General features: G+C 47.2%; 1 protein-coding gene across 1 annotated transcript; it reads right to left on the bottom strand.

The window, feature by feature from the left end:
* Positions 1-12,390: 12,390 nt before the first annotated feature.
* Positions 12,391-57,092, bottom strand: UBE2QL1 (ubiquitin conjugating enzyme E2 Q family like 1). Its single transcript, XM_063086358.1, has 2 exons — positions 55,770-57,092; positions 12,391-17,806 (listed from the first exon to the last, which is right to left on the bottom strand). Exons 1-2 carry the CDS (start codon positions 56,562-56,564, stop codon positions 17,675-17,677), a joined length of 927 nt encoding a protein of 308 aa, XP_062942428.1. The 5' UTR covers positions 56,565-57,092; the 3' UTR covers positions 12,391-17,674.
* Positions 57,093-72,089: the final 14,997 nt, after the last annotated feature.

Here is a 72,089-nt window from a genome sequence, read left to right as displayed (position 1 = left end):
TCCTTGGCTTAATCCATGATTCTGCCAAGTGCGCCACGGGCTCGGCCCTTAATCCATGATTCTGGAGCTGCCCCTGCTGGTCTGCATGGCTGCCTTACTGGGTGTCCTCTGAGCCTGGCTCAGCCTCCCTGTTCCTGACCTGCAGACTCTGCTTTCTCTCCTCCTTGCAGACCTCCATGCCATTCCCCAGATGCCTTGTACCCGTGTCCCTCTGATTAGACTGTATCCTCTTTCACCTGTAACTGAAGGTGTGTTCTTTGGGTATCCTAGCTTGTCTCCACAGATCCCTACAAATGGACAGCACCAAGGGACAGGAATCACCAAAGTCCTGGTCAGCCTCTGGCCTCAGTGCCCTCTTCTTCTCTGGATTTGGGATCTAGCCTTATTATTTTCTTTTGAGGTTTTTCCTTACTTTCTTGTGAACTCAACTATGCATTTTAAGCATTCAAGAAATAAGTATATTTTCCAGCATTTTTAGTGCTTTGGGGTGGGAGGGTTTTCAGAAAACCTCTCTGGATTGTTGAGCAGGGAAGCTTGGAGTCTGGAATTAAAACAATTCACTTCCTGAGGTCCCAGCAGCAGATGCCAGCAATGCAACTGCACAGATCTCACAGTGGACCTGACCTACACAACAGACCACCTGCACCCGCGGTGGTAGCAGCGGGTCACGGTTGTGTCCCGGATCTTTGTCTTCTGTGGATTATAGAAGCTATTCTGCTCAGCCTCTCTTTGTGTAATCCAAATCCAGCAGTTTGTGTTTGCGTCGGGTAAGTTTCACCTTGCTTGTTCAGGCTCTACATTCCAGCTTTGTGAATCTGGTCTCTGAGCCTTCATTTTGCAGCGTGTGGAGTTACCCCTCTTTCCAAACATGGATCGTCTGCAAACCTCATAAGCATTCCATCCATAGCTTCACCCAAGCCACAGGCCAAGACGTGGTCTGGCTGAGATATTTACGGAGCTTATTCATTACTGAGGGCATGATCCGTTAATCCAGGCATCCCTTTCTTTTCCGGGCTCTCATGAGACCACCCCTCTCTGAGCCCCATTAGAATCCCTGGGAATTCATTTGCTCATCTTTCATTCATCCTTGCAGCAGACACTAAAGGAACACCTGCTGTGTGTCGACCTAGGGGCTCCACGCTGGGGAGGAGGGGACACCTAGTCACTGCCAGAGTGGACGCTGTAGACCAGGAAATGGGACTTTGCAAAAGGGGTGATGAGGGTGATGGCAGGGCCAGGGTGCCAGGAAGAGGGGTGTGGAGGATGGGCAGGATCAACTGAACCTGGAAGAGTCGTGGAGGCCTGTGCCAGAACGAGGGTGATATAGCCCCTGGCCCCTACTAGGAACAGCATGAAGTCCACCCTCGTGGATAAAGCACAGGTGAAGCTGGGAGAGGCGGTGAGAAGTGGAGGGAGGGCCACAGGGCACTGCTCCATGCCAGGCTCTGTCTGGGCACTTGGGGTGTACTATGTCAGACCCCCCCCCCCACGTCTAGAACCAGGAACTCCAGTGTAATAGACAGGGAGGGCACATGGCAGGCAGAGGGTGGGGGGCTGTAAGGCAGAGCAGAGCAAGGGGCTGGGTGCTGGCATGGGGTGGAGGGAGGCTGGGAACAGGCCTCACTGAGAAGGTGAGGATCGACCCAAGGCTGCAGATGGTCGTTGGGCCAGCAGTCACTGGGGCAGGAGTGCTCTGGGCAGGAGAAGGGGCTGCAGCAAAGGCCCTGAGGCCAGAAAGCAGTGGCTGGCCCATTCCAAGGACCAGAGAGAGATGGGGAGAGGGGCTGGAGCAGAGGAGAAGGACAGAGACTACTTGTTTGGTGCCATACTCAGGCTGTAGCTTTGTGGCTGGTGGAGGGGGCTGCTCAGGGGTGTCATGGACAGGCCCCGAGTGGCCTGCTCTGGGTTCTAACTCCCCACTCTGTCTGCCCAGCTGAGAACATTCTATGGGGTATAAGAAGTGGTCAGCAATTTCCAGGGACCCCATCTGAGCTGCTCTTTGCAGGCCTCTCTGGTTTTAACACAAGAACAAGTGCTGTCACGGTAGAACAGGGCCACACATGCCAGGCAGGGAGGTGGTGTGCGATCGCGGTGACCTCCACAGACAGAAGCAACCCAGAGACAGGCATGTGCAGGTAGAGGCGATTCCCTTGGGGGCCACTGAACTGAGATGCCACAGGCGGATGCGAGGCCTGAGCTGTGACGGGACATGATCTGATAGCGTCACCGTGCCAACATCTCAGCCTGGCCTCCCCATGTCCCTCACCCCTGCAATAGGCCAGGCCTGCCACGTGTCTCAGTATTCTCACTCCCCACACCCACAGCCATCGTCATCTGAGTGCACGGGCAGCCTCTTCCTCCTGGCATCTGCCTGAAGGACAATCAGAGCCGGTCAGTCCCATGCTATGACCCCTGGCTGCTCTAAGAACGCAGCTCAGCCCCTACCCATGCTGCCCAGCCCCGCAGAGCCTTGAGGCTCCTCACGTCCTCCTTGATGGATGCTGGCCAGGTGCCCCTTGTTGGCTGCACACTCCTCTGTCCCTCCAACTGTTGCAGTGTTTCCTGCTGAGGGGCCTCTGCTCCAGTCACTCCCCTGCCTGGGACACTCTCCGCCCACTGGCTGACCCAGCTCAGAAGTCGAGGGGGCATTCCCGGCCACCACGTGCTTCTACAGGAGCTGAGCCCCCATCCCAACCCACCCCAATTGCTCTCCCACTCATGGCGTTTATGTGAATCTGCCCTGTCTCTTGTTTCCTTACCCCACTGTGACTCCTCTTTCTCAGAAGAGCTCCCTTCTGCCAGAGTGCACAGGGTCTGTGGAGTTTGTCCCCAGAGCCTCACACGCGCTTGGGCCACTGCTTTCCACGGTGGCCCTCTCTACCCACCCTGCTCCTCCCAGGCTTGTGGGGCACACCCCCCTTGTCCTTTGGGCCGAATGCTTACAGGTCAGGTGCTCCTTGACCCAGGTGACTGCCTTTGTCAAGGTCTCTTCTTAAACTCTCCTTGAATTGTCCTCACCTGAGCATGCCCCATTTCCTGTGGCCCAGACTGGGTGGCAGTGAGATTTGAGAACCATGGGAACAGTCTCCCCTGGCCCCTCTTGCTGTTCTGTGACTGCCCAGCCCCTTTCCCAGGATGCCAGCAGGGACCTGCGGCTTACTCAGCTCACTCTGGAGGGCCAGGTGTGTTGGTTTCCTGTAGCTGCCACAACAGAATTCCACAGTGCTGGAGGTCAGAGACCCTCAAGTCCGGGTGTGGGCAGGGCCGGTGCCTTCCGGAGGCTCTAGGGGAGAATCCATTCCTTGCCTTTTCCAGCTTCTAGAAGCTGCTCCTGATTCCTTCCTCATGTCACTCTGACTTTTGCCTTCCATCCTGCCGCCCTCCCTGTGATGACATGGGGCCCCCCCGGGTAATCCAGGAAAATCTCCCATGTCAAGGTCTTTAACTTCATCACATCTGCAAAGTCCCCTCTGCCATGTGAGGTGACATTTCTCAGGTCCTGGGGATGAGGAAGCCCATTAGGGTGTCTTTGGGGGGCTATGATTCTGCCACCCTAGGCCAGGGCTGTTTTCATTACCCCCTGCTGGTGTCCACTGGAGGGCGGGTTGCGGTACCTGAGCTGCGGGCTGCACCACTCGCTGCTTCTGATCTCAACACAGTCTCTTTTCTGTTTTAAAATTTATTTAAGTAGTGCTGCAATAAACATTGGAGTACAGGACCAGCCCAAATGTCCATCATCAGACGATTGGATGAAGAAACTGTGCTACATCTACACAATGGGATACTACTCCGCCATAAAGAAAAGTGACATACTACCATTTGCAACAACACAGACGGACGTGGAGAAAATTATATTAAGTGAGACGAGTCAGGCACAGAAAGAGAAATACCACATGTTCTCACTTATTTATGGGAGCTAAAAAAAAGAAAATAAATAAACACACAAACAAGCAAACGGTGGGGAGGGAGGGAAGAAGACAAAACAATCCCAACAATTCCTTGAACTTTTTAAGACAAGTGAACAGATATGATGGGGGGAGGGGAGTGAGGGAGGGGAAAGAGGAAAGGGTAAGGGGTCATGAAAATCGACTGTAATGTACATTGAGAAGTTAAAATAAAAATAAAGTATTTATTTTATTTTGTATGTTTATGGGGTACATGCTTGTTTCAGTACATGCACGCGTTGTATAATGGTCCAATCAGAATAGTTAGCATGTCTATCACCTAAACATCTCTTTGTGGTTGTCACATTCAAGATCCTATTTTCTGACTATCTTGAAATATACAGTACAATATTATTAGCTATTGTCACCCTAGAGCGCCAGAACTTATTCTTCCCATCTGCCTATAACTTTGTACCCGCCTACCAGCCTCTCCCTGCGTCTGTCACCTGCGGTTGTGGGACTTCTTTTCAGATTCCTCCCAACCATGGAGAATTCTACTCCTTGGTCACATGAAGAAGGGCCTCTCCCCTAAAACACTGCATCAGTGAATGAACGGGGCATGTGACTGCGGTCCCTAAGCTGGCCCCGAGCCATCAGCATGAACTTTCAGGAGGCCCAACCAGGTAAACCCGCGGGAGCCGCCCAGTGCACAGGGCAGACGCGCAGGCCCCGACGGGCGGGAAGAGCAGCCTGGGCGCTGGCTCTCTGCCCTTCCACGCCTTCCCCACCCCCTGCCACCCGGGGAAAATCAGGTGATCCCACCACCTGATGAGGCAACAGCTCCTCAGATATGTCCTAAATGTCTTTGTCACCCCTCCCCCATGCACCTAGAGCCTCCGGGCCACATATTTTCACTTTGGCTTTCTCCACTTTTTTCCTTTATAAGTAAAAAATTGCATGAAATATGTTTTTTCCACTCTACTGAAATAGAAAACAAACAAATACACAAATAGAAGGTTAGGAAGCTCAAATGGGCACTTTGGGCCCACTTAGTGCAAAATCCACCGCCTTCAGGCCACGTGGCTCGGCTCCCTGTGGGGTCTCTCTGTTCCGAGATGCCCTGCTGGGCCCCACGTGAGGTGCAGATCCAGACCTGCAGACCCCAAGCAGGATCGGAATCCTTTATCGGTGCACCCTTATTTCCATCCAGTGTTCAGAATGATGGGGAAGGAAAGCGAGCTTTTGAAAGGGAAAAATGAGGGAGAAAGTAAATTATAGGGCAAGCTCTAGACCGCTATTTTTGCACAGGTCCTGCTTATGTGGCTGGCTGTGTTCTATCTGTGGTTGAGAAATGCCAGCCTTCTGCTTGGGGCTTGGGATCAGAAGGCACATGCCTTCCTGCAGGCGGGTCTCCCCAGCAGACCAGGCCATCCATGAGTTGTCTGCACCCAATGGCAGCACCAAAAAATGTCACCCCACCTGGATTCCTAAACAGGTGGTCTCCAGGACCATCGATTCCAAAAGAAACCATCGGAATCAGGCTTTTCCGGGGAAATAATGTGATCTGATGCGCAGTTTGATGGTTTCACATATTGCTTGGTGTCTCATTTAGCCCTGGCCTGGATGAGCTTTGGGAAGAAAAGTACTTAACATCGCTCCAAACACCCACACACTTGCACGCGCAGTCCGCAGCCTCAGCCACGGAAAAGGGGCAGCGGCCAGCTTGTCCGCTCTTTTGTTCCCTGTTCTCCATCTCTGTCTAATGATGACGTTCTCTTCTTCTATTTAACCCTTCAGCATGTCTTACAGAATCTGCCCTGCCCAAGACAGACACAGCAGGGCTATGCACGGGGCTGAATTCTGGCCGGCGGTGGGAATGACAGCAGCTATGAGAATAAAGGGCCTGGGGGCTGCCGAGTGTGGGGGCAAATCCCACACGTGCGGGAGAAATTTGGGCCTTCAACGGGGGGAGAGAGGCCTGAGGAAAAGGGAGTCTTTTCTTTCTGGGCCTCGGGCATCCTGGCCCTCTGAGCGTGTGCATGTTTGTGCCCAGAGCCATGGCTCAGAAGGGTCGAAGGGGGCAATTAGGGAGTTTGGTTTCTCAGAGGGCAGTGACATCTCCTTGTGGTTCTTGGTGATGAATTTACAGGGCTGGCCATTTCCATTCCTGGAAAAGACTGATCTATTTAGGTTCCAATTTTTTTTTCTGTTCTCTTTCTCTTGATGCTCTGATTGGCCCCTGAAGATGGCTGCTCCCAGCCAGGAGGGAGCCAGGGCTGGGGGGCCCCTGAGGCAGGACGCAGGGCGCGTCTGCAGGACCAGAAGGCAGGGCGGGTCCATCGGCTGGTGACTTGACAAACGTGTAACCACAGGTTTTCACGATTGAGAGCAAACTCAATGGAGGAGAATCTGACTAAGGGAAAAAGGTGCACTTAGGCAGCTGGTGATTCACTTCCTGGAGGAGTCAGTGTGGGGTTTCCTGATGAAACGAGCTGTCCTGGAGATGCTCCGGATCCTGAGACCAAATGAGAGCACATCGGTCTTGCCTGCTCCTTTCTCCCCTGACAAAGGTTCCGTTGGGGAAGCTGTGGGACCAGGCATTCCTCCTGTTGCTGGGCCTTGGCCTTGGGTGAATGACCTGCTGAATGGGGCCAGGTCCTGCCGGGTCTGGGGTCTGGCAGTGAACGCTGGCCTGGGGTTTTCCTTCTGTGCCCCATGCCCCGTCCCAGCACAGTGAGCTCTTGGCTTGAGGTGTGGTGCTTGAGGAGCAATGGGCATGGTCAGTGCTCTCTGGGGGTAGGGTGGTCTGTAGATCACAGAGAAGGAAGGGTTTTGCCCTGCAGCCAATGGCAGGCAGAACTGGGATGAGGGTGCACGTAAGTTTCCACATTGACAGTGACACCTGGAGTGGGTTGAATGGTGTCCCCCCAAAGATATGCCCATGTCCTAAACCCTGGAGCCTGTGAACGTGACCTTATTAGAGAAAAGGGTTGTTGCAAGTGTAATTAAATTAAGCATCTAGAGATGAGAAGATCATCCCGTGTTACGTAGGTGGGCCCTAAATCCAATAACAAGTGCTCATGCAGGAGGAAGGCAGAGGGAGGTTTGATGCAGACAGAAGGGGATGGAAAAGGGGAAGGAAGTGAAGATGAGGCAGAGGTGGGAGGAACACCTGGAGGCACCAGAAACTGGAAGACGCAGGAAGGATCCTCCCTAGAGCCTCCGGAGGGAGTGTGGTCCAGAAAACAACATGATCTTGAACTTCTGGCCTCTAGAACTGTAAGAGAATAGATTTTCTTTTGTCTTAATCCATGAAGTTTGTGGCAATCTGTCAGACAACTCCAGGTAACTAATACAATGCTCACAGTATAACTGCATCTAAACACCTGGGCAAGGACAGGCATACCATTCTCTACTGGAACCTCCTCTTCATCACTGAATTCAATGACTCAGGTTAGGGGCAGACTAGGGCAAAACTGAGAAGTTTGCCTGGTATCTCAGTTGCTGTGTAACAAATTACCATAAATTTAGCAGTTGAAAATAACATGTTTATTATCTCACAGGTTGCATGGGTCAGGAATCCAGACACATGACTTAGCTGGGTCCTTTGCTCAGAGTCTCACAAATTTACAGCTACAGCGTTGGGTGGGCTGCATTCCTTTCTGGGGCTTGGGGACTTCTTCCAAGCTCAGGAGGTTTGCAGAGTTTAGATGCTTGCAGCTGTAGGACTGAGGTCCCTGTTTCTTGTGGGCTATCAGCTGGGGACAGCTCTCAGCCCCAAGAGGCCCCCACACTGCCCTGCTGTATGGTCCCTCACAATTTGGCAGCTTACTTCTTCAAGACCAGCAGAAGAACCTCTCTTTTCGGAGAAAGTCTAGCCTTGTTTATGTCTTCAAGAATCACTTTGTCTTTGCCGTATAATGTAACATAATCATGGGGTGCCATCCCATTACCTTTGCCATATTCTGTTGGGCTGCCCCCACTTAAGAGAGGGGGATTATACGGATATGACTCCTGGGGAGGTGCTGATGTCACTAAGGCCTTGACACTTAGATTTTCAAAGATATATAGAGAGAAGATCAAAGGGATGGCTTTCAGATGATCAAATAATCTGCCACTGGGAAGGAGGAATTCTGTGGAATTTATTCTGGACTCAACTCTGCTCACTGAAGTGTGACCGTGGTGGGTCATTTCAGCTCTTTGATGTTCCTTGTCCCTCAACAATAGGCATCAGTGTTCATTCAAAAGCTGACACTCACAGCGACATTGAACGAGATGTAAATGGGACAGTGGGTGTCCAGTGCCATGTCCAGTGCCTAGTGCAGCACCTGGTCAGAGAAACCCTGAGCACTGATGAGCTGGGAGCTGCATCTCCTGTGATGTAGGAGAACTCTGTGTGCCTATGGCCTTTGGCACTTTGCAAGCAGGAAGAACTACCTCTTTACACCCCTTTCCTGGATCCCACAGCCTAACCTAAACCTATATGGAAAGACCAATCCTGCCTGGGGAAAATGTCAATGGAAAAAAAGAAGATGTTTCCATGTAAGGTCCATAGGGTGCACCTAACCCACCCAGCCATCCACCCACCATCCACATCCCCATCCATCTAAACATCCACCCACCATCCAACCATCCAGCCACCCATTCATTCTTCCATCTATCCATCCACCATCCACCATCCATCCATCCCATCCATCTATTTATCCCTGTAATTGTTCACCCATCTATCCATCCATCCATCCTTCCATCCACCCTCCTAATTATACAACCATATTTTCACTCATCCGTACATCCTCTGCATCCCTCCTGGTTTCTGTCTTTTTCCACCCAAGTAAGCTGGTCCTTTGTATGGCACCAGCCCTATGTGAGAAGACCCTAAAGTAAGGTAAATCCAAAGAGGGGAATCCAAAGTGACCAACATAATGAGCCAGAAGCTCCCAGGAAACTGAATTCAAAGAAACCTCTCATTTGGAAGCTGATCTTTTTAACCTGTTTGTTCCTCACCTGCAGAGCCCCGCCCTGGTTCCAAAAGAATCCATGGTTTCCCTTGACCATTATCAATATCCTTCACTGTGAGGGGTGGGAACTTGGCACCTCCTGGAGGCCAGTGCTTAGAGCTAATACAGGAATTAGCACTATTTGAGACAATGCTGGTTTGAGGGGTGTTTTTTGAAGTGGTGTTTTGTACGGAATCTCTCAGCCCACTGAAAATGACCTATGTTTATTGTTGTGACCCTAGATAGTTACCAATGGTTTAATTTGGGGTCTGGTTAACAAAATCAGATTTAAACAAATTTGTTTCCTCTATTGTTAGACTGTAAATTATGTGCACTGACACTCATACAACTTGAATTGAGTACATTCTTTCCAAAGAAGAAATTCTTTTTTCCTTTGGTGGGGTGAACTACTCAGCAGGCAAGAGATTAAATTTAGGAGAGACATATATGAGAGTATTCCAAAAAGTTCATGGAAAAATTTGTATTATCTTTTAATTCTATTTTTCCATGAACTTTTTGAAGTACCCTCAAATATAGCTGTATTATTTTCTTAGAGCTGCCATAACAAATTAACACAAGCTTGGTGGCTTAAAACAGTGGAAATTTATTCTCACAGTTCTTGAGCCCACAAACCCAAAATCAAGGCTTTGTCACGATTGACTCTTTCTATTTTTTTTCCTTTATGTTTCAAGACAGTGCCGAGTTCTTGGATACATCACCTGTAGGGGTGCATGTAGATATATTTCATATTTCTAAGGCAGCATGAGCAGAAGTAGTGAGGCCCTCATTTTTGGTCCCAGCTTTATATTTTATCAGATAAAGACCCTGGCCCCAGAATTTGACTTCCTGTGCCTTAAAATACCCTTCTGAAAATATGAAGCCTCTAGGCTATACTTCTCTCATCATAAAGTGTCCTTTCACTATTAAAAGTCATTGAAAGAGGCTAGTTTTAAAACCCTCTGTGTGATAGGAATGGCTGTGTGTTTGAACAGGCTCTGAGCCGAGGACTCAGCCTGCGGCAGACCAAACCAGATTAAATGACCCAGCCATGCCCAGTGATCTCTGACGCTCTTTCCAGTTCACTTATTAAATAAATAATTGGCACAAAGATTAGAAGTCTGAGGCTTTACTTTTATGTCCGACGTTAACTTTCTAGAGTAAATTTTAACAAGCTCCAAGCTATCATTTACCAAAAACAGTTCCTATTTGCATCTTCTCAATGTGGAAGATCTGATCCTTGGATGCCATGAAACTTTGGGCTCTGAGGACAATTGACAGAAGATACAAGACCCCCAGCAGGTGAAGACAGAGGCCCTCACTCTGGGTCACAGGAGAAGGGAGGAGACAGTGTTGCATAAAACCTGGTCTGTGTTGGAAATGAATATGTTTATAAAAAATCAACATCATCAAATATAGAAACTAAAGTGAGAAGAAACCCTTGAAGCAATGAGAATGAGATTACATAAATGAGGTGCATGTGTGTACGTACACAGAATTTGGTGGGAGTAAAAAGTACTATGTAATGCAAAATTATCGGTATCATTCAAAAGGGGTAAACTTTGGAAAGTTGTAGCTAGAAATATCCCTTGAAGCTAGAGATTTAAAAGTTATTTTAAGGTTGATTTAATGTGATGTTTTCGTGACCATGTTTAAGCCAAATCAGATTAGAACAATCAGTTTCGCTAATGCCTGCTTCCTACCCACAAACAGCACCACACCGCCTGCTAAATCCACCTTGCAGTGTCGCCTGTGCAGACGAATCAAGAAGATAGTGAAAAGGGGCCTCTGAGAAATCAAAAACTTTGCAAATACAGGAAAAGAAAAAAAAGGTTTCCTATGGGAAAGTTTATTTATACTGCATCACATTATTTAATTAGATTTTACCTTCAAAATTATTTGTTCGCAAACCTTTAACAACTCAAGAAATCTTTTAAAAAATGTTCTGATAGGTGAAAAGAAAGTTGTGTTTTCAAAACTCACCATATCCCGATGCTCTTGGCTCTCTGCCCTGGCAGGTGGCTGCACGGTTATGCGTGATTCCTACACTTGAGGTTGAGCAGATAGGAGGTGTATTTAACCTCCATTTTCCCAAATAGTGTGTACATCTATCTTAATATCTCTATTATTTCCCTCTGTTTAAGTAAAAATGACTTGTTTCCAATAACATCTATTCTGGCTTGGAAATAGACCTCTTTTAAGACAAACCACTGGCAAATGAAGTGGAGCTCTGAGTGTGCATTTTCCGTAGTTTTGACTTGCACCTACTGACACAGAGAATGTTAGGGACCAGGGCACCAGTCCAATCCTGTTTGGCCTATTTCTTTTGCCCTAAGAAAAATATGGTCCTGGACACAGGTTACCTAGGCCACCACCTGTGAGCGCTGACACAGTGGTGGCTGGACGCACTCTGGAGAAAGTGTGATTCAGCGCACTCCCACCTCCAGCAGCTCATGTGCTCAGAGCCAATGCCCTGTGGAGGGATGTCTTCCCACCTTCACCCAGAGGAAAGGATGCAAACTCACCTGCGATGAAATGAATAGCCTGCAAGCAGGTGCTAACAGCCAGCTCAAGCTGTCCCCTTGAGCTGGCTGTTAGTACCATATCAGTCTCATGGTTATTTCCAAAATTATTCATTGAGTTCCAGTTATGTACCAGGCACTGGGCATCCTGTGTCCCATAACTGCATGTCTTAACCCAGCCACAGCAACCCCTGACAGTAGATATTCACCTCAAAATTCTAGTTTGGAAAGTGGGAACTGACTGTCTGGGAGGCTAATTTCCTTATTATCTACATGTGATAAAAGGCAGAGGGGATTCAAGGCTCATTCCAAAGCTGATGCCTGTTCAGTACTAAAATAGCCACATTTTCAGATTAAAAATAAAAGTATTCTTGATTAGAAAACCATCTTGAATACTGACAAGGACTGTGAAATTCCTCTAATAAATAGTTTAAAATAGGAACTGAATATCAACTTACATACTAGTGTAAAAAATGAGCTGAAATACCTTTTAAGTAAATAATGTTTAGGGTATTTGAATTGTCACTTTCTAGAATTGCTACTCTATAAGTTTTCCAAAGAAATATCTCTGTAATCCAGCAGTAGTTTAGTCTACAGTTTTGTGCTAAGCACACTATCTCCATTATGTTGAAATAATACATTCAATGGGAATCTTTGGCAGACACATTTACAAATCTTTATAATGCAAATGGCAGCTGAAGGAGAAATCTTCTAAATCACACTGACGGACGCTTAATTAGATTCAGTTACATTTCATTGATTTTTATAGAGAGTTCCCATGACGTCCTTCAAAGTTTTCATTTGGCAAATCACAAGTAAGTCAAAGAGCAAAAGATCAGAGGGCACCACATGACAGAAAGCCACCCACAATGGGCCACCAAGGATATAACACATGGAAACTCAGAGAAACCCTGACAATTACTGAACATAGACCATGCAACGACAAAACAAATGTTCTGTGTAAAGACATTTATTGGTTTTAAAGTCTTGCTTTCCAGAATCATTGTTTTTCCCATTAGGGCAGTGCCTCTAGAATATTCAAATCATGCATTCACCATCTTCCAGTGGAAACATTTCTTCCCTATTTATTTCATGGCACATGCATTTTTTTTCTCTCCTTTTGAGGATCACAGAATAGCATAACTTGGGAAAGAGTATACACCAACGTCTCAATGTGAACTGCGGTGATAGTCTGAGAGTTTACAGAAACCCACGATGTATGTACATCAGCATCCTACCACCGTCATGATGAAAACAACATTCATGAAAGAGAATCACATTGGCAGAGAAGGCAAGCAGGAACGAAACCAAGCACATCAGGTTACAGCAGTTTCTGTTTTAGCTCAATTAGTGTCATCACCAGTGATTGCCCAAGATCTAGAGATACAAAACGATTGCATGTCTGCAAAGTAGGACAGTCACTTAATTCACCTCCAGTAGAAGAAACGAGGATGCAGCCTCCTCGTTTAACTCTGCCGAGAGTCAGGTGGGTTGGCGGTGGAAACAGTGCGGGTTTCTCTGCCCTCACTGGCTGCTGCCTCCCTGATGCCCAACCTCTCGGCCCACTCTGCCATTTGTCTAGCCCTATTACAACCTTGAAATAAAATCTTGCTTCCCCCTGCCTCTGCACTCTACTCAAATACTCTGCTTTAATTATTCTGTTTGGCCGGCACGCTTGCTCCTTGTCTCTTCTGGAGCCAAGCTCACATGGCTTACTGCCTTCTTGAATGTCAACCGTGTTTGTTGGCCTTTCCAGTTCGTTGGCCACATTCTACAGGTCAGATGGGCCCTGGGGTTGAACAGTACTCAATATCAATACTATGTGAACTGGAGGCTGCAAAAATTAGGAAGATAAGGTGGAACATAGCACAAAACTGAGGAACAAAGCCATAAGTTATTTTAATGTCTTTGGAGAAAAAAACAAAAGTATCGACTGTGATCACATGGGCTAAGCTCCAAGCCCCGTACTGTCCTTTGCACTAACATGCTTTTGGCATGGAATGGATCACTTGGGTGTTTCTCAGCCTGCTTAGAACTAAGACCCATGGCTATACTGACTCAGTGATGGAGTGTAGAGTGTGTGTTTGGATATGGGCCACGTGAATTGCCTAATGGTCTCATGAGAAGCATCACAAAGGATCAGAAAGCCACAGTCAGACAGTGGCCTTGGCTTTGTGCCTTCAGCTGACGTTGAACCAGCCGCTCAGTGTCTCTGCGCTTGCTTCCTTCATCGGAGACTGCATAAAGTTAGATAAGCAGCCTCCTAGATTTGCTACAGTGAGGAAGCAAGTCCTGCCCCTCTAGAAAGCAAATCCCATTAAAATTTTGCACGCTGTCAGAAGTGCTCAGATAAAACACTAAAATATAATTCTTATACCCAGGGTCAGCTCTGCATGCCCATGCTAGTCTATGAGGTTGGACTGTGTCCTGTCTCCTGAAATCAGCTCTGTCGACAGGGTCCCCGTAGGTGACAAGTGTCATGGAGCTGCCAGTTCTCCCCTTCAGAACCAGTGAGGACACAGGCCATACCCTCTGTGGGTGTCCTCGGCCCCATTTCTCCCCCTGCTTTTCCTCTTCCCTCTGCCTGGCCATAGCTCAAGCCTGATTTACTCCACAAAACCTTCTTGTTCTGTCTGGAAAGCTCTGGACTTATATGATGTCTGTCATTTCTGCAAAGCAATTTGGCACTGTCTCACTGGTTGCTAGTTCCTGTGTGTGATTCTTATCTTACGAGATCCTATCCAGGGAAAGGGATGTGTCTAAAACTTCCACATTCCCTGCATCTAAGAGGAGAATGCTTGGTGGTCAGTGGTGTGGTTGCTTGACTTAACGTAGAGCACTGGGGTCAGAAAGTACGTGTATGATGACAAGGTAATTTTATTTTAACCACAGCGATTCTTCATTCTGAACTGGTATGTTCTAATTAAACACACCAAGTATGTTCTAATTAAAACCTGTTGTTATAATATACAGTAAAAGCTCGTACAACCATCTTGGGTCTCCAAAACACGTTCCCTCCATCAATTTGGTCAATTCTCACACTAATCTAGTAAGAGCTACAGCCAAGGAAACCAAGGCTCAGGCAGGTGAAACGACCTGCCAGGGCCACAGAGGCACATGGGCTTCTGTCTTTCAACCCCAGGGCTTTTTCACTAATCCACAGATTTTTCTCTCAAAAAATAAGGTTGAATTTTGATAGATGGAATGAGCTTGGAAACTGAAAAATTTAGGCCTAAACCTTGGTTTTTCTGAGTAATGAATTTTATAGATTGTGAGACTTCGTGGGAGTATGGTGTGTGTGCATGCGTGTGTGTGCATCTGTGTGTGTGCACATATCTAGGGGTAATCATCTTGCTGCTCACATAGAACTTCAAGGCATTTGTAATTCTCAATCTACTGGAAAGTGAGCCAATAAGCCGTATGCAGGTCTCACCCACAGGCCTTGGCAAGAGGAAGAAGAGATGCCCAAGAACAAGGATGGTGGGACGGGAAAGCCTCTTGGGGGGAAGGAATTTTTCCTTTTGGAGAAGCAAAAGTTTGTATTTCTCTGTTTCTTGGCTCTTGGCCTCTAGCTCGATTTGAGTTCCCGCCAATAAGTGGGAGTGTGGAGCTGGCAAGATGTGGACATCTGTGCCTGCTGTCCAATTATTCCCTTGCTGTCTGTCTCAAGAGGGGCCAATTGCTTGGCTTGTAGGGAATGTGGCCCCAGGCCGCAGACTCACTGGGCCTGGAAGGAGCCTCCTTCTCACCTGGGCTCCACAGGCAGGTGTATTATGCAGAGGGTAGCACGAGGCCTATGGAAAGCCAGGATGTGACAGGCAGGACCTTTGCACCATGGTCACAGGGTGCCTTGATGGCTGGGAACCACCATGTTTGCCTCCAATTGTACGGGCCTCCAGGGAGTTCTAGCTTCTAAGAGTCAAAGCAGAGGTTGTGTTTTAAGTGATCTCCTACTGCTTTTAAAATGAGAATTTCTTACCAATTTGGGTGAAAAATGGTATTTCTTTCAATAAAGCATCGATTTAGGTTTCTAACAACCCTAAGGGAACTACCATCCAAAAGAAATTGAATTCCAGGTGTACGGAGAGGTTGAGATGGAGCCAAATGTCTCCCCACTCTGCTGTCACCACAGCCTCCCCCACTCCCCGTTACAGCAGTCCCCTTGGCTGACCACCTGGTGTGGCACCCCCGAAACAACTGTGGACACACTTTTCGATCAGCTAAACAGCACTGAAGTGACCCAGATTTGGATGTGTATATATATTTTTTCCTAAAAAACGTTGCTTTTAATTTCACATTAGAAGAGGAAAATATCTAGAAAGCGATGAACTCAGGTGTTTTCCCCAGGAAGATGTTTCTGTCCTACATGTTCAATATCCATCGTGTACTCGCATCATAGCCAATAGCCCCAGGGTCCAAAGACCACCGGCTAAATGTCAGGCTTCCAGGATGGAGAGTCCCACCGCGGAGGACCAGACGAATGGACACAGCAAGTCCACAGTCCTCGAGCTTCATGACCACTGCAGCTCGGAAGCGACTCGAGGAGGAGGCCACGCATTCTCAGTACGCTGCCGTCGGGCCAGGCAGAGCTGTCTTTGTGTATTTGGGGCAAATAAGAAAGTGGTACAAAACAAAAGCAGCAATAAAGCGTAGATGTGGTTAATCGCCAGCTACGCTGGGAGGAACAGACCCCCATCCTTTCAGGCCAGGTCTCTCGGGTCTCTGAAAATCCTTGACCAAGTGGACAGGTCCCTGAGTAGCTGAAACTGCCTGAAGAATTGTATGTAATCAGGTTTTCCTTCCTTCCTAGCAGTAAAGCACAGTTGACAACACGTGAGTTTGACCCAGTCATGAACACCTCCACTTAACTCCTACTCGTCTCCTGTTTGCTTCTGGGGACCGTGCTGATCTACCGGAGCTTTGCAAGACTGGGGGTTCCTAAGACTCATTTCCTGTGCCTCGCTACAGAATGCTGCTCCTGACGTACGTGTTGGGGTATTTGTAGTATTTGAAATATCAAAATTAAAAAAAGTAGATTAAGTGTTTTAAATGGAAGAATAGCCCACAATGATTGGATTCTTAAGGCCGTGTGTCAGGTATGCATGATTTTATTTAAAATGTGTCCAATAAGATTTTCCACTTGGAATGAACATTTTACCTCTTTCCGCCTGGTATTAGGAACAGTATTTCCTCATTCATGGAGTTTCTTAGAAATTCTAAGTAACTTAACAGAACAGAAAAATGAAACTGTGGGGGTATTAAATAATAGGATGTTTACACCACAGCGGGGGTGTTCATGTATCCCAGCCTGGGGACACACAGGTGACTACTGCTTGAAGAAACAGACCCAGTCATGCAAATCATCGTATGATCACTTGGTGTCCTTTGGCAGTTGTGCCATTCCCTGTCACGAGCACGTATAATAAAATGAGCCAGATGCCTGCAGTGAATGGGAAATTGTCTTTTGCTTTTGGTGATTGAGAGAAGACAGGAACACAAATGCACTCTCATGGGAGCATTTCCTAATATTGGAAGAGACCTTTTGCATCAGACCGTCCATTGCTCTGAGCCCCAGGGGGTGCACCTGGCATCTGTGCCATTGTCTGGCCCTGTGGCCACAGCATCTAATGGCACTGGCTTATCTGTGGACAGCAGCACACCACAAAATCAGCAGAAAGAGTACATTTTCACCAAATGGGCAGTTGTAGTTTTAAATCACTAGAACTTGGTAATGTTAAATTTGTGTTTTCATGAGCCAAAGGTCATAGCACAAATGAGGTCTAAGTGTCATCACAGCAGACCACAGGCCACAGAAAGACACATCTTCGAGTTACATTGACCTGTCGGGGAGAGAAACAGATACAGGGTACAGCGCACATGTGCTGCGATGCACGGTGTTCCTAGGAAATAACGAATGGTGCCACTTACACGGAAATGGAGCGGGAAGGGGCATGGAGTTTCCTGCCCGCTCACTGGAGCTGTTGTCATGGAAAGAAGCTAAAGGCAATGGGAAATGTCACCATGTCAACATTTGCTCCCAAGTGACTTCGAGATGATCGTTCATTTATAATCGAAACATAATCCCGAACAGCATGTGCGCTCTCTTTCTGTAAACACATCTGTTCGTGAATAACTTAAATGTCTCCTTGGCATTCAGGATGCAGTTCTGGCTCGAATAAAAACAGGATGGAGGATGTGCAGCGCTGAGGAGGAGATGTCAGGGCGTCGGGGGCGCGTGGCTGGGCGGCTCCCGCGTCTGTGCTGGGCGCCAGCGTCAGCCGTCAGACACAGGCGGGGTGACCCAACCGTACTTTTCATGAGTCTTCACCAAACTCTTAAAGGTAGCTTCAGCTTCTTTGCGACTGAAGGACTTTTTTGACTTGCCAGCTTTTCTGCAGATCCGTCCCTGTGGGAGTGAAAAGAAAAACCAGGTTAGAACTTCAGTGGTAAATCTGCATCCCACCATCTTTGTTAAAAATACACAAAGTTGTGGGAACTTCTGCTGTCGGAATCAATGCCATGTATTGGAGGATAACAGGTCTGTACAAAACAGAAAGAGGAGCCCAGGGGCTGGCAGACATGTAGGGGAGCGGGGTGCTGTCTTCAGACACCCATGGCCTTGGCTTCATCTGGACTTGTCCAAGCCATGGTGCTGGAAAGCAACCTCTGCCCCAGTTCCTGGGGCACCCTGGAAGGACCAGCTTCATCAGAAGGGCAGCAATTCAGAACCGAGCATGTTCTCCCTAAGGCAAAATATTGTTCTAACTTCCTTTCCCTCCCTCAAAGGAATGCCTTTAATTATGATTTATAATCCCTCTTTGATAACAGTGGAGATAAATATATTTACATAGAGATGTGTATATTTGTATATTCACACACACATTTGGAAACTCTGACCTTTAGAATTCAAGTTTGGGAGCAATCAAGGAATTTCTTGTAGCTCACGTCACTCTGGAGCCATTTCATGAGAAGACGGTGCAGATGTTTTCTTGGAGAACTGTCCTCAAGACCCAAGAGATGGGTGGAGGTCAGGAGGGGGCAGGCCCCCTTGCAGTGACCAGGTGTGTTCTGGTCGGGAGGACAGAGGACTTAGTTCTGCAGTGCATGAGAGGGACTGGTCCATCTTAAGATGGGCACAAGAAAGCTCTAGACCATGAGAAAGAAGCCAGGTGACAGTACTGGTGCAATTGTGTCTTGGAGAGCCCTGGGAAATGTGGTTTCTTTAGCATCACAGGTACGAGCCAATGGGAGACAATCAGGAGTTAGGGTGATGCTGGCTTCGATTAAGTAGATTTGTTGCAGCTCTTACTATACCAGCATCAATCATTTTTCATTAAGCCTCCTGGTAGCAGATGAACTAAACCACTCCCTTAGCCTCTTGGGCACATTTACTTACGTGTAACCTCCCTTAGGTGCTCCTGGAAGATCTGTTTGTCTTCCTGAGCATCTCATGCATGTGTTTTACAGATGGGACAGGAACACCTGGCAAGACCTGGCTCAGTTTCATCAATTATCAAGTGTATTCATACTATACCAACATCTCCTGCTGTGTGTGAACTCTCACTAACAGTAATTCTCTCTGAACAGGCCCTCTGTATTCCCATAATATTTTTGCTATAGCACAACTGTGGCCATGGACTGTGAGTCAAACTGGATCCAGGTCTCGCCACCAGTGGCCTCGTATGCCACACTTTGGACGGGCATCAAGGGCAGAAGCCACCCAGGTTGTGTGGCCACAGGCAGCAAGGTCCACCCAATCTTCGTGCTCTCTGACAACCTCCTGATAACTCCAGTGGGGACACAGCTGTACTGACCTCTACATGTACTCAGCAAATGGTGGCTGAGAACTAGCAACTGGGAATAGAAGACCATTTCATACATTTGAATTCAGGGCTTAAGCTTCTTTTTCAACCACTGTCTCTTCACCAGTGGACATGCAGACCTGGTGAGGAGCCAGAAATCCAGGGTGACAGTGCTCTGCCCCTTCGGACATCTTGTCCATCTGCTGTCAAGGGCAGATATGCTGCTTGGTTCACATTGAATGAGCTGCTGAAAGGGTGAAGGAAGAAGCCTGGAAGAGAGGACTCCAGGAAATAGCCGCTGATCGACTACTAGGAACTTCCCCACGTCTCACCAGGACGTGACTCCTTTTTTAAACTTTATGACTTCGTATTTTGCTTATGTGGTGTAGTTACTATTGACAAAAAGGGACCACTAAGAGCTAATACTTGTACAGTCATCGATGGGCTGAGATCAGAGTCTGAGGTTATTTCATTAAACAGAATGCAAATGCTTCTTTGCAGGGATGTTGGCATCAGTTTGCACATTGAGAGCAAATACCAAAGGTTATACATTTTGGATAAAATGCATATTTCAACCATCTCTATCATTCTTCTCTATAATACTGAAGATTCATGGTATGTGTTGAGAATTCTGAGCTAGAAGTAGCCAGACAAATACAAAATAATACATATAGACAAGTACATATAGGCCGACAATAACCCTAGAACAGTCTGTCACTTTTGGCATGAAGGTACGCTTTGCCTATTCTTTGTGAAAGTCCCAGTTGTTACAAGAAACAACAAGCGAAACACCAGAGGAACAGATCACTCTTTGTTGTCTTTTCTTCCCTGTTAGAATAATGAACATGAAGCCCAGTGATCAGTCAATTCAGCAACCGGGAGACAGAGCCTGTTGTAAGGCAGTCGGAGGCTCAACTTTGATGAACTCCCATCTCATCTCCCGTGACTTACACCCAGGTTTACAGCTAACAAATATTTTTTCATGGATTACCTGTTCTCTTCTGATTAGCTATTCAAACATTACACAGTGAAGTGCTGGGCTTGGAAGCCAACACCTGTGTTTCCTGGCTCTGCCAGGGTCACTGAGCTGTTTTATTTGAAATGCCCACGCAGTGCCCACTGTTCCAAGCAGGGTGGGGGGGGGCGCTGCACCCCTGATGTCCCGGGTGCTGCCCATGTTTGGGCATTCCCACTCTTCCTTCTGAGGTACAGTCTTGAAATTTTGAATTTAGGGATAAAATATAAACAATACATCACAGCATCATTATGAACATCCAGTAAGATTCTGAATTTGAAAACACTGATAATTCTGAACTGCATGCAATTAATTAAGAACTGCATTTCTTATTTTCATGACACTCATGTTCCTCCCTTGTCTGTTTCCATTTAAGTAATAATCAGCATCTTGTCTGAGATATTTCCTTTAAATAACACATTTAAAAAAATATCTCTACTTGTATATAATACTAAAAGACCTGCATGTGACAATTCACTCACCCATTACCATAGCTTTGCGTTATTTTTCAGAGTTTACAACAACACCTTTGATAAGGAACACTCCTCTCCTGAGCCACAAAAACATGTAAATGTAGAGCCAGGAGCAACCGCAGAATTTTGCTGTCACAGCCTTAAACCTCTCATCAGGCTATTGAGGCAGGACGGTTAATAAGCATACAGCTCTCTAGGGCTGCTTGTGTCCAGCAAAACCTTCAGGTCTGGTTTGACCTTTTCCTCCCCATTATGGCTTTCTGGTGGCCAGTCACAATGACTCAACATAAAAGCATTTCGACATAGCTAATAAGCTGGTACATGACCCCAAACTCAAGTTGTCAGTTCAGCCCCTGACCTTGTATGGTTTCCGTCCCACCAATATGTACACTGAATTCCAGGTTGGCCTTGGATCGATGGTCTCAGACTTCTCATCCACTGGTTAACTCATTCACTCAGCGCACTGGGTGCTGGGCTTAAAGACACAAAGTGATGCCAGGTCCCTGCCTTTAGGGTCATAGAGCTCATTCCGTGGAGATAACCAGGTGTATTGTACCTGCAGGGACAGAAGGTGAACAGCAGGGTTTCTCAGCCTTGGTACTGCTGACAGCGTGGGCTGGCTAATTATCTGTTCTGGGAGCTGCCCTGTGCATGGCAGGACGTTAGCAGCATTCCTGGCTCTACCCACTGGATGCTAGTAGCATCCCTGAGTTATGACAATCAAACTGTCTCCAGAGACTGTCCACGTCCCCATGGGAGTAACATCACTAGCGATGAAGAACTGCTGGGGTACAGAATGAAGACATCCCCGGGCACGGAGGAGTTAGTTCGTTGTCTATTCGTTCAGCAAATGATTGGTGCAGGTCTTTCCTGGGTCAGGAACTGTCCTGGTTCCTGGGACTGCAGGGCTTTCTAAGAGAAAGGATTTGGTCCTCGTGGAACTTACAGTCTAGGTGGTATGATGGACTCTGCCTTAGGGAAGAGAGAAAGAAAGGATGGAGGAAGGGAGGGGTAGTGTTGGTGGCCCTTGTGTCAGGAAGGATTTCTGTTTGATGACACTTGAGCTAAGCCTTTAAATATAGGTGGGCAGGTGTTTACCAGCCATGGCGTGTGAGGATAAGGAGTCCCAGAGTGAAGTTTAAAATAGCACTCAGGGGATGGTGAGCAGATGCCTGGCAGGCGGGGGCATGGAGTTTTCAGGGGGTGTGTGCTGGGTGGGGGAGCAGGTGCAGAATTCAACAGACCTGGCTTCCATCCCTGTTCCAGCACTTCCTGGCTGTGTGACCTGGGGTGGGTTACTTCACCTCTCTAAATTCCAATGTTCTCATCTATAAAATAGGCACTGTGGTAGTGCTATGTGACACTGGATTTTTATAAGGATTTAATGGGTTGAAACTTATTAGATGGTTGGCCCAGTGCCAGGCCCAGGGTGAACACAATAAATGGGTTTTTTATTTTTTAAACCATCACAAAGGGCCTTATCCTTTGGTAAACATAGATTCATTCTTCCCTCTTAGAAAAACACACACACACACAAAATTTATGAATTTCCCTGTGTATATTATGACTTTGTCTATTTGATCACAAAAATGTCTTCAGGCAAATCCAATATATTGCATTTACCAGGCTAATTTCTCAGGCTTTTAAATTATGTTTGTTTTAATGGATTGACTTTAATGCATTAGTTCTGTATTTCTCACTTGATTAGATTTTTCTTTTCTTTTTCTTTGCAAACATACTTTCTTGGTATTTTTGTATTTCATTTGCCTATGAATTATAGACTTATGCTCCCTAAAAGTTGTTAAAATTTCCAGACTCCTTATGTAAAGGTTTGAGGTCCCTGAACACTGAATGATGGAACTGCTGCCTGTTTGCAAAGTCCATGAGAGCGTAATCGTCAGTCTAAAGGCACTCATAAGCCCAATCCCCCCCAACGCGGGTTTCAAGCACATGTTGCGCTCATTTTAGATTTTCCCTGTAACACTGCTCTCTGGAGCAGAAACTTCAAGCTCTCAAGTCTCTTGGTTTGAAGAAAACAAATGCTCACAAGCATTTTGAAAGGAGGTCCACTTTGGGAAGACATCAGGTATTTCACCGTTTTGTTAAGGTTTAACATTCAAAGCAAGTGCTAGAAAAAAATCAACCAATAAGTTTCTAAAGACAGGTAAGACCCTACAACAGGTAAGACCTTGCTTTGAAAAAACACATTTCCAAATCAAAACAGTGAGCTTAAGCCACTGACAAGCAAGGGACTTCAGGTGAATTGGGTCCAATGACACGTCACACAGAGTGTGTGTGTGTGCATGTGTGAGTGTGTGCATGTTGTGTAATGCATGTTCGCAAACGTGCATTGGGGTGTGTGTGTCTTGTGTGTATGTCTGTGTTTGTGTGTGCATCTGTGCATGTCTCATTTCACATGTGAGCATGTGTGCATGTATACACACACATGGGTGGCTGTGGCTGTCCTGCGCTGCTCCACTACTGTCCTTCCCATGAACAGAGTGGTGCAGGAGTCACCATCTATGGTCGTCACTCCAAACCAAGCCCCAAGTGAGCCCCAACAGCACGCTCCCATCCTGTCCTTTAGCACCTTCCTCCTTTCTGCTCTCCCAGGCCCTTGGCATCCCCCTTTCCTGCACTGGTGCCTGCTGGGTGGGGTCACTGACAGGCAGGAGCCCACCCAGGCTGAAGGTCTCCCTGTGCAAACTAACTGCTCTCCAAACTGGTTCTTGCAGCCTGGGGCTCCCTCCACTCAGCCAAGAGGCCACCCTCAAGGTTACTGTTGGGCTCTGGCCAGTGGTCATCCCACTGCAGGGTCGTGTCCTCATGCACACCATCTCATGGAACGTGACCCGCTTCACAGATCCTCGGTACTGTGGGGAAACCGAGCTTCCACACAGTGTCCCGCCAAAGGCTGCAGGAAGAGCCAGGTCAGGATGGCCCGAGGGTGCTGTGCACAAGGAAAGCAGAGCATGGACAGTGGGTGGTGGCACCGTGGGGCACCCAGACCTGCCAGGGCAGAGACCCACGTGAGGGACCTGCTGCAGAGATGAGCGAGTGTGGCCGGCGTGTGTGCTCTCAGCCGGGGTCTCCTCAGAGGTCCCTGCCCAGTGAGGCTTCCACATCCTCTAACAGATTCACTCACACCCCCCGCTTTACTGCAGCTATTTGTAATTTAGTTCCTAGATCTTATAGCTAAAAAAGTTTGTCCTGTGGTTTCTGGAAAAGGTCGACTCAAAATATTCTCCTCAGAAGCAACACACTTGATCTTTAAGTGACACCTTAAGGACAGACTGTCTTCTAAGTCTGAGAGACCCGCTAATTCATACCCAAGTCAACTTCATGGGGCAGAAAATGAGAACATTCCATGAGGACAGAGGGCTTCGAGGACACATGGCCAAGAGGACCCGCTGGAGCCGGCTCTTGCAGAGGTCTTAGGTGGAAAAGACCGCTCTCCGTGATTTAGGGATGAAGCACACTCGTCTCTCTCTCTCTCTCTGGGATAGAAGTGGATATATAATTCCTGCATTGCCTGACCATCAAATGCCCCCAGTGCACACAGTGGAGCGAGGTGAGGGGCTGTGTGTCCAGGTGAGGCGGGCAGAGGGCCGGCAGGGGATGCGGTGTCCTCAGAAAGATGACTGCATGAGCTCTGGTGGTGCACGGAAGGAAGCCGTGGCCCTTTACGATGTGGGGACACAATCCTTCACTCCACACGTACCCTCTGAGCATCACAGCTGTGGTCCACTCAGTCCTACAGACAATCTTGGGTCTATCAAAGTTGATGACATGGAAGAGATTGCACAAAACAGGTTAAACCTTATGCTATCCCCTGGGCACTGACAAGATTGTCGGATGCCATAGGAAATGTTGGACCTGCTGTCCAGTTACATGGGGAGAGCGGCCTTGGTGGCAGGTGTTCGGTGGGCATGACTACGGATGCACAGTTCTCTTTACTAAAAGCTGGTAGATGAGATGGAAACATCTAGCATCTCTGAAGGGGCAGGTGTTCTCTAGTCAGGGGGTCTCTATCTGGGCACTGCTGACATTTGGGGCGGGGTCATTCCTGGGTGTGGGGCTGCCCTGTGCACTGTAGGGCATTTAGCAGCATCCCTGACCCCTACCACTAGATGCTATCAGCCACCCTCCTCCCAGGTGGGATAAACATGTCCCCACATATTGCCAAGTGTGTCCTGGGGGGCAGAACAGCTCCCACTGAGAACCCTGCTCTAGAAAGTGCAGGGAGTAGTCTGTGGGAGTACAGAATGGGGCACCTACCCCGGCCTGGGGGGCAGACAGCCAGGGAAGACCTCCAGGACGAGGTGCTTCAGGAGTGAAATCAAAGGACAAGCAGGAATGATCCTGCCAGAAAGGAGAGGGAGCAGCAGGAATGGATTCCAGGAGGAGGGGGGTAATTATGTACCCAGAGTGCTCCCAGGAGTTAGGGGTGGCGGGACAGGAGAGGCGGAGGAGGCAGGGGTGGGAGGTGCCTCAGTTTCCCATGGCTGACTTATCAGAGTACCATGATTGAGTGGCTTGAAACAACAGAAATGTATTCTATCCCGGTTCAGGTGGCCAGAAGTCTGAAATCAAGATTCAGGCAGGGTTGTTTCCTACCCTGGAACTGGAGACTCTGGGAAGAATCTGTCCCAGGCGTCCCTCTGAGCTGTCAGTGGCTGCTGGCAATCCTGGGTTGGTTAGATCACAAATCTTGGCTGATAGACGCATCACTCCAGTCTCTGCCTTAGTCGTTACATGGTGTTCTCTCTGTGAATCTGTGCCCTAAATTTCCCTCTTCTTACAAGGACACCAGTCCTTGGATTAGGACCCGCCCACCTTAATTATATCTGTAAAGACCCTATTTCCAAATATCTTCACATTCACGGGCACAGAGAGGATAGGCTGTGTCACTTTTGGAGGACACAATTGTACCCACTACAGGAGGTAAGGTTGATGGAAAGGTTTTTAACCAACTCCTGCAGCATTTGGACCTATCCCGTGGGTGGCAGAGTGTCAGCTCAGGTTTTCTTTTGGGATGAGTCACTGGGAGGTGGTGTGGCCGATCAGATTTGGGGTGCTGGCTAGTTAGGTTATTGTCATGGTCCAGAGAAGATGGGCGAAGGCCTGGCTGAGGCAATAGAGGCAGTGTGTGCTGGGCTCAGGGAGGACTTGGTGAGGTTGGGAGGCCTGGGGCACCGCAGGTTTCTGGCCTCGGAGAAGCAGGCTTCCAGGATAAAATACTGAGTTCTGTTTGGGTTGGCTGGGTTTGGGGAGTGCATCAGAAATGCAGGCAGATCCAGGCAGGAGGCTGCTGGTTACAGTGATTGGAGCTCACACCAGGGAGTCCGCACGATAAACCTCAGCAAAGGCACAGCTGCACGCACACGTGAGACGGCTGGAAAGGCATCGGCGGGGCCAGCCCGGAGGAGAGAATACTTATCTTAGATGTGTGATGGTTGCTTGATTTATAGTAATATCACAACAGGAAAAACTTCCCTGACCTTACTTTTTAGCAGTCTCTGCACAATAAAAAAAAAATCTGTTTTTTTAAAAAAGTGTACCTTAGCCATGGACAAGTCCAAAAAGAGTAACCTGTAATCCGCAAAGATTTAAGTACCAGCCAGACAGACTTGGGGTGGGTTGCTGGAGACACCAGGTGGACAAGATGCACAGGCTGAGCCCCCTCTGAGCCTGGTGGTTGGCAGCTTTGGTTGAATGAATGAGTGTATGAATGGATGAGTGAATTGAGTGCCTGCAATGGCAGACTGAAGCTCCTCTCCTGGAGGGACCTTAGACCAGTTTTCCTAGGACATGGGCTATCATCAGGGCAAAGTAAGAAATGATGTCCAGGATGCAAGGCCACCTACTTAGCCTTAGCAGAACATTCTAGAACTTTCCATTTAGAAATCTTATGTAACCATAGATTCTCTGTTACAGTCTCTAAAACATTTTCCCAATTATTAGGTGTGGCATGATGATATGCATATTTCAGTTTTCATCTACAGTTCCTGGCTTGTTCTAACCTTCCCCCTGCCTTTCTCTATTGGAGCTGGCCATAAAGAAATTCTCTGACCTACCTTATCTGATTGTAGGTCATAAGATCCCGCTTTCAGGAGGGGTCCTGCCCCATACCCAGGAGGAAGGAATGCTACACAGAGAGGCCAAGAAGAATCTGAATAGGCAGGCCTTGCTGGGTTTCCCCACCCAGGCTGTTAGCGTTAGATCACACACTTTGTCCAATCCCATCTCTACACGGTCGCCCATGCTTGTATTATGCCTATGTAATGAAGCTTCCATAAAAAACCTAAAGAACTGGGTCCAGGGAGCTTCCTGATATCTGAACGCGTGGAGGTTCCTGGAGGGCATAGAGGCTCCACGCTCCTTCCCCCATACCTTGCCCTGTTCATCCTGCATCTGTACCCTTTGTAATGTCCTTTATAATAAACTGATAAAAGAGGGGCCGACCGGTTAGCTCAGTTGGTTAGAGCACAACCTTATAAGACCCAGGTCAGGGTTCAGATCCCTATACCCGCAAGCCACAACAAAACAAAACAAAACAAAACAACCCTGATAAATGTAAGTGTTTCCCTAAGTCCTGTGAGCTTCTCTGGCAAACTAATCAGGCAAGAGGAAGAGGTTGTGGGAACCCCAGTTTATAGCTGGTCAATCAGAAGTTCCAGAAGTCTGGGCCTGTGACTGGCATCTGAAGTGGGGACAGTCTTAGGGACTGAGCCCTTGTCCTGTGGGATCTCATGCTATCTCCAGGTAGATAGTGTTGTAATTGAATTGGAGGGTACCCAGCCAGTGTTCGCTGGAGAACTGATTGCTTGCTTGCTGGTGGGGAGAAATCTCCACACACGTGGTCCCAGAAGTCAGGAGTCTGTCTTCAGTGTTGACTGTTGCTGAGCAATAGGATAGGAAAAACACTTTGGCAGTTTGTGTGTCTTTCCTAACATTAGGTAATACACATACTCAGATGCTGCATCTTAAATCTGTGAAAACTCTCAGGATGACAAACCCAGCATTGTTTTGTAAACTTTGATAATATTCATCAGGAATTAAAGCAAAACCTCTTTCTTAATATTATCATAAAAAATCCCCAGGCCACTGGCAGCACCCAGGGCATAGTTCACGGATGATTATAAAACATAAACATCTCTTTCCTCTATGATTTAAAGAAAGTTCTAGCAATTATTAAATCTGTTTTGAAACAGATGGCATTTTCTTGGAGGAGGCAAGCACAGAAAAAGGAACTTTCTGCTAAAAATGTAAATGAAATTGGATAATCATTTCAAAATTCCTTTTTGGAGATTCAATTAATAGTTATACTTTTGCCAGCACAGCCAGATCCCAGTGGGTTTCATTAGCACGCACTTTACGACAGTCAGGTGATGGCTAGACACACTTGTTAAAGGCAGTGTGGTGGCTGTGTCCAGGGCTCCCTGGTGCTATTCACTGCTCTAGGATGGGATGAATACTCTCTTTAAACATGCCAGGAAATCCCACCAGGTGGGTTCTGTCATCAACCCTATTTCACAGATCAGGAAACGGACACACACAGGGATCAGTAAGCTACTTGAAGTCACTCTTCTAGTAAGAGGCCGAGAGCCAGGATTCCAATTCAGGAATCTCTGCCTTTGGGGCTGTGCTGTGAACCTCAAGGCCAGGCTGGCCGTTGGAAGCATGGAGAAGGGTCATAGATTTAAGAGAAGGCAAACCAGGTGTTGATCATTCATGCCACAAAATGCTGCCCACCCTGGCTTCCCACCCGAATGAACGTGGGACTCTCTTTGGTCACTGGATCCCCTCTGTCCCCCTGCAACCTCTCTGGAGCTCCCAGCCTGCCATCCTGTTATTTACCATATAGTTTGTGTAAACTCGAGGTTATCAAGGCATTAAATTTGCCTTTGCCACCAAGACTGTGGCCTTCCCACCACCACTGTGTGGTCCTCAGCACATCCTCCTTGACTGATTCCTGAGTGAATGGCAGGTGCACCCTCCCCAGTGCGATGCTCTGTTCCCTCACAGTCCCTGTTCCAAGATAATGGGCAATCTGTGTTTTTCATTTTTGCTAGATGCAGAATGCAAAAGGAAACTGCTTTTCATGGGCCAAGCCAAGGACACTGTGTTCGGTTTTCAAGGCTGAAACACTTATTTAGCACAAAAGAGCCACTCCTTCTGTATTTTCTCCTTAAGAGATAGTACTAGCTGTCTACATGTAGGATTCAGAAGTCCCCATGAGCACACCCCTGCCCCAGCTATCACGGGTGGACTCACGGGATGATACAGACATCTTTATCTCTTCATTTCCATGAACTTTTTATTCCTTGGACTTGGTTCCATTGAGGTACACCTTATTGTTATCAGTCTCAGCAACCCCCACTTTCTCACTGAAGTCACCCCTCATTGAAGACAGCTGTGTGTCTGTTCCCACACTCGGTGAGTGATCTGCAAGGAACAATGTTGTTTTCCTGCCCAACTTGACCTCTTAGATCAGAATCTGGGCCAAGCTTCTTCCCCACACACTTGGTCTTACTTAGGGAACCAAGTTTTCCTTCTTGGAACACATTTTGAAAAAGAAGAGAATCAAGGTCTCCCCCCAGTGCCCAGTGGTTGTTCAGACCGCCCATTCTTGGTGGCTTAATTCTCCCTGCCGACTTCCCGTTCCGGGGGTAAAGCTCCGCTCACTTTGTCCTGTGGCCACCTGCTGCATGCCCTGCGATGCCCCAGGCAGCCTCCATCCGCATGGCCGTGACTTAAGGATGGGGCATGGGCTCCTGGCGCTCTCCTGGTGCTGCGCGTCTGAATGATAGAGGGGATGCACCCAGGGCAGGCAGCTGTGTGGAAGGGGCCAGGTCTTCCTGCTCCCGGGGAGGACAAAGCCCCCGGGCAGCAGGGAAACGCCAGCGAGCAGACGGTTGCCAGGGAGACGAGAGGCGCTGAAAACTGAATGCTGCCCACTCTCCACATTTCCTGCCTTCTGCCCGATTCTCTACTGAAAGCACCTATGCTGACGAGGACCATCTCCCACGTGCGTGGAAAGTCATCTCCCTTCCCTGCGGTTCACTGTAGATCTGGTCACCTTCCATCATCGGGTGATAGGGACACTATTTCATGACTCCCATTGTCCAGCGTTGCTGTGGACATAGCCCTCTTAGCACAGGTAATAGTTATGACAATGCTGTTGAAGGGAACCCCCCCCAAAATGAAGGAGACTAAGAATGTCACTAGAAAAGGTGACAGGAATGAGTGCTGGGGAAGTAACTTGTTAGGAAAGAGGGCAGCCACGTTCTGCTCTCTGCCCTTGCTAGCAAGAGCTTCACAAATTTGACAAAATAATCCCGAACTTAGTTGTTCTGGAAAAAATGCAACAAGAAGGAAAGCAAGATTTTCATAGGCAACTAAGGTAACAAGTGCCTGGTGCTTTCCCTCTTGGGGTGGTTTCTAGTTTCAGGGAGCACGTCACCATTGTGCCTTATGGTGACGCTTCATGGCGTCCCTCTGTTCCCGCCCAACGTTACTTGCAATTGTAGAGGAAGTTCACTTTGTACAACACGGTTAGCACAGGAGTGTTAAAATGTAAAAGGAAATTCTGCAGGGCTAAAGAAATAAAACTAATGGAATTTTAGAATCATTGGGCATCTTGAGATACATTTTTCTGGAAAAATTTAAGTGTGAAAATGTCATGATTTGGGCACAAATTATGTAAAATATGTATTATTTTTTAGAACAGTCTGTTTTTGCTGTAAAAACACAACCATAACAAGACTCTTGCATGGGTGATTTACTTTCCCTACTTTACTACTTTACCGATTTTTTAAAAAAGGAGCAGTGGTCATAAAGATGTGAAATTTAATTTCTGCCCATTAGCAACTTGCACATACTTGTGAAGCAGCCTTTCACCTTGCTCCAGCGGGATGGTTTCGGGACATAGATCAGGGTTGTCTTTAATTGGTTTCCTTTCTTGAGTCATTAGTAAAGGTGGAACTCGCATGTTATGGAGATATGAATGGAGCCTCTAGAATAGCACTGAAGACTCATTTTGTTTCCAAAGGACCACACTGATTTGGTCAACAGTCCACCTGGTCTTGGTTCACATATGCCACCTGTGGGGACTCTTGAAATTCTCACCTTCAGCCTCCTTTTCTCACCCAAATGCCAGTTTTGCATGCCCACTTCCTGCCAGACCCTTCCACCAGGCCTGCAACTGCTGCCTCAGGGTGCCCATTGCTAGGATCCTAAATGTCAACTTTCTGCCCCGAGGGTTTCTCTTTTAACCTCCCTTTGAATGAAGCCCAACCAACATCTATTCAACCATTTCTTTAAAGCCTGGAATGTCACCAAGAGTCCTTCCCCTCAGCCACGAGGCCTGCTGGCAGGATCCAGCCTCTTGGGTTTTGGAGGTGGGGTGGTGGTCAGCAGGGGCTCCAGCTGCCCCTCTCCTGGTTGGGGGGAAGTGGGTGGCTTCCAGCAAGCCTCCCCTCAGCCCAGCAAACCTGCAGCAAGTCTCAGCAGGCCAACCTGCAGTATGAGGGGCAATTTGCAAGAACCCTTGGTGTGGTCTGAGATGGCAGCTTTTCCTACCTCAGTCTGGTTGACAGGTGGTCACAGCTGGGACAAGCTCAGTGCATGAGGTTCAGGGAGGCTGGGTGGGCACATAGAGGTTGGGATGCAGAAGCACATGGGTGGGCAAACTCCCATTCTGTCTGGGGCATTGTTGCAGTGATCACTCTGCAAAATGCGGCAGGGGGCTAACATGGGTGTGGGGTGCGTGGAGGTCCACCCGGCTTCCCCCAAACCCCTGGTTCAGTGCCAATGTGAGTGGTGGTCTGAGGGCTCAGGTGGGAGGGTACCCCAGTGAGGATGGTGTGGAGGTGGGAATTTTGCAGTCCCTGGATTTGGGGTCACTGGCTTCCCAGGGGAAGGGATATTTCCACCTCTCTCTATGCCACGAGGGGCTGCTCCTGCCCTTGTGAGTGGCAAATCTTTGCTGGTGGCATGCGGTGTCCAGTAAAGAAGACTGCAGCTTACTTTTATAAATCTCAACTACATTTTCATGCTGGGGAAACAAATAAATTAGCAAATGGGTATCGCTAATACACGACATGACCAAAGGTCACTCCAAGCAATTACAGGAACCGAAAGGTACTGCCACAAACATGCTATGCATCCTCAGAGTGTCTTGCGTTATGCCGCACTGTGTCAAATGTAATATCGTAAGTTCAGTAGCAGATTGGGTATACTTGTGGGATGCTACAGGGGCTCTTTTGCCATCCCTCAGATTTTTTGTTTCATCAGACCATTCCCATCATCGGTCAGTACAGCGCTGCCAGAACAAAGCTTCTCTTGGAGGCAACACCATCTCAGCAGCTCAGCAGCTCAGCTCTGTGACCTAGAGAGCAAATCCCAATCATATTCCTAAAATGGGATGTTTTCCCTCTGTGGGAAAATTAGATCTTTAAGTGCTGAAAAACTTCTAATAACCAGACACCTTATGATAACTTGAATATGCCTGCTACACACGCCAGAGCACACCACACCGAGCACACCACACCCTTGTAATCATTTTGCACCCAGTGGCTGCTAATGAGGTGCTAATGAGGTGCAGGGGTGGGGATGCAGCAGGAGGCATCTCTCTCAAAGTCATGACTCCCTCACTTCCCTGCCACCAGACTCCACGCTGCTGGGAAGAAGAGGAGCCTGAGAGCCACCCGCTCCCTGAGATTTCCAGAAACTTGTCCAATAGTTCAGCAGGTGGTTTGCTACCCCGATTTCCAGGACCCCAAAGTACTATGAGCCACTTCAGTGGGTGTGATGAACTTAACACAAGTAATCCTGATGTACTTTAAAGAGTAAACGTATCTCATAAAGCATACTTCCTGGCAGATCTTGCAGTGAAATCAAGCACCTGAGAACAGGTGGCCGGCTCTGGGCACCTGTGTATGTCTGCACTGTGAGCATCCATTGCACTCAACAGTTTTGCCAGCTCTCCCCACACTTGGGGGCTCACAGCGTCTCCAGCCAGGGAATGGGTTCCAGTTCTGCCCATGCACCTGCCAGACCCCTGCCTCCTCTAGCTTCCCCTCGTCCAACCTTCCACTTCCACTGGTTTCTCATCAGATTAATAGCTCTGAGTGCAAGGATCTTCCTGGCAGTGTGCCACGAATAATTGGAGAAAACGAAGGGATTCAAACCACTTCAGGGCTTCACAATATCACTCTACCTTTCCAAACTGGCTGGTGTTACACAGGTGATGGTTCCAGTGTAAACGAAACCCAGCACATACTTTCTCTATGTTTGTGAGTAAACACAGGGCAGAACTATGGGGCAAACAGCTTACTCAGTGTTGACAAAGCAAGTTGGGGATCTTTGCAGAAAATGTGGTGTTTTATTACCATAGAAGAGTCTTGAGATTGTAATCAAGAAAAAGGGTTGATTCTAAATTTCTCAACTCGCTTAGAAAGTGGAGGGACTGACTTTGACCTAACAAAATTAAAAAGAGATTTCCTATAAGCAAGTGGGATGGCTATTATTACTTTTAGGTCATTACTTTGGGAGATGTTTTGATTTTAATTCTTTTATTGGTTTAAGGGTGTTGCTTTTTGATTAAGCAAGAATTGTTAATAAGTAGAGAAAATTCAATCAGAGATTTTTACAAGCATTACTGGACATCTTCAAACAGTACATACTTTATACTATGATGCAGGGAAAGCTTATGCCAGTGACTTACACTTTGCATGTGTAAACTTGCTCACACACGTCATGCCATGTGATCCTCACCCACAAGGTAGCACACTTGTGATTTTTGAAAATGATCCAGGGGATAATCAAGGTTAAATAGCTTCTCTGTGGTAGTAGAAGCAGTGATGGCCGTGGCCTTCAACTACCCAGGCCTATTCTTGGAAATAGACTTGGAACCCTGTGATGCTTGAACACACACAGGGAGTATCAGCGTAGTGTTGGCTTTCAGGAGTTTTCAGTAATCCTGTAAGCCAGGACTTCCCAACCTTATCTGACCATAGTGCACCACACTCCCACCATGCCACGCCGTGCTTGTACTAGTCGCTGCTAACATCCTAAGAATGAGTGCTCATGCTGGACAGATGATCTACATGAAGTCACCAGTAATGGTGGAGCCAGTCCTGAGACTGCACTGTTGGATACCATGTGCAGAGGCCAACACCGGTTTAGCTCTCCAGGCTTAAAATGTACTCACGTTCCAATGACAGCTTCCCATAAGCATCTTTTATAAGGTAAACATTTTCAGAAAACTGGAGTTTCAAAATAAAATCTTTCTATTTTACTGAAAGTGCCTTATGCAATATATTATTATGTTTGCAACCAATATTTTTGTGGAGGATCTATTTTGTGGAAGGCACTACATTAGATGTCAAAGGGAGTTAAAGAGTAAGTCATCCAAACTGCCCTTTTCCTAGTAATAGGGAAGTTAATTCCAGGTGTACTTGGGAGTGGTATTTTAAATAGCACAGGAACAATTTTACAAATTAATTTTCCTAGCTTTGTTATTGTGATTTTTGTGTTGGCTTGCGTTAAGGTTCAAGGATAATGAAAGTCAAGCTTACTCGATCTTCATATTTGAAGTGGCAAAAATAAGTTTTGCTCTGGTTTTGTTTGCCAGTCTCTTGTATTGAGAGTTTTTCTGCATCACTGAGATGCGACGTTCTGTCGACCTCATTATTTGTAGATGATAAAATTGCCTGCTCGGGAAATCGGAAAGGTGTGGCTATTTTTGAGGAGCGTGATTCGGGAGAGAGCATTGGCGCTCCACAGAGCAGCAGGTATTGCCTCCCATTTGTGCCTCCCTCGTGATCAGATTTGAGGCCTGGGGCTAGTTCAGCCAGTGGTCTGTAAGCAGAAGGATGGTGTCTGTTCTCGGAGGAGGTCGGTAAGAGCTGACATGGCCCTGTCCTTGTCCCCTGCTGCTGTGGACTTGGAGGTCACGTGCTCCAGATGGGGAAAGAACCCCAACCCGCGTCCCACTCTGTGCTGAAATGCACATGTATTGGGCTGAGCTGCTGAGGTTGCAGGGTGTGCTCTCTTGTGCAAAGTGGAGTTCACTACTCTGAGGAAAATTCTTGGCAGATAACTGAAAAATTTACGTGGTCCACAAAAAGCTAAGATGATTTTGAAAAGGCAGAGCAAAGTGGAGGCGGGTCTTGGCCCGAGAGACTTCAGACCAGGGGGCCATATTCCTAAGGACAGTAGGGTATGTGTAGAGGAGCAGGAGCATAGACAAATGGAACAGAAGAGAGAGTCATATCTATGTGGGACAGTCACAGGATAGAAATGGCACCACAGAGCAGAGGGAAAAGGCCAGGCTGCTCAGTGGATGGGGTCAGGGAAAGCTGTTCACTGCATAGTGAGAAATGGAGCCGAGTGTCCACCTGACAGTGCACAGAGGACTCCAGATGGATGACACAGAAAATGCAGAAGCTGAAGTTGTAAAGCCAGTGGGAGAAAACACAGGGGCCTGTCTCGTGATATAAAGGTGAGGAAACGGGCCTCCACACACAGCTGTCATTATAAACAGATGAATGTAACTACTTCAAAATTAGGGAGGATTTATTTTCAATAAAAGATGAGAAAGACAGGAATAGAAAGAGAGAAAATATTGGGAGAAGATATTTGCAATGTCTAAAACCCACACAAAGAGTTAATATCTGGAAAACAGAAATAATTCTTAAAAATTGAAAAGAAAAAGCCAGGCAAATAGAAAATGCAGCGTAAAGCAGGGAGAGAATATGAACAGGATGTTTAAAGAAGGGAAAGTCTGCATGACAATGTGTGTCCAACCAATGTGCGGAGTGACCCCGTCCTTTGACCCAGGGCCCACTTCTGGAAGTTTCCCCCATGGTAACACGAGCACAGGAGCAAACCTGATGTCCTGGATGGTCTGTGCCCATTGTTCATAGGAGAGGAGGGCTGGACGCCTCCTACTTGTCCACGACAGAGACAAGCTCAGTCATTCAGGCACCACCACACACCCCAGGGTCTCAGCAGTATTTTAAGGACTTAGCTGACCAGACAGACTTTCAGTGCAGTTGTGAGAAAAGACATGCACATCAGACCCCAGGGAGAGCATGACCCCGTTACTGGAGAAAATCATTTATACCCGTGGAAGTGTGTGCGTGTGAGTGTGCACAGCATGTGCAGAAGAGAAACCACCGTGTCTCACAGGTGGAATCCTGGCCCTTTTCCTTCTCTGTCTTGTACCTTCGGCTACTGCATAAACTTTACACTATAAGCATAATACGTCCTGATAATCCATGGCAGGTTGAAAATATCATAAGTTAAAAATGCATTTACTAAACCTGACCCACTGAACATCATAGCTTAGCCTAGCCCACCTTAACTATGCTCAGAACACTTCCGCTAGGCTACAGCTGGGCAAAGCCATCCAACACAAAGCCGATTTTATAATAAAGTGCTGAGCATCTCATGTAATTTATTGACTAGTTTACCAAAAGTGAAACACAGAACGGTCGTATGGGCACTTGAAGTTCGGTGCCTACTGAATGCGGATCGCTTCTGTGCCATAGCGGAGTCAAAAAATTGTAAGTCAAATCATGGCAAGTTGGGGTCCATCTCACTATTTTCTATAACCAGAAAGAAACTCTTAAAACTCTTAAGAGTTTAGAAGTTAGACAATGTAAATATACCATTTTAGTTCTGTGCATTATCACGAAACCTGTGCTTTCCTTGGCCTCTTCATAAAATGCCAAAGCACTGATATTCGTGGCAAGAATTGTAAAATAATAATAATAGTTATCATATAATTATATAATTGGCTCATTGCAGGCCCAGACACAGTGGATTAGCTGGAGCTGGACAAAGGCACATTCCCAGAACTGGCCTCTGAGAAGCACAGGTCTTCTGAGGGCCCGTCTTTCTCTGAGAGGTCAAAGTCACATGCCGTGCTCTGTCTTCTGAGTAACTTCCAGTGTTCAGAGGAGTTCTGCATGCAGGGCTGGTCAGACAAACAGAACCGCACCTCACCCCAGTCCCGCAGCTCCGTCACTGTTAGAGCTCTTGGTCTATAATCGCTGTGGACCAATGCAGGGTCCTGCTCGAGACTCATCTTGAAACACCTCCTGTGTTCACTCTCATTGCAGAAGGACATTTGATTCAAAGTCAGTAATATTTGTTAAATTGAACCAAATTAGAGCAATCTACTTCTCTAATAAATTGCTATCATCATGAGGAGAGATCAAAGTCGGCAGCACCAGAGAAAATCCATTTATATTATTTTTTCATTTAACTGGCTTTTTTGGATTAAGTGCATTTAGAGGATGGAAAAAACCCCACAGGATCATTTTAATTATGATATTGTAAAAGTCATAGATGTCATCCTGAAATTAACTGTGAACATTTTTAGGTGTACACAGTTTGAATAAAAAATTTGCATAAATACTTTAAACATGCATTTTCATTTTACAAAAAGCCTTGGATATTACACACACACGCACACACACGCACACACACACACGTACATACACACACACACACACATACACACACATACACACACACATACACACACACACACAAACACACTAATGGCCAAGTCTTATGATACTTTGATAGGCTCTGATATTTGTGAAGTTTATGGGAAATCCCTCCACTCCTGAAACATCTGGGATTGGTCAACTTCGGCACCCGAGTGCAGAAGCCACACTGAGTGTCATCTGCCGGCCGTGCATCGGGACACACCAAATAACGTAACTGTGCAGGAGGAGACGCAGCAAAGGCCCAAACAGCTTTGCTCCCTCTGCCGATGTGTGGGTGACGCCAAGTCTGCCTTGTGAGTTCAGAGAGCAAGAGGCAGGAGCCTTGTCAAACAGGAAAAGTGTACAAAATGGAAAGGGTGAGAAGTGGCTGTATGTGTAAGTGATGTTAGCCTCTGCTGCAGTCACAGTGAAGGGCCACCCTACCCTCTTCTGAAGTCTTGGGGGCAGCATGGTGGTGATGCTGGGGATATTTTAATAACCCTCTACTTTTGAGTAAAACCAGGATGAGTACACTGTGCAAATGGCTGGACAAACTGTTCTCCCTGAGGAACCTCGTGATCACTCTGGGACTCCACCCAAGCTCTTCTCAAGTGGTGGTTTTAAACAGTTTGATCAATAAAATTAACAACTAATAATTGCTCCTGGTGTGACTATACATTGAATGAGTAAAATTAGCATACAAAGTGGAATCGAGGGCTTTCAGAAAGCATCTCACATCTAAGTTTGGTAAGGACATTTAAAATAATAAAAATAACTTGATAAAATAAAGCATCAACTAGGGTGTAGCAGCATAAAACCAACGGGATAACAAACGTATTCACCACGGTAGTTTCAACCTCCGTTGGCCTACTAGAGTGGCCTTCAAGCATCACTGACTCTCAAGGGGATTATTTGAGATAATAATCCACCAATTGTCCCCTCTCCCTTTTGGTCCACCTGAATATCTACACTGCCCGCCCAACTCCATCCCTTCCACACTCTCACTTTGCTCAATGTCCTCTTTGTCTGCAGGCCATCAGGGAAGTGCATGGAGCAGAGTGTCCCTTCACCCAGCCCACCGTGCTGCCAGGGTAGAGATGATCAGCTGAGCAATTAGCAAAGGAGAGAAAATATACAGGACCAGTGACTAGTCCAGCGAGAAAAGGGCATTTTTTAACAGGAACGATTGGGAAAAAGGGCAAGAAAAGAATACTCTTATTAACTTTGTACAAATTCAGATGCGAGTCTATCAAAAAGAAGAAAATAGGGCAGAAGATTTACAGAGACTGTGAAAAGGTAAAGTGAGACAAAAAATAATGTCACCCAGGAATTAAGGGGAAATAGGGAAAGTGCCAAAGAAGATGGATCGAGTCCCTGCTCATTATTTTGATAAAAGTGAGGAGAGAAGCCAGAGCGGACACGGCGAGAAGAAATCTGCAGTGTGGAAAGAAGAAGTAAAGTATGGAAAAAGTGAAGGTGATCACGAGAATCTGGAAAAAGTAAGAAAGTTTCTTGGCCAGTTAAGAAAAACCGAGAGACCTGGGAAATCTGAAGCTGGTGAAGAGAAATGTGTGGAGGCTGCAGGAAATAGGGGGCTGCCGAGGGGGAGACAAGTCCAGTCACCTGTGCCGGGCAGCCTGGCGGGAGTGGGGAGAGGGGACCCGGGGGGCAGAGACCCTGAGCAAGGCAAAGAAGGCAGGAGGACGTCCAAGATGCAGAGGTGGCAAGAGGGAAAACAAATGGCCCAAACCGGTATGTTTTGAGAGAAAGGCTGTCATGGGCTGAATTGTGCCCCATGCCCTCAATATGTTGAAGTTCTAACCCTCAGCCCCTCCAAATGGGACTGTGTTTGGAAACAGTCTTCACAGAGGTGACTACGTTAGAATGAGGTCATGAGGATGGCCCTAATCCAGTATGACTGGTGTCCCCCTAAGAAAAGGACATCAGGACACAGATAGGCACAGAGGGAAGACCACACGAGGACCAGGAGAAGACATCCTCTACAGGCCAGGAGAGAGGCTCAGGAGGCTCACCCGGCCACGCCTGGCTCTCGGACTTTTCCAGAACTGGGAGACAACCAGCTTTTGTTGTTCAAGCCTCCCAGAGTGTGGAACTTTGTTTTCGCAGCTCTCCAATAATAATACAGGCTAATAAGGCTCCGATAATAAAAGTCACAACTGAATGGCAGGAAGGAAGGTGGGGAGAGATTGACAAGAGAAGGTAGATTTACACAGCAGAACAGAAATCGCCAGTCGGGACTACAAAGAAACAGAAGGTGTTTATGTAGAAGTTACACCCTTCCCACTAAATGACTCAACCAAATAAATACCCCAAACCGATATGCCAGTGACAGTCCGAAGACAGTGTCTCCTCCATGCACTGTCTCTCCTCTCTAAATGCAAACCTCCACCCAACGTCCCACCCGGTGTATTTTCTGGCAGTTACTGTAACGACACTTCAAGGGCACATGATTAAAAACAAAACCTCATAAAACCAATTTTCGTTTACTAAAACACCCTGACTAATGAATTCGGTGTTTAGAGAAAAACAGAAAATTCCAACTACACAGAATGTGCACGGTGCCGGGATGAAATTATTTTGGTGCTCAGTGTCAGCCAGAAACGCCTTTGAGTGAGCGTCGCTTTGTCGCTAAAACTGTTCACTTTCCCGACACCACAATTACAGTACACTTGACACCCTCAGCCTTTCTTTGGTGACTCATGATCTTGCAGTGCCTGAAGGTCGTCAACTCAACTTCATCCCGCAGCATTCGCTGAGTGCCTACGAGGTGGGAGCTCTGGGCCAGGCCTGCAAAGCATGGGTGCCAGGCCAGCTGGGGGCAGAGCGCCCCGGACAGGGGGGAAGGGGGCGCGTGGGTGCCAGGCCAGCTGGGGGCGGAGCGCCCCGGACAGGGGGGAAGGGGGCGCGTGGGTGCCAGGCCAGCTGGGGGCAGAGCGCCCCGGACAGGGGGGAAGGGGTGGGCTCAGCCGGGGGGCAGCAGAGGGAAGGGCTCAACAGAGGACCCGGATGGTGGGTGGGACTCCAACAGCACCACGTGGCCTCAGGGTGCTGAAGGGGCTGTGACCAGCTCACGTTTACTGAGTGCTGGGCTGAGAGCTTCCTGTGACAGCTCACTGAGTCCCTACAAGGGCTGCGGATGGACTGTTCTTTCAGGTGTTGAAAGAGGAAACAGGAAGGAAAGGACCAGCCTGACCCACTGCTAAGACACTGGGGGCTGCTCCTCCCCAGGTTCACCTCCTCCACACCTCCCCCCACTGTGAGGGGGCAGGAGAGGAGGGTGGGGGAGGGGCAGGAGAGGAGGGTGGGGGAGGGGCATGAGGGGCGGGTGGGGGAGGGGCATGAGGGGCGGGTGGGGGAGGGGCGGAAGGCTGCCTCAGGGCCCTGAACAGCAGAGAGAGACAAGGTGGTAGTGGAGGACAGATGACAAACACATGTACAGAAAAGGGAAAGGTGTATTAGGCAAATGCTCTGCATAGGGGAGAAAACAAAGACTTTAAAAGGTGGAAGGTGAGACGTCAAGGCCCCACCTTCCCTGAGGCTAAGCGCAGGTGGAACTGGAAGCCCAGCCTGGTTTCTGCTGAGCACCAGGAGCTGGTGTCGGAAGCCCAGCTGGTAGACGCTGTTTCCAGCAGCAATTCCCAAGCAAGGGGTGGGCTGGTGGCCATCTCGGGTGCTTCCTTCCTCCCTGAGACCAGGAGCTGCTGTGTCTGGGTGGCTGGGGAGGGGAGGGGCCTCCAGAAAGCATCACAGAGAGCCCCACCAGAGCCCTTGTCATCACAGGTGCAGAGTGTCCTCCAGGCATTGGGGGGTGGAGCCAAGGTTGCGAACCACTGAATCCTGAGACATCGACTTGGGGAAAATTACTTTTTTCCCGTCTCCCAGTTTTCTGTCGCAAAAGTATAATATTCACTCTTACTGAGACACAATCTTGTCATTGTGTGCCACTTCCTTTGTGTCTGCTATTTCAATATGAACATCCACTAAGAAAGAGTCTAAGAAAACTAAAAAGGCCATTTAAACAGTGTTCTTTTTCTGGTGACCTCAGAGGTCATACGTGAGGGCGATATCCTCTTCCATCTGACCCGTGTAGGGCCCCAGGACAGACGGCCTCCCAGAGCTATCTATGCCATTAACTGTAAGTGGTTAAAATTCCCAGAGCAAAAAATAGCTGCACCCAAATACACATGAATCTCTAGTTTTGAAACGTATTTAAGGCACTTAAAATCCTGCTGGGGTTACCTGAGGGGTGTGTAGCCCCCACTGGCACCCAGTGCACAGCTGCCTGTCCCGCTGCCTCCAGAGTGGGTGGCTGTGGCAGGAATGTGATTGTCTCCTCACTTCCCTGTGACCTCCACTCATTGTCACATCCTCCGCTAGAGGAGACACACAACCAGAAGCGGCCAAGAACCCTCAGCTATGTGACGGTGAAATGGGCCACTTGCCTGGAAGACCCTCGGAAGCCTTGCAGGACAGAGGAGCAGACAGAAGGAGGACATGTATGCTGAAGGGCTCCCCTGGGTGCCGGGGATGCTTCCTGTTTCCTTTCCACTTAGGAGACAGCACCTGAGCATCTGGAATTTGGAATTTTATCTAATGTGGGATTTTAAATCTTTTGTTGCTTTGTTGTTTCTACTGCAGAAGCTAAAGCAATAATGTACTGGGAAGAGAATTTACATTGAATGGCAAGAAAATGCCACATGTTATCACAGCTCAAGAAAGGTCACTGAAGTCTTGATGCACAAGTGATCTTGTTCCCTATGCCTACTTTTCCCTCTCTGCTTCATTACACGATTCTAAATGCTCGTTTTTAAAAAATGTCCTTAGAATATTCTGGAAAAACAAATTTGGTGTAAAATCACAGCACAAATACTAAGCCTCACTGGGCTTTGGGAGATCTTCGAATTGAGGCCCAGTTCCTGGTCCCCGGTGCTCACAGACCTTGAGAGGGGATAGTGGTCACACCACAAGCCTAAGACTTTTGTGACCTATACCAGTGTGTCACTCTGTTCCCCAGAGCCCTCCTCGTGGGACTCTGTGCCGAGGACACGTGGCATTCCTCTGCGTCGGTTCAAGTGGCTCTCTTTACCTCCAGTCACTGCCATTCCCTAGACTTATATTCTTTCCCAGACTTTCCTCCAAACCACTGTAATATAATTTAAAATATGGCATGTTTTCAGGTTTTGCAAGAAATAACTTTTAACAGATTTACTCACCGAATCTCACAATGAAAATTTCTAGACTATTCTGAAGTATTTTTAAAAGCACTATTGATTGGTAAATATTGTGACTTTCTGATTTAAAAGAATAGCAGGAAATAGTGAAATAAATGAGATGGATTGGAGATGGAGACAATTATCAGGTATCACGTGCCAATCTTTACTGTAATTGTGCAGAGAAAATACGATGAAAAAGAAAGGAAATATTAAGTAGCAAAGAGATAGATGATTTAAAGATCATACTTCCAAAAGATGAGATTACTTATGAGAAATGCTCCCTTCTTCTTACCAGACGCTCAAACCGTGCTTGCCTTAGACTAGTTAATATCACTGCATTATTCTTAATACCAAACAAATAATGAAGTAGCCTTTCCTTGTAGGCTCAGGAGCTGAAAATGTCAGAAAGCCCTAAGCAGATATCTTAACATTTCCCTCAACCTTATTGAGCAACTTAATTTAATGGTAAAGTATGGAAGTATCTATTGAATTCTATGGGAAGGTCCCCCAGAATTTTGGATGAGGCTCATTTTGCTGACGCAGTGAGGGGTGGTCTTTTACTACCTTGAGACCTTCAGTAAGCTCATCCATCCTGCGCTGCACCATGGACTGTCTTTGCTCTAATTAGCGGTCTTGTAGACTTGGATGCCTTGCAACTCCTACCTGATGCTTCAACACAAAACAAGAGAGAGGGAAGAATATGCCCCTTGGAATTTCTCACTAAGCAGAAAGGAGAGTAAGCCAGACCCTTCACTGCTGCTTGAGAAGCGATGGTCTGGTTTGGTCATGCCACCCTCAGGAGCTCGAGAAAACAGGGCATTGCCTTGCTCCTCAGGATGGCCAGCTGTCTTGTTGCTCATGCTGGGATCCCTCCCTGTCTTGGACTTCCAGAAAACCATGAGTGCTTTGTGAGCTGTAAATCTGGATGCAAACTGGGGGAAGGGGGCCTGTCTTGCTTTGCCCAGCCCCCCTCACTTACAGGCCCCCTGCACCTGCTGGCAGAATTCCCACTCCTTTCTTCATGCCAGACCCATGACTCTTAGGTCAGCTGTGTCCTCTGTAGACCTGCCACATTCAGGTTTTAGTTCTTTCCTGGTTGCGTGCTGACTGAGACCTAGTTCTGAACTCTCTGAGCATCTTCTGGCCACAGAGACATGTGGGACCTTCCAACAAGCCTGAAAACGTTAAATGATGGTCACCCTTGCTTGGGCTTGTCCAGCCTACTGGCCTCCACCAGGGGCAATGAAGTCCACTGCTGGCCCACAGCTGCTGCAGAGCCTGTCGGATTTGCCCTTCCAGCAAAGTTGGGAGGGCAGAGGGCTGTGGGAGCCCTGAGGCTTATCTGGATGTGATGTCTGATGGAGCTGGGATGACCCAGCAAGACCCTGAGACCTCTCCTCTAGGTGGTCTGTGACTGGAGCCAAGATGAGGATTTTGAGGACCTTTGGGATTTTTCTTTAGCATAGGGCAATTGAAATGATCTCAACAAAAAGATCAGGTAAGAGCCAAATAATGTATTTAACAGGAGCCAAAAACATACACAAATAAACATGAAAAAATAGTCTGAGCAATGCTGGGTAGAACTGTTTCTATTTACTGCTATGATGCTGGAAAACATTACAAACCTGAAGCGGTAGTCATGGCAACACCACCCAGCCCCACCAACTGATTTAGATACTGTTACAGCCTCCATTGCCACCCACAAGATCATATCCCTTCTTAGAATGATATGCAGGGCAGGCTGAGGAACGCTGGACAGGAGAACGTTTCATGCCTATAAAGATCTCAGATGTGGGAATTTCAATATTTCTAAACTACGGGAAAAATCACAGGGAGTACAACCAAAGCAGCAGACAAAACCTGGAGGATCAATTAAGTGTGTGACAGTCCATCTCCTTGTGGGAATGCTTATTCTACCCACCTGAGTCTTAAGATTTGGAAGAACCCTAGAGACAGCTAGTCAATCTCTTACCAAGTACAGGAAGACTTACCCTAGACTTTGAGCCAATGTTCAGGGCCCCAGTTGAAGAGACTATGAGGTGGTCCTTGGTGTTCCAGTGGTGACAAGCCTCCGATCACCGTAATATCACAGATGTTTCTGAGGAAATTCAACAATGCCTGTAGGTTGAACGTTTCAACTAGGTTTCTCTTGAATTCTGCTAAGGAAAAGGCCTTTCCTAAAGATATTAGAAAGGCAAAGTATAATTGGCTACTGTGAAATTCTCTTTCTATTGTACTGAAACAATTTATTTTCATTCTGTGTGACCTGTGATAATTGCTGGAGTCTACAACTTTTTACAAAATTTTAAATTGATTTATGGACTAGTCTTTCACCTAGAAACAAAAGGGTAGCCAAAAACTTTTCAAGTGGACATTGTAACTGCGACCAAGGAAGAATTCCAGCAGTATTTAATGACTATCAAGGACATGTGGCATACATTTAGAGATTACAGAGGTAAATGTTTCAAGTAATAATTTTCTTCTGTGTAATTTTCTAACTTAACACCAGCAAAGGAAATCAAGCTTACTTAAAGATACAACGATAGAATGGATTCTTAAGAGACCAATGTTGAAAAGGTGAAAAAACAAACAAACAAACAAAAAACAACGGTTATCAATTTGTGGTAGGAAAATAACACCATCATGGTCATTTTCAGAAATCAACTCCTGATGATACAAAATAATTTGATGATGGAAAGCCAATAAAAGTAACAACAAGGGTCCACAATGAGAAGCTGTAGTTTTAAGAGGGTAAAAAGGAGACTATCCTGAGTTTCTTGAGAATATTTGTAAAATTACGGTCAAGTGCGGAAAAATTTGAGCCAACCGGATTTCAATATTGCCATGAAATACAAATGGTTATGAAAACAGGTTCCTGTGTATAATGGATGTAGAATGTGTGTGCAATTCTGGGTCTTTGGTTATACTTTTCTTGTGTATTTATTTCAATAAATATTTTACTTCTTCTAAAAAAGGAACGTCTATTGGTCACCTCCTCTACGCAAGGAACTTGTGTAATTATTTTCTTTGGGCATCATGATTCACCTGTGCAGTGGGGTTTACAGTCCTCATCTTGAGGCAAAGCACCTGACACTCATTGAGGCAGGTATCTTCCCTGCAGTGAACCACACTCAGGAGGGAGAAATGGATTGGAGACCTATCTCTGCCTTCAGATCCATGGCTTTATCCCAATCCCACCCAACAACGACATGGTAGAACTGAGACATCCAAACCTCTTTTCCAACAATTCTGGCCATGAGCTGCAGAGCAAGCTTGAAGATCTGTCCCAAGACAGCCACCAATATTTAGAGCCATGCACCACCTGGGGTTCTTAACCTGGGGCCCATGCACCCCCAAGGGTGGACAGATTTGGATGGAAAAATGTCTTTACCTTCAGTAACTTCTACCTGTAATTCAGCACTTCCCTTAATTACAACTGAAAACTAACAAACTACAGCAGTATTAGCAGTGTCTTGGTTTTGTCACCAATAGAAATCGCAGATTTTTGAAAAGCACATTACAGTTGTAGGTATCTTCAATGTCCTGATGCTTATTGCTATGTTAGATAAGGGAGGTTGTTAGGCCTACTTCTAGATCTTGATACTGAATGTGTTAACAAAGAAATGCTTTTTAAAATTTCATGTTTTAGTTCATCACATTTTAAAGAAATATGATAACTGTATGTAAATATAGTTGGTTTCCTTTGAAATCCTGTACATTTTATTTTATGCATTTAAAAACATTATTTTGAAGAGAGGTCCAAAGGTGTCCCCAGATGTGGAGAGGCCATGCAGTCCTCCAGGGAACCTGTCAGGATCAGAGGCAGCAGGAACGGGCTCCTGGGTCTCCTGTTTCTCTTTGATCATTAAGAATAACCAACAAGAGACCTCTATCTCTCTTATTTATGAAAAGGCAGATGCCAGGATCCCCTTTTAAAGAAAATTGCTAATAAAATAACCACCTTAATTCAATTCAGTAGAGTTCAAACTCACTTTTTATTAGATTAGTTTTATTTATGAATTATAATAACATCCTTTAAGCTTAATGTAATTTTACCAGTTGATATTTACAGTTAGAGAAACTATTTTTTATGACTTCTCTAAAACTATGATGTTTCATAACGTACGTTATAAAAGCGATCAAAGGAAACCTAGCAGCAGGTCTCAGAAGGGTTGGGAACAGCAGCCATCACTCTCGGCAGCATGCCTGCATTAGTTTCAGGCATGACGAAGACGCTTTCCCACGGAGGGTCCTAACCAGCTTCTGCGGGCAGGGCCCCTGGCTTTTCTGCGCCCTACTTTCCCCAGGCCACCCCTGGGAGGGCTCCCACCCCAGGGATGTGTTCTCAGACACACATGCACACGAGCTGTAGGGGAAGGCTTCCATGAATAGTCTCCTTGCACAAAGCCCGGTTAAGGAAATTATGATTCATTTAGAGTTTTGATGACTCTTAAAAGTTATGTTTTAAAGGTTTATGATATTCAACTGCTTACAATTTAAGCTTATAACAAACTCAATTCCTATTAAGTTTCTTCCATAATATTTCTACTTTTCTCTGGCTGGGAAGCACAGTTGAGTAGGAAGTGTCCTTAATCACAAATTAATCCTTACAGCAATTAATATTTATTTGGTACAATTATATCCAATTCCTCACTGATAACTTCCAGATAGCCATATGGGCACCCAGCCTGACATTCAAAAATTACTCTAATACATAGTATCGGTAATGCAAAAATAATTGTTTTAATAATCGTGTGCACAAAATGTCCAAATTCATAAAATATTCATAGCTGCCTTTTACTATAGCCAATATATAATAAATTCCATAACTCCATATTCTGGTGTTTGGTTATGTCCGATCTTCAAGATTAAAAAATGAAAAGTCCTTTTACAATAGTTTTCTGGATATTTTCCCTTCAATTCCCAAGTGAGTTGAATACATTTCAACTTTTTGAATGTAATCTGATCCACTGTGAGATGGTATTTCCTTATCTCCCTCATCAGAGAACTCAATAAAAAATGTTGGGAATGCTTGCCAAATATTGCGATGGAGAATTAGTATTTATTTTTCAGAAATTATTTTAAAATTAGTCACTTCTTCAATCTGGGTGATTTTACCAATATAACAATTATGTTCAAAAAGCATTTCTTTCTTGAGTTATTTTCAGAATCTTTAAAATACCATTCCCTTTTGTGTATAGAAGAAATAAAGCAGCAATAATTATCTTTTTCTTACAGTTTGAAAGAATGAAAACGTCCTTCTGCTTTTCAAAATATTTGCAACAAGCTTACAGTGAATTTAAACCAATGTATTTTCCCAACTTTGCTGATATTTCAGTACCACGTGTCAGAATGGATGGATACACCTTCTCTCCCCCTGCGGATCAACTCTGCGTATGGCAGCCAAACCAAGCATGAGATAACCACAAAGCCACGCCTAACCTCTGTATGGACCCACAGGGAACAACCAAGCTACATGTAGTCCTTGGTCAGATGGCTTCTACTTGCCAACTAGACAGCTCATCGGAACCAGGGGGCTCTGGTGCTGGCCTGCCTGATGGCAGCTCAGCTCTGCTTCTTACTAGCCCTGTGCCCCTGGCATGTCATTCAACCTCAGCAAGCCTCAGTTTCCTCCTCTGTAAAATAGGAATAATGACAGCACCCACCTCATAGGCTGCTACAAGGATTTAATACAAGGACATACATAAAGCATTCTGTACAGCGCTGGCCCACAGTGAGCACCTGCGAGAGGGACTAAACCAAGGGGTTGGGCTGTCTGCTCAGGTAAGCACATCTCGCAACAAACACATTTCTTTGGCACACACAGTATGTCTGACATTGTGTGGAGAGAAGAGGCAACAGAGTTGTAAGTATGTACATGCAATCCAGCAGGGTATACCCAGACATGAATGTTTCCCAGACCATGCAGAACTGGTTCAGGGTAGGAAGGCATTGCCTTTAGTGAAGGAGCGGTTGCAGAGGAGTTGGGGCATCTTGGCAGGGTTCTGCGGGATGACCAGGAGTTGCCTGAACAGGGTGAGAGGGCTTTCCAGGCAGGTGGGGCTGCTAGCAGAAGGAGCTTGGGGGGGGCTGTGAATAGAGGTGTGCCCCCATGGGTGGGCAGTGCTGGGGGACTTGGGCTGTGCTCTGTAAGGGTCGTAATCAAGGGTGTGAGAAAGCCAAGTCTGCGTTTTGGAGGAGCCATCCAGATGGCTGCAGCAGGGACATAGACTTGTGGAACACGAGTGGAAGAGCGCAGTGAGTACGTGCTCCCTGACCGCGCCTCGACCTGCTGCTGGCTAGGGCAAGTTCAGGCAGCCTCTTCTCAGCTTCCACAGCCACACATGCCCTCATCTTCCAATCCTTTGTCCCCTGATTGGTCCCAAATTTGCCTCCTCTCCTAACTTTCCCAATCTGGTGTCTTTGGTCCTAGTGCTCAGCTAGTTTCCTCCCAGCCTCACCAGGTTAGTGGGCCTAGGAGAGGACCAGAGAGAGAACTAAGGGAGTACCAGGGACAGCACACAGAATGGGGAAGGGCCACCAAGGGAATGGCAAGGGTGATATTGCTACAGTGCCCAAATCATGGCAGACCCTCAGCAAATGGTGCTGAATGAATAAATGAATGAATGGTGTGTGGAACAATGAGAGACTAACTGAACAATTAAACCTTATCTTAGCTGCGACTCACCCGGTAGGAAACTGTAGACATTACTGGAACTATTTTTGCCATTACAACAACTTCTTGGTGGGTTCTGGTAAATGCCTGATCTTTTCATTTATTGGCAATAAAACAATGTTGAGGAAAACAGTCTGATGCCCAATGTTAAAGTCAAGTCTTGACTGCCCTTAAGTAGAGTGTTCTCTTTGAAAACATCACCCAGACTTTTTGAAGACCCTGATGACTCCAGGGCCCCACCTCACCCAAGTCTCCAGTGCACATCCAGGCGACTGTCAATAGTCAGGTCCATGTGTATTCAACGAATGGACACTTCCCCAAATATTAACTGTAATATAATTGCGAATCTGCCTAGTACGTCAAAGACCAATGTGAATGGGTTTGGCATGATCCCCAGTAGATAAGTTCTCTGTGGCAGGTTATCTTATCTACCACTGAATGCTTAGTAAGTTCCTGGTACATGGTAGGCACCCAATACACATGCTGCATTAATCAATAACCCACAGTTCTCGATCGTCTACACAGTCCAGCCCTCCACAGCTGTGTCTGGTTGAGGGTTGAGTGACTTGTCTTGGGCACATTTTCTCTCTCAGGGTTTACACTCCCTTTTGGTCTATGCAAGTGGTCCAGGAAAGAAGGACTTGGTTTTAGGATGGCCTTCTCTGCAGAAGTTAGGCTTCAAGGGGACTGAGTTGGGGCTGGCCCAGGACAGTGAATCCAGTCAAGGTGGGTTGGGGGAGGTCAGGGGGTGAGTCGTACCCACCACCCCTGAAGCTCACTGCTGTAGTTGCTGGGGCATGGGCTGTACCTTCAGATGGGCGGAGTGGGAAACTATGGACTACGACTAGCGTTTGGCAGTTTTTTCAACCCTAGCTGCCCGCTGGAATCACGGAGGAGCTTTTCCAGCAAGGCTCTGTCAGGGCCTGATCCTAGACCATGAAGTCTGAGTCTCTGGGGGTAGGGTTTTGGTGCTGGGATAGTTTACGTGCTCACCAGGGCACATACATTGTTTCAGAACTATTGGCAGAGAGGAAAGGACTTAAACTCGCACCCATCCTCTGCTCGCCTCCCACCACTTTATCAACACACCTAGGGCAGCAAAAACTATGATTTGAGGAGATTTGACACGTGGCTCAAAGAACCCACCACTAGTGGCTGGGTTTTTTTTGTTTGTTTGTTTGTTTTTTAATATGTAAGCTGTTTTGGCCTGTTCCTTATCTGTCTTTAACCCAGTGCTAAGTGGCTGCCCTACTTCTAACCTGCATCCAGATGAGTCTGTTCCTGGAGATGGGAAAGACCACCAGGCTGTAGGTGTCAGGCTTCTACACGAACTTCAACGCATTGTCCACCTGGGCACATCCCAATAAAAGACAGCAACAAATCTATGCTGTCCCTTAAAAAGAAAAACTAATCTCTCTGATCACTTAAGGTAAATCAGAAAAGTAAACAAAAATGCATTTACATTCCTTCTTGCAAGTTCAGATTCACAACAGTCAACTCAGGGTAAAGTGGCTCCTATTATTAACCATTGGAGGAACCAGGGGACGAGAGCTCTCGCTGGAGCCAGAGCTGCCAGAGTGCTCCAAGTTGGTGTGGGGCTATTTTTAGGATGCAGAGTCCTGTCTGCGTCCTCCTGCCTGCCCTACTTGATAGAAGAACAAGTAGCTATTTTTTCTTCAAACAGTCAAGCATATCGATAGCTCAAGCTGCAGAGTCATCGTTGGTAGTAATTATCTCTGTCCCCTGCACACAGCACAGAACAAAACAACACAGGGACTCATCAGAATGCTACCAAAAATCCATGTTTCCTCAGACAAATCAGATGGCACTGCCCACCCCCTGGTTTCACTGCTGATGCTCCAGGCTCTCCTCTGTTCACAGCTGCAGGCAAGATTCGCCTTCCTGTGCCTTCCTTGGTGTGACTTTGTTTACATTACTTGTCAAACTAGCAACAACCCCTAGAGAAACAAGGTGATGAATCGGCCAATAAATTCCTGTCTTGGCTTGTTATGGGATAAATTGTCTCTGCCACCTCGGACTCAGAAGACACCCATCCTACTGACACCTTGATCTTGGACTTCCAACCTCCAGAACTGTGAAAATAAATTTCTGTCATTTAAGCCACCCAGCCATCAGTACTTTGTGACATTGGCCCTAGCAAACTAATACAGGGCTTTAAAAAACTTTGTGTCTGTTGTAGCATGTTAGAAATCCATAGATTTTAGGAGCTCAAAGGGCTGTTCATGTTTGTCACTCTTTCGGATGGGAACTGGTAATTTTACAGTCAGGAGTAAAATGCTGTTTCTAGGCTATAAAAAGACAGGCTTTACTTGTGAATGTGTGCGTGTGTGCATGTGCGTGTGTGTGTGTGTGTGTGTGTGCGTGCTGCTCTTGTGCTTCTCGGTGACACTGTGTTGACCCCTTTAAGCCCTTCAGTGCATGTGAGTGATGCACAATATCACTGAACAAAGCTGAGTTGCATAGCCCTTTACTGTTTTTTTTTATCACGCTCAGACAACTGGTGACATCTGCCAGTTTCCTTTATTAAAAACTTCCCAGAAACTAATGCTGTCAGGTAAACATAACTGTCCTGGAATCCCTTACCAAGTTTTAATCCAAACACTAGGACTTGAGGATGTTTCAGTCCTGACAATCTGCGAGTCTTCTGCTGATGGCTGGCTGTGTATCTCTTCCCTGTGGACATACATGATTACCATGAAGGTCACCATTAATAAAAGATGGCTTAGAACAACAGCATGCTTCGATGGCCCCAGGCCTGACTGTGTCTCCTGCTGATGGGTCTGCAGACCATGACGTGCCTTAGCTATTATGAGAACATGAAGTGGTTGTCCACTGACTTCCTGCATTTGTGGTTTCCTCACCTGCACAAAGACCATTGGAAGAGAAGACGAAAGTGTGGTTAGACATCCTACGTGCCTAGCTGGCCCAGAGTTTGGCACAAGCAAACAGGAAATGTTAGCTGCCACTGCTGCTATCATTATCAACATCATTTCCAGATAGAGTTTATGGTCAGCTCTGAGGGGATCAGGGAGGAGTGAGAAACTCATTCAACTGCCATCTGGTTCCCTGCCCCTGGCGATGTCTAAGTAATTAAAAAAAGGGGACAGGAGGTGAGCCCGATGTGAAAGTAGAATACCATGTCAGTGCAAGATCAAGCAGCTTTTGGGGAGCCTGCTGCTCACACAGCTGCAAGAACAGGGACTCTGGCCAGTCCTGCAATTCTCTCCTGCTCAAACCTGGAGTGGGAACCAGTGAGCTCCAGGCCACCTCCCAGCCAGTGTCCTTCCTGCTAGCCTGTCTAGGTTTACAGAGCCTGTTCTCTATAATCTTGGAAAACATAGCTTTTGTAGGTTAAACTATCTACTATGTGCAAGTATGGTGCTGGCATTACAATTTACTGTTTCAAGGCCAAAATCTTACAGCTATAGATTGTATTTTTTGGTCTCAGTAACTAATAAAGGATACAGATAATTATCCAAAAGTATACTTTGGTCATTTTAACCAGTTTATTTTGAAAGTACGGGAATTTTTCATCCAACTGCATAGAACTAAAAGGATTACGTAAAATGTCTCTATTTAGTCAAAAAGGGGGTTTAGTAATAGACAAATGGGCAAGATATATATGTCACTATTTCTACATAGAATACATCATTTATGTTATTTTAATTTTAAACAACTGCAATTCATAATCCAACATGCAGGAGATTTTGATAACATGGGCCAGATATTCAATCAGGTAAAAGCTTCATGAAATGGCTGAATTTATCATATCATGTGATAAACCTAAACCTTTTATTTTGTACACAAAACTGTTAAGCAGATATTTTTTATAATATAACACATGAAGCCCTTAAAATTGTTTTATGATTTCTCTAACGGTATAGAAACCTTTAAAGGTGTCTTCAGTTCAGAGAGTTAAGCTGAGCAGTGAGTGTTTTCTTCTATCAAAGAGGCAAATAAGCCTTTTAAAAACTTTGTAGCTTAAGAAAATGAATCGTAAAAAAGAAATCCCAACAAAAAGAGGAACATAACTAGAATATAATGACTCTTTTTTTAAAACTAATGATTGGTTTGGTAGCAGTCCCGGTTCTCTTGGATTGCTTAATCAGATATTTTGATTGCTTCCCCAAAGCATATTACCTTTAACTATAGAAATAATTTGGTAACTACAGTATGAGTTCTGAGCAACCTGTGAGAAGTGAATTCCTAAAAGTACGCAAAGGCACAATAATGCTCAGGTTACCTGAAATACTACCACAGAACCCTAAAACATTAATGACTATTCATTTCTTCAATTCTTTCACTGCCTTTTGAATATTTTATGTGTGCTGTACATTACTTTCTTTTGGAGAGCTGTATGTTGAAACCAGCATGGAAAATGCACAGAAATTGAACTGGTATTTTTAAAAGTGCTGAGTTTTTACCTTCATTGCAGACATTGACTAGATAATATAACACAATATGATAGGCAGAGGGTGCAGAGTTCAAATAAGATTTGATCAAATTAATAAATAAAAGTGTTGATAATTGTTTTCGATAATGAAGTCAGTAACTTGCAAACTGTATAGAAGACTCTCAGATTTGATTACAATGAAAAGAAATACACACACAAGGACCTATCTATTTTAATAGAAGCATATGGGCACCAATAGAACTATTATCCATAGCATTAATGTAAAAATGGAAAACATGTAATTTGCTAATTTTCTCTTTTTACAAAAAAACTTCCTCATTTTGCATTTAAAATCTCTATTTTTCTGCATCTTTCAAAACGAAGGCTGTGGTCCAGGTGACCTCTGAGATCTCATCCAAGTCAAAAATGTTATGATTCTGTGATTCTGTAAGGAAAAATGACCTTCCTCTTCCCTGACTTCCCAAAGTCATCTTCACTGTGCAGAATGAAAGACTATCAAATGAACAGACTATGCCAAAAAGTTCTGATGAGCAATAATTTAGGAAACAAGTAACAAAGGTTTTTCTGTGCAAAATTCTTCCACATCATTTGCATAAATCCTGTTTGAAAAATAAAGTAAGACCCCACACCCCACCTCTCCTCCTCTGGCTTGTATTCAATCACGTGAACCTTACATTGGAGCCAACATTTAACTGTAGGATGAAGAATGAGCCTCTGATGTTAAAACGTTAAACCTCGCTCGAGATACCTTTCTAGAGCTGTCACATCCATACCATTCCTAACTCAAATATGTGGAGCCTAATGACCCTAGAAAAGATGAACTAGCAGGATGGTTCAAGAATTAAGTGCCCTTCTCTGCTGGAGTTCGGATGCTATTCGTTTGGAATCCCAGGGGTTCCACCTCTAGTAAAATTGGCAGCACCAGCATTATTTGGTTAGTGTGAAAGATCCTGCAGTGTAAAGGACAGAGACAGGCGACAGGGCAAGAACTGAGGGGTTCTGATATGCTAGTTACAGAAAGATCAAACCCAGGTCATCAGGGAATTTTAAAGAAAACAATGACTCTTTATGATCGAAAAGGTGACCATATAAAATGTATAATTTCATGAAATAATGCTCAGTATTATTTCACGAAAATACCAGAGAAGATGGACATGATCAAGAGCATATAAGACGGGAAGATAAAACCATCATGCCCCCGCCTGCAGCCAGGTGGGACCATGTCCATAAGATTCATTCATCCCTTGCTCTCAAGTACTCTGGGGTTCCTTGCAGTAAAGCTGCCACCTGGTGCAATAGGTGAGAAGACCTGGCCACCTGCTGGGCCCTTATTTCAATATTTAGTTAAATCTTTAGCCCTGATCCCCCTGGGTGGGGGGAATGAAGGGGTGAGGAAACAAAAGGAAGAAACGGGGTCTGAAGGAGACCAAGACCTGGATGGGCTACTCCAGAGGTGACTGTCCTGGAAGGGGATGCTTGAGGGGGATGCCCCCCCGGCATTTCCTGGATGGAGTCTGGTCTTGTCACTTGAGGAAGCTCTCAAACCACACCTCTGCCTCTCTAGAGAGATTTCTCAAGAGCAAAATTGTCACCTTTGCACGAGCTGCTGCTCAGAAGGAGGGAGCAGGGCAGCGGACTACAGCAGGAGGCTGGCCCTGTGCAGAGCCACCTGCGCTGTCTGGGGAGAAGCCTCTGTGCGAGGGTTGGGGTGGAGGGATGAGCTAGGTCCCACACTTCGATCCTGAGGTACAAGAAAAGTTGCCACCTTCGTGGGGATTAGAGGGACAGGAGATGGCAAGAGGACGCAAGAGGGAGAGGGGGAGAAATGGGAGAGAGAGGAGAGGGTTCGAGGGCATGCGGGAGGGTGGGAAAGATGGGAGGGGAGACCGGGAGGGAGAAAGGGGGACAGGGACGACAGGAGACAAGGGAGAGGGCGGCATGGCGGGAGGGAGAGAAAGGGGGGCAGAGCGACGGAGGGAGTTATGGAGACGGGGACAGAGACCGGGCACGCTGCAGAGACAGGACTGGGGACGAGGGAGGCGGGATGGAGAAGGCACAGGAGAAAAGCCGTAGGGAGCAGAGGCGGCGGCGCTCGGGAGCATGTCGCGGTTGGACGCTGGCTGGGAAGGAGCCCCGAGCGCGGTGGCCCGAGGTGCCCGCCCGCGCCCCGCAGCCCCGCGCCCCCGGGCGCTCCCCGCTGCGCCGTCCCCGCGGCCGCGGCCCTACCTGGCCCTTGACCAGGCTGGCGGCGAACTGTCGCATGACGGCCTCCACGGTGTAGGCGCTGGACCAGCCGCGCGGCGTGAGCAGCTCCATGCAGATGGCGCCGCCGTCCAGCACGTAGCCGTTCTCCAGGCGCGGGCTGAGCACCCGCATGAAGGGCGGCGAGAAGGGGAAGTTGTCGGGGAAGGTGAGGTTCAGCAGGATGAACTCGGTGTTGGTCTCCTTCATGTCCTGCCACAGCACCGAGTCCTTGTCCACCTGGTGCAGCTTCACGTTCCAGTCGAAGAGGCTCTCGTCCACCAGCTCCACGGAGATGAAGCGGTCGCTGAGGCGCGCGATGTCCTGCAGCTCCTTCATGAGCCGCCGGCTGCGCACCTGCGTGCAGTGCTGCTGGCGCGCCGCGGGCACCAGGCTGCCACCCGCCGCCGCCGCCGGGCCCGGCCCCGCCCTGGCGCCCGCGGCCCGCTCCCGGGGGCCCCCGGCTCCCGCCGCCCCCGCCGCGCCCGCCGCCGGCTGCGGAGGCTTGTCGCGCGGGGCCAGCTCCGCCGCGCGCTTGCCCTTGCCCTTGCCGGGCCCCGGGCTCGCGTCGCCCGCGCCCCCGGGCTGCTGCTGCTGCTGCTGCTGCTGCTGCTGCTGCTGCTGCTTGTGGCCGCCGCTCTTGGCGCCGCCCTTGCCGCGCAGCGAGGCGCTCTGCTGGCCGCCGCCGCCGCCGCCGCGGTGGTTGTGGTGGTGCTTGGGGTCCTCGGTGTCCCGGTTGTGCAGGCGGATGAGCCCGATTTTACGGAGCAGCGTGGCCATTTTAGGCTCGGGGGGCTCCCCTCGGCTCCTGCCCCCGGGCCCGCGAGCCGGGGCGCGGGGGGACGCGGGGTGGCGGCGACGGGCGGCCACTCAGCTGAGCGCGGCGCGGGCCACCCCAGGCGCCGGCGGCCGTGGCGCAGCGAAGCGGGCAGCAAGCGCGCTCGCCGGCTGCTGTGTCGCCGCTGTCATATGACGGAGCCCGCTAAGGCTCGGGTGCCCGTCGCCCGTGCAGGGGAGGCGTGGAGAAGACGCGGCGCGGCTGGCGGTCCCCGGGCCGGTCCCTGGGTGCAGCCCCCGGAGTCCCGGTGTCCGCGGTCCTTTGTGCGCGGCCGCCGCCGGGCTGGCCCCGAGTCCGAGCGCCGCGCCGGGGCGCGCAGAGCCGCCCGCAGCGCCCCGGAGGCAGCGAGGTGGCCGCGGGCCGGAGCCGTGCGCGTCTGCCGGGCCGTGCCGCGCTGGCGGCTACCGCGGGGCCCGCGCAGCTGCCGCTCGCGTCGCCGCCGCCGCTGCTGCGGCTGCTGACATTGCAGAGGCGGCTGCTCGGTCTGAGCCGAGCGCGGCGCGGAGGGGGCGGCACTGGCAGCCGGGCGGGGGGGAGGGGGCGCGGGGCGGGGCCGTGGGCTGGTCTGCGCCGCGCCACCCCCGCCGACCGGCTCCCGCGGCGACAAGCGCACGGCCGCTGGGGGGAGACAGCGGTGCGCGACCGGCCCGCCCGGCGCCGGGGCTGCGTGGGGAGCCACGCGCGGCGCTGGCCGGCTCCGAGCCCGCAGGATCCCGGAGGAGGAGGGGACTGGGGCTCCAGAGCCACCGGGTCCTTCTGTCTGGGATCCCAGCCCGCCGCGACCCCCGGGCCCGAGCCTTCGACCCCATTTAACCTGGTTAGAACGATGTGGGGGAGGGGGGAAGGGTGGAAATCAACGTGTTTATTGATCCCTTCCGGTCAGGTGGAGCCCAGTGTCTTCTCCCACAGGTTTGGCTCGGCGGGGCCCAGGGTCAGGTGGCGGGGACGCTTTCATACGGGCCGATCAAAGAATCAGGGCCGGGGCAGGAGGACGCGGGAAGCGTGGCTGCCGCAAATGTCCTAAAGATAACCCCTCGAGTCAATGACCTTTGTAAGGGTGAACGTTTCGCCAATTCACCCCTCCTCACCTGCCCCGCTCTCCTCCCGCCCACCACGCGGGAGGGTCTCTGCGTTTTGCAGAGGGGTCTCGGGAGGAAGGGACCGCTGGGCACCGTCTGTGACTCGTTTCCAAAAGGCTGCGGAGAACTGCATCCGACGCCGGAGCCAGCAGGTGCTCAGAGGCGCGGGAGCAATGCCCTGTGCGGCTCCGGAGTGCCCGGTACCCGGTACCCAGGGCTGACCTTCGGGACCGCCCGCAGAAGGGAGAGGTCCGCCTTCAACCCGATGCTCTCTCTCATCCCTGTCTTCCCTTTCGTCCTGTAACCCACTGACTCTTATTTCTAACCTGGTGTAATTTCAAGCAAAGAGCAGGTTCTGATCCCCAGAAACTGAAAGACCCTGGGAGCCCGCGAAGCTTAGATGTTTTGCAGGAAGCGTCCTGCCATGCACGTTCCGTGTGTGTGTGTGTGTGTGTGTGTGTCTGTGTGTGCGTGTGTGTGTCTGTGTGTGTGTGTCTGTGTGCGTGTGTGTGTATCTGTGTGTGTCTGTGTGCGTGTATGTGTGTCTCTGTGTGTGTGTGTGTGCGTGTGCGTGTGTGTGTGCGCATCTATGTGTGTCTGTGTGCGTGTGTCTGTGTGCGTGTGTGTGCGTGTATGTGTATCTGTGTATGTCTGTGTGTGTGTGCATCTGTGTGTGTCTGTGTCTCTGTGTGTGTGTCTGTGTGCGTGTGTGTGTGTGCGTGTGTGTGCATCTGTGTGTGTGTGTGCGTGTGTGTCTATGTGCGTGTGTGTGTCTCTGTGTGTGTGTCTGTGTGCATGTGTGTGTGTGTGTGTGTGTGTGCGCGCGCCCGAGCCACACAATGGTGAACCGTGGTGATGATTGATGAAATACGGGAGAATGACCCCGTGTGGTTTAGGATTGTAAACTTCACTGTTGTTCATGGTTTTGCTTTTGACTTGGGGAGCGTCTAAATTCATCATGAGAGCATGTTCATCGTGAGTGTCATCGTGACGACTTCTTGTTTTTCGGATCTTTCACCATTTTTACATTTTCTCCAAATATAGGAAGGGAAATTACTAGAAATTTTCATTGTGGAAAATAACTTTTCAGGCCATTGTGGAGACACTTACGGGCATAAAGGGCCTGGGGTTGAGTTTTTTTGGGGTTGCCTAACAGCAAAGCGAGTTGCCAGCTTGTAGTAAATACGCAGGAGGTGCCTCTGCTCCTTGGCAGCTGGAGCGATGGGGACAGACAGGTGCATTCCTGCAGGCCTGGGAAGCTCCTTTGTTTTCTTGTGGGTGGAATTGAAGGCACAGTCGTAGCTGAGACAAGGCCAGGGGCTGCTGATGGAGTGAGTATCAGCAGCAATGGACTGAAGGCCTGTTTGTCCTGGTCTCATGTTTTTGTTTTGTTTTGTTTTGTGACTCCGTTCTGTCCAGCTCTGTGTTTTAAAGATAGGGCGAGAAGGAAGACGATGACCACGTCTATCTGTGAAATCCTGTGAGTTGATTTAACAAGTCGGAGAGGGGGTGTAAAAGGGTGGAAAGCTGACTTTCAGGGAGGCCGGGCAGGCATTACCTGTTTTATTATTTCACTTCCACAGGAGCCTGTCAGGTTTTATCTGATCCATTTTATTGGTGAAGAAACTGAATTTTGAGAGGTTCAGCAGGTGGCCCAGCACAGCCCTGTGAAGCCCATCTGGGAACATGTCCTTTTGGGACCCTCTGCCTCCAGGCTCTGTGCTGCTTTTGACAGCTGCCCGGACAGTTCTCTGCATTGCCGGGTCTCAGACCCAGGCACTGTGTCAGCCCTGGCCCCAGGAGGTGAGAGAGCCTCTGCTGGATGTGACTGTCATGGTCTCAGAACCAGCCGAGATCAGGTGAGGCCTCAGAGCAATGTCCGTGGCAGTGAAGGTGACCAATCCTACCGATGTCATCAGATGTTTGAGGAAGGTTTAGCCCAAATCCCAGGCAGCTGTCCGTAATGCCTTTGTTTCAGAATGGAATTATTGCTGGGGTGATCATATAACTTATTGTCTGGCTTTAGATGTTTTTTGAGAGTGAAAGGATCACAATTAGTACTGATGCTGAGACATTAATACTGAGGCCAAACCAGGACTGGCTGCCCAGTGAGATGGTAATCATCTCACTTGTTATCTGTCAGATCAACTCTTTGAAAGGCCAAAGCCAAAAGTTAAAAATTGGAAGCAACCTAAGTTCACAAGAGGGGAAGTGTTAAGTAAATTATACCTTATCCACTTGAGAATATATTATGCAGCCATAACATTATAGTTATAAATATCATATAGCAAGAAATACTTATGATCGACATAATAAAATTACATCCACACTGCAGCTAAAACTACATAAAACTATGCACAGGAAAAAAGGCTAGAAGGAGAAAATTTTGAATGGTAACAATTATTACATTAGTATAGGTAGATATTCTCAGCTTACTCCTTCCTCAATCCTTTCCAGCCCAGAGACCCAACCATTTATTTTAGTGACAGGATGGTAAGGACAGGGGTGGACAGAAGGGCCTGTATGGTTTGTAAATCTCCCTCCTTCTCCTATCCCAGAAGATTCTAGAAAGTTCCACCTCACCAGAGGAATAAACAAATACTTACCTAGTCCAGTAGTGGGTACAGGTTACATTTTGTTTTTATGGTCATTCCCTTTTATTTGATTTTCAAATACTCTGAAAAGGAATGTATTGTAATCATAATGAAAAAAATTCTTACCAAATTAAAAAAAAATCATCTTATTAAGATTAAGTTTAGATGAGTTCCAGTCAAGATGGCAGAATAGATGGTCCCTAGTGTCACTCTCTCCCACAAATCAACCAATTTACAACTATAAAAATGTAACATCAGCCAAGCTGGGGCTGCTGGAGCCCAGGGGAAGAGGACAAGAGACCTATGGAGTTCATGAAGGTGGGAGAAACAACAATGAGAAAAAGAAAAACTGCTCTGAGCATTTTGGGCTGCAGCTGCTTTAAGGCTGGAGCTGCTGAGCACATGGAGCAGGAGCCGGCAGAAGCTGCAGCTGTGCCCTTCAGATGCAGTTACTTGGAGGTGGCAGGAGAGAAGAGGGCCTTGATGGCCCCCAGGACAGCAAGACTGCTAATAGGGTTCCCGTGGACCCACACAGGAGTGAGGACCCAGAACAGGTGAAAAAGGGGAGCCATTCAGAGGCCAGTGAGTCAACGCAAGGGACCAGCACAGGAACTATCCCATGGGAAGTGTTTGGAGCATGGGTGGTGGGGGAGTCAGGCCCACCAGGAGAACCCTGGGACACAGCATGGACAGCCAATCCACCCCCCAATCAGCACAGGACCACTCAGAGGAGACTAGTCAGGAATGCAGAATCACATGGGGTACAGTTTGATGAGAAAACTCAGGCCCAGATCAGAGTTTCTACACAACCCAGGTGCACTGGGTCTCTGGAGAGCCAGAAGTACCTATAAGGTCAACCATTAAACCCTGAGCTGCACAAAAAGCCTTCCCTAGGGAAAGAGCAGCAAAGCAATGATTTAGCTCAACCACAGAGCTCGAGTACTGGTTCCCACAGGAAGTTCCCTCATTTTAGAAGTAAGCAAAGGACAAAAAATTAGTTCCATCCAGGCATACCACCAGCACCTTGGGGCCTGCCAGGGGACATGAGGCATGGAGCCAGGGATCAGACCCTGACCCACAATCACTAACACCACCAGCACCTTGGGGCCTGCCTGGGAACCCGAGGCTTGGAGCTAGGGACTGGACCCCACTCCCACATCCAGGCACACTGCCAGCACCTCAGGGGCCCACTCAGGTGCCCAAGCATGGAGCTGGGGACCAGACCACCTGCCCACAACCAGGCACACCAGCAGTGCCTCGGGGCCCCACTCAGGGGCCTGGGGCATGGAGTGGGGACTGGACACCCCTGCTCAGAGCCAGGGACACTGGCAGTGCCTTGGGGCCCACCAAGGAACCAAAGGTTTGGAGCCAGGGACAGGGCCCCACTCCCACATCCAGGCACACTGCCAGTGTCTTGGGGCCCATCCAGGGGCTCAGGGTATGGAGCCGGGGATCAGAACCCCTGCCCACAACTAGGCACACTGCTGGTGCCTCGAGGTCTTGCCTGGTGGCCCAGGGAATTGAGCTGGGGATCAGACACCCCTGTCCACAAACACTCATACTGCCAGCACCTCGGGGCCTGCCCGGGAACCCAAGGCTTGGAGCCAGGGACTGGACCCCACTCCCACAGCCAGGAACACCACCAGCACAAAGGAGCATGCCCAAAACATCACCTCCATGTGGGTGGCCCACCACAGCCACCACAGTAACCACAGCTACCGTGAAAGTGGCTAGATGTCACAACCACCATGCAGATAGTCCACCAGCCACTGGAGTGCATTGACACAAGGAGAGTCACCAGCAGAGACCAAAGAAAAAAAGAGGATGTCTCTCTCCACAAATCACATTCCAGAGTGACAAAAGAAGCAGCTGCTCTATTATAATATTGGGGGACCCAAACACACCTCTCAGCATTGGACAGATCATCTAGGCACAAATTAACAGAGTAATCATTATTCTTTCAGAGGGAGAGAAGAAATCTAGGGTTATTAGTGGTGGGAGAGGGGAGGGAGAGGGGGAGAGGGAGAGATTGGACAAGGGGCATAAAGAATAAGTACAATCTGTAACAATATATATACTAGTAATATTGATTTGATCAAAATAGTCAACACCGAACCCCCAAAATATGTAAAATCAATTATGATTCAATTAAAAAAAAAGAAAAAAAAAGATTAAGTTCACAACATTGGGATGGTTGAATTAGTGAAATAAAATAATCTCTAAGGACAACTATGAATCTCTAGCTCCTCCCGTGTTCTCAAGTAGTGATGGGGTAGGGAAGGGAAATAGTTAGGGAATCGGCAGAGAGAGCCTGAACCGATCTAGCAAGAAGAGGAGGAAAGGAAGGGAGAGAGGGAAGCTAGTTATCATAACAGGTTGAATATCTGAGAATTAAGTTGTACCTGCCAATGACTCCTCCCATGAGCGTTTAATCAATGGTCCCAGGTGCCGGCAGTCTCCAGCTGCAGTTTTTAGGAAGAGATAAAGAAATGGAATTTGCCCATTTATTCTCTGCCTCAAAAAACTGCCTCCCAGTTTTTTCAATTGGTCCTATTTCTTTATGAGCCCCAATCTCCTAATGTCATCAAGACATCAACCATACCATCTCAAAATACCTGCCCCACTAACGTGTTAAGATCGCTGTTAAAATTTGAAAACATTTTCTGCTGAAAAACTTCACTGCAAGGCAGCGTGGTGTGGATCTGTGATGTTGCCAGGTCACGTGGCCTATTGTGCCGTTCACTTCATCATCAAAACTGCCACTTAACACATCTTAAGCTCTTTACAGATGTGAACCCATTTAATCTTCATGACCACTGTATCAAGTAGGTATTTGTTTATGCCCACTTTATAGATGAGTAAACTGAGGCACAGAGAACATAAGTAACTGGCCAGATATGATGCAGTGAATAGTTGGCTGAGCCACAACTCAAGCCCAGACAGCTGTGGTTCCACACGGGTGGTCGTGGAAGAGGTAGCCTGGGCCCCCATTCCTGAGGCCTAATTGGAGGCTATTCCCCCGGTGCCACATTGCACAGGCTCCAGAGCTTTTATGGGGGTGCAGGGCGGAAGGTGAGGAGCAGGGAAAGGTGAGGAGGGCCAGAGAAGAGAGGAGGGAGGCAGGGCAGGGGAGAGGCTTCTATCACGGTCTTGTCCACTGGCACCATTAGCACATGCTTCCTATGCTTGCAGAATTCCCTTCTGGTGACAGATTGTAAGTTCCACAGATGGCCATGCAGATATACTGATCCCATCCCACATATTCTTCTTACGCTTTGTCTCTCTTCTCATGGAGAGGTGGGCTCTACGTTTGTTCCTTCCCATTGAATCTGGGTGGGGGCTCTGGCTGCTCCGACCAGTGGAGTAGGGCAATAAAGCCGTGTGACTTCTGAGCATAGGCCATCAAAGGACATGGCTCTCACTGGCTTGCTGTCAGGATGCTTGCCTGGGGAACCCAGCTGCCACGTTGTGGGGAAGCTCAAGCCGTGTGGAGAGCCCACATGTGTGGGTGGTCCAGCTGTCAACCCAGCTGAGGTCTGTGCAGACAGCCAGCAGTACCCACTGGGCATGTGAGTGAGTGAGTCTTTAGACAGTCCTAGACTCCAGTCTTTGAGGCTTCCAGCTGAGGCCCTGGTCACTGTGGAGCAGAAACAAGCCATCCCCACTATGCCCTAACTGAATTCCTCACTCACAGAAATTGTGAGGGATCAAAAAGAATAGTGTGGATTTAGGCTGTCATGTTTTGGGGTGATTTGCTATGCAACAATAGATAACCAATATAGTTCCTTATGATCCTCACCTCCTTGAAGCCAGAAACTTGCTTTCCCAGATTCCCTTGCAGCCAGGCACAGGCACATGACCTGGTCTCCATCACTCTGATGCCCCAGAGCAGAATTTTAGGTTAGAAGATGCAAGTCCAATGAAGGTTAATCTTTGTGCACAGAGAACCATCTGGCTCGCAGAGGCAGCAGTAGCAAAAGTCCTGATAGGGTTTTGGAACTCAGGGTTGATGGATCTTCTAGAGTCTTGCACACTGACTTGAGCTGGGGGGTGGGGGGAGGGTAGGGGTGTTTTCCCTGGCATGGTTCAGTGGTATAATCTGGGTGTCATTCCAGGCTTTGTAGCCTACAAATTAAATTTCTGACTCTCCTAGAGATTATTCAAGTGACAGCTGTACGGTACATTCCTTTTTGGTTGCAATAACTAGAATGAACCCTGTTGTATGTAACCAAGGGTTATACTCATACACCTGCTGTTCAATTTAAACTGCCCTTGCCTATGCCCAACACAGAGTACAAGCTCCATACGGGTTTTTTTTGTTACTGTTATTTATGATCCATTACTCATGTGATCCTCATGCTGCTCTTAGTTTCTCAAAACCTTTGATTTAGTGACTACCCCAGTTTGCTGTTTTCCATCCAAATATAACTCAGGATGGGAAATGAATTTTATCTCCTCATCCACTTAGATCAATTAGTAGAAGCTGCCGGCAGTGCTGTGTTGAGAACGATGGGTGTTGGGCTTAGAGGAGAAGGTATAAGTGTCGGGGGAGTGGCATTCCAAATACCAGCTGTCTTTGACTTTGCTTCAAGGAGTCCAGAAGAAACAGTTTGGTTAAACTAATTTATATGAAACTTTAAATAATGTATAGTTCCCTAGGAGTATTTATATTTTTAAATAATACATCTTATATTAGTTGAAGCACTGGTTAGTTTGCCTTAACAAAAAGTAATCCAGAAACTCAAATGAGTTTATTTCTCTCCTATGTAATAAGACAGAGCTATTAACACATGGCATCCATGGTGGCTCCAGCTTTTTCCTGATTCTGGAAATGAGTATAAATAAATCATCTGGAAGTTATATCCACCACCTTTAACTCATATCCCATTCCACACCTAGCTCCAAAGGAGCCTGGGAAATGTAGTCTTTGGCAGCATCACAGGTGTCAGCTTAAACTCATCAGAAATGAACAGGGATGAATGGACACTGGGAGCCAGTTAGAAATGTACTTTCCTGAGTACATTTTTAATAGCTCAGCTTTGGAAAGTAACACTGTGAAATGAAGAATCTGGGATCATGCCTGCTTGAGATCTTTATTAGGCTTTTTCTCTAGCCTGAAGCTGAGCAGCCCTCTCCTCTGCATTTCTCATCAGGCCAGTATCAGTTCAACCACCCTGCATTCCTGCAGGGAATGTCAGACCTGGCATTTGTCCCATGGACATGTGCTGGGCCCTGGTTGGGTGGCAATGAGGAGTGGTGGGTCAATGTTGAGGAGAACAGGCATTTCCTTGTGAGGCAGCTGCCTGGGGTGGGTGAGTGTGGGGTCTTCAGATGAAGGAAGGCTAGTCTTCTCCATCGGGCAGGAGAAACTGCTGCAGCTGCTGGTGAGGGGGGGCACAGGGGTGTGAGGATTGTAGGTTCTCACGGTTTCCCAAGTCAACCCAGATGGACTCATTTCAATTTTCAGGCTCCTACTTATTCCCAGTCAATGCTCTAACTCCCACATCGCAGGTATGGCAAGACTGTGAGTTCAATGTGCTTTACAATTCTGCAATCTCAAGAATCAGCTTTTTGGACTGGTTTTCAGCATCTCTGGTCCTACAGCTATAAGAGTTATGACAATCTTTTAGGACTATCATAGAATGGTTTGCTTCTTTTTTTTGGCTCCCTCATGTTTGTAAGGTAGCTGCCATATGCAAACAATCATAGCTGTGCCTTCTGCTTCTCTTTTAAAAAATTAATTAATTTTTGAATTGGCAAATAAAAATGGTTTCTATGACCCATCTCGAGTTGGGAGTTTCCATCGGTGAGCTTGTCATTCTCCTTCTGAAGCTCTCCACTGTGGTCAGCAGCGATCCGTCCTCCACCTTTCCCTTGTCATCACCGTTACCACCGTAATGGTCACGTGCAGCCGCCAATTGCTCTCCCAAAGCTTTCCCTCCAGTATGTCCTTCATTGCAGGCAACCGCAGGTGGTGATAATGATGGAGCTGTGATGCTATGGCTTTACCCTAACTACCCTTTTTTTCCCATTTTTCACTGGCATTGACTCCTGTCTTAGTCTGTTTTCTGTTGCTTATGACAGAATACCTGAAACTGGGTAATTCAGAAACAAAAGAAATTTATTACTCACAGCTTTGGAGGTTGGGAAGTCTAAGGTCCAGGGGGTGCATCTGGTGAGGGCCTTCTGCCTGGAGGAGACTCCTTAGTGTTCCAAGGTGGCACAGGGCATCACACAGCAGGAGGACAAGAGTGTGCTAATGTGCTCGCTCAGGTCTCTTCTTTCTCTTAAAAAGCCAGTAGTGCGACTCCCATTTAATCCATTCACCCACTAATCCATTAATCCACAAATGGACTAATTTGTTCATGAGGGCAGAGTCCTCATGATCCAATCACCTCTTAAAGGCCCCACCTTTCAAATACCAAAGTCAGATTTCCCATCGTCTTAACATTGTTATGTTGGGAATTGTTTCAACATGATTTTAGGGTGGGGGTGGGGACATTCAAACCATAGCAATGCCATTCCTGGGTTCAAGGTCAAAATTGATTAAATAGTCATTCCAATCTTTGAACCCACTGCTGGTACTAAGCCCTGGATTGGTCACGGTCCAATCAGGAACACAGAAATGTGCTAGGTGTCTCAACAGAAGAGATTTCCTCCAGATAATTCATCAAAACCATGCTGAAGTGTTTAAGGAACAAAAGAAGAAATGGAGGCACTAAAGAACCCTAAAGAAAGAGGGGTATTATCCTAAGGATTTAGCTTTGAGCCTCCCAGACCACGAGCCTGCCCCTGCAGCTGTGGTCAGTGCAGGAACCAGCACAGAGACATCGCCACTGGCTGCTCAAATCCACAGAGCCTTCACCTCCACTGTCACTGCAGTAACTGCCAGGGACCCGCAGTAACATCATAACTCGTTTGCTAATTCATGACCTCCAAATGTCGGGTGGCCAAATCCAAACCCAGGTGGGTTTGTGGACCACCTGGAGGACCCATGAAAACCATCTCCGTGACAATCTCTGAATGATTCCTCTTGGGCTATACTTAACTTTTTGAGCAGAGAAGAAGGGACCTGAGATGGCTTTTGTAATTATGGAATATAGATTTTCTCTGTCAGTTGAAGGGATTCTTGAGTGATAAAATGAGTCATGCATTCTTTCCTGAAGAAGAAACTGCTTGGTCCTAAAGAGATTTCCCGAGATAATAATCTCATTTTTCCTGTCCTTTTCATCTTTGCTTGAGGCAAAGACAGCCGCCTTCTGGTTATGTGGAAGTGTGAAATGACAGCTGATTCTGTGTGTCAAGGTGGTGTCTCTATTCAATGCCACCTTAAATATTAGGTCTAAATATAGGTCCAAATATAGCATTTTGAGAAAGGAAAGTCAATTCTGCTTCCTGACATGGTTGTGGGGTGGTGATGAAATATTATAATTAGTTGAAACTGAGACCATGTATTATATTTATGTTATGCATTTTCGAAGCATGAGAATGTAATGGAATCTTCTGAATCTTTTTGCTGTTTATCTTCCCAGCAGTGTATGACAGCAAGTGTCTTAATTGCTCTCATGTCAGCTTTGAAAAATATAATTAAAAATAAATTTTGTAAAATTTGGTACTCAAAATAGTAGCTTATTTTTAAAACTATTTTAAATATAGGATTAACTTACATACAGTGAAGTGCACAGATCTCAATTACGGAAGTGGGTTTTAAAAAATGTGTGCACATGTCTGACTTACATTCCAATCAAAGCATGGGACATTTCCATTATTCTAGAAAGTTCCTCCATGTTCCTTTCTGGTCAAGCCCACCCCACCCCTCTGTTTTGGTTTCTATCACCATAAATTAGTTTTGCTTGTTTAAAATCCACATGAATGGGATGATATGCACTCTTTTATATCTAGAGTCTATCAATCAATATTTAATCAATACATAATCTCCTTGTGAGATTGGTCCATGTCGTCGTATGTCACTAGTTTGTTTTTATTGGTCAGTGGTAGTCATAGTCTGAATTTACCACCCTCTGTTTATCCATCTTCCTGTTGAAGGACAATTGGGTTACTTCTGGTTCTGACTATTGTGCATATAGCTTCCATGAGCATTCGTCTACAAGTCTTTTTTGGACACATATTTTTACTTCCCTTGGATAAGTGCCGAGGAGTGTAATGACTGCATCAAAGTCTAGGTATATGTTTAACTTTATAAGGAAACTTCCAACCCCCTTTCCAAGTTGATTGCACCATTTTACATTCACACTAGCATAACTGCTGGAAAACAGGAAAGAAGACCTTTTTGATGGATCTGCAATGTGGAGGAATCTCTGAAAGACAGTAGCAGACAGGAGCAAATAGTCAGGGAAGGTAGTGCAGCATATCCACAGCAAGAGAGTCCTGCCACACAGGTTGGAGCTGTTCCAGAGGGAGTGGAGAGAAAGAATAGCACGGGGACTTCACAGCATCACCAAGGTGATCCAGCTGTGCCTGCAGTGGGTGACATGGGAAGATGCACCCAAATTCAGGAGAAAGCACGGGTGTAGCTGGAGGCCCCAGGATGAATTGGAAGCTGCTCACCAGATGGCAAGCACCAGTCCACTCCTTTCGGAAGTGTGTGCCTTGTCCTCAATCATGGCAGACACGAAGTTCAGAATCAGCCTCCACCAACTGTGAGCAGGGATTCTCCAACAGTCCACGATTCACAGAAAACCAAACACTGCCAAATGTTTGAGGAAAAGCAACCCTAGTCAAAGAACTAACACCCGTGGAAACAAAGTCAGAAGAGAAAAAAAAAAGAAGAAGAAGAAAGGGAGATTCAGTATACACAGTGAATATCTTCAAGAGAGATATGAGATAAAATTTAGTCTGTTATCTTTCAGTGCATAGCATTTCTGAACACATTCTTGTTAGATGATTGAATGCGTGCATAAATGAATTAATTCAGAAATGAATATTTAAATAGAAAAGACTGTCCTAATAAAGCCATCCCCACTGGTGGTACTGTCTCTCCAGAAACGTATTTGTGCAGCGTTTCATGTGGAGACCCGGGCACTACAGATAGCAAGGGTCAACAGTTGTCACCTGAGTTATTGTTTTGTTGTTGTTTCAGGAACACACGGCCCACACTGCCCTACATATTTGCTTTTTAGCAGGGCATTCTCGATGTGTCTTAGCTCTGGCAGCCTACTCCTGTGAAGTTCCACATTGCTTTGAGGATGTGACCACAGTCAAGCAATATGTAGAAAAGAAACCACCACTGATGGTCCCACCATGGCATGAATAGCTCCTGCTTTTTGGCAGCAAATACCTTGGCAATACCACAGCTTCACTGAGCTCACTTATTTTCCCAGAATCCCTGACATGGGATTTAGGGGAGGTTTTCATCCTTAGTGTGTGCTAAGCACCCCACTGATGGATGAGTGAGCCTGTGGGACAGCCCAGCATGGAATTCTTTCAAATACATAGAAAGGGCTGGGGCCTTCATTTCATTAAGAATGAACTAAAGTTTAATTTAGATTAAGTGGGAACTAGGAAAAAAAGATGGGAAAGACAACGTGTCAAATGTGATGACGATTTCAGTGGAACGCAGAGTCATAATTAAGGTGTGTGGCTGTTCCCATCCATCATGATTCTAGAATTCAACAGTATCCCAAAGGGCAATAGTATTTGCTTAACTGAATGAAAGTTAGACGGATGGGGTGGGAGATGCTGATGACTGGAGACCTCAAATACGTCTTTTAGAGCCAATGATGTTTTTGGATTGCTGCAGCTGAGTTCAGCTGCCTGTGCACCTCCATACCCATATTTGAGTTTCATATTGCCCTTATTTTGTTAAAAATATAAATTTTAGTTATAAATGTTTCTGCAAAGAGTGTATGTGTTTTGGACACATGGGATATGTGAGAGGGCTGTAACATACACATGCGTGAAAGAAAAACCTATAGTCCTTCACTGTAAACAAATGGAATTTCTTTGAAAATGTCTCAAATGTCTTATTTTCACTTCTGAAAAGGTGGTATATTTTCGTGCACATTTATATACGGTGACATTCCTTTCCTTCTTGCCTGAAACTTGCATCTCTCTTTATTAAGCCAACTTGTAAGGTAGCAAACAGAACCAGACTGGCCTGTCTCTTTTGTGGGCTCCCGAGCAGAAGAACTGATCACAGTTTTACCCTCTGCTCACGGTCCTTCCATCCCATGGGACTTCCTGGTCCTCCCTGGGACGTTACACGTGCTCCTCTAAATCATCCTTTCATTGCTTTTTGTCTTAGCATAAAATGGCATCGGGGCAGCATCAACCCCTTCTGTCCAGAGAGTGGGTGGGTGAGTGATTGGTGAGTTAACACGAGTAAATTATTGTTTGACCCTAAAGAGTTTACATTTTACACTAAAACTCTTACCTTTCCTATGAGAAAAGCACTGTGATATTTTTTCATTTGTCCTATCCTCATCCAGTCTAGGGTTTTCTATTATTTCATTTTTTAGAAAATGCTAAATTGATTTTACTCCTTTCTGATAGGCTTTTGATCTGCAGTGTTAAAATTCTACCCTACATCATCTTCCACTAATAAAATGTAACCTCCTCTCTCCCACACACGTCACAAAATATCTGTTTCTGTGAAACATTGTTGTAGGTAGGAAAGCATTATTCTGGGCTATGGCTGGAAGCCATCTTTTAAAGAAAGGGGATGGTCCTGGTAAGACCTCAGGAGTTATCACACTAAGTTATTCCTAAAATGCCCGGAACTCTCCCATCCATCACCCCCTGGGTGTGGCCTCGCCTGGAGCCACCCGTCCCAACCTGTGTGCAAGTGTGGGCAGGACAGCCAGAGAATAGTGTTTTGCTCTTTGTTTTCACTGGTAGCTGGGGAGCAAAAGCTGATAATACTTCCCTTTAATTTTATCACTTTGCAATCTCATCTTTTCTGAGAAAATATTCTTTTATTTTAGTGCTGTTTTTTTTTTTTTTTGTCTAGACCAGCAGTATTTTTCTGAAGAAATTTATTCTGATTTAGCTTCTGCAGAATAAAAAATTAGGCAATTTAAAAAGATAGGCATTACTTTCTCAAAACAGATAACTTGAGCAGAGAAGACAGGAGTTGTACACATATATTTTTTAAAAGCAATTACCATCTGCCTTATAGAGAGGAATAACTCTGTTGGAATTGAGGTTTATCATGTAGTTTTATAATTAGGATGCCTCCAAACAGAATAATATCCTTATCAGAATTCATGAAGAACGTCGTCTAATATTTTCCTTTTATTCTCAAACTCATTATGTAAACAGCATTTTGGTTTTCGGCTAGAGGAATTTAGAATGTAGAATGGTGTCTTGCAGGGCAGAGCATTTGTGAAGATATTTATATTTTCTAAATGGTTTTGAGAGGTGGAGGAGCCACTGGAGCTGAGAGATGGGTCCTGTTTGATCGATCTCATCTGTTTTACTCACATCGCATGTCTGTGTGGGACTGCCTGCTAATTCCCAGCACTAGGGCCAGTTCCAGGCCACCTGAGAAGGAGTAGGATCCAGCTCTCACCTCACCCTTGTCCCTCCCCCCTGCAAGGCCCCTCGGGTACTGTACTCAGTTCTGCCCATCACCCCTCCCTGCTCACACTCTCTCATTTTGAAAATGATCCCTCTGATCCCTCTGTTGCTTCAAGTGAAGAGTGTCACTTGTCCCTGAGATGTCCTCGGCTCACCCTCCTGTTATCTGTGGTCTCCTAGGAGCGCTGTTATTTGCTTTATTCAACCGTGTTTAAATGAGCATGGGTTGGGGTGAGGGAAATATTCCCCCTCCCCA

This window comes from Cynocephalus volans, chromosome 2, assembly GCF_027409185.1.
Source record: "Cynocephalus volans isolate mCynVol1 chromosome 2, mCynVol1.pri, whole genome shotgun sequence".
Classification (NCBI taxonomy): Eukaryota; Metazoa; Chordata; class Mammalia; order Dermoptera; family Cynocephalidae; genus Cynocephalus; species Cynocephalus volans.
This window is presented reverse-complemented; position numbering and strand designations above follow the sequence as displayed.

Bases quoted from the DNA above. Each gene is read 5' to 3' on its own strand.
- UBE2QL1 (XM_063086358.1), bottom strand. From the start codon at position 56,564: ATGGCCACGCTGCTCCGTAAAATCGGGCTCATCCGCCTGCACAACCGG. The intron at 17,807-55,769 runs GTAGGGCCGCGG...TCACTCCCACAG, and splicing joins CCAGCCTGGTCAAGGGCCAG to GGACGGATCTGCAGAAAAGC.